A 62,826-nucleotide genomic window follows, 5' to 3' on the forward strand; every position below is an offset into this window, starting at 1 on the left:
TGACCAATCGAGAGCTTGGGTCTATCTGCATTTTTGACAAAATTGGGTTATTGACATAGCCTTGTTCTGTTCAATGTATTCACACTGCTTCACTTTTCCTAAAAAAGTTCAGGAGTAATAATGTGCTTAACAAGTCACATAATAAGTTGCATGGACTCACTCTGTGTGCAGTAATAGAGTTTAAAAAGATTGATGAATGACTACATCATCTCTGTACCCCTAACATACAATTATCTGTGTAAGGTCCCTCAGTCGAGCAGGGAATTCCAAACACAGATTCAACCACAAAGACCAGAGAGGTTTCCAATGCCTTGCAAAGAAGGGCACCTATTGCTAAAATAAAAAAAGCAGACATTGAAAATCCCTTTGAACATGGTGAAGTTATTAATTACACTTTGAAGGTACAGTATATCAATACACCCAGTCACTACAAAGATACAGGCGTCCTTCCTAACTCAGTTGCCGGAGCTGAAGGAAACCGCTCAGGAATTTCACCATGAGGCCAATGGTGACTTTAAGCAGTTATGGAGTTTAATGGCTGTGATAGGAGAAAACTGAGGATGGATCAACAAAATTGTAGTTACTCCACAATACTAACCTAAATGATAGAGTGAAAAGAAGGAAGCTTGTATAGAATAAAAAATATTCTAAAACATGCATCCTGTTGCAATAAGGCACTAAAGTAAAACTGCAACAAAATTAGGCAGAGAAATGTTACTTTATGTCCTGAATACAAAGTGTTATGTTTGGGGCAAATCCAACACATCACTGAGTATCATGCTTCATATTTTCAAGCATGGTGGTGGCTGCATCATGTTATGGGTATGCTTGTCATCGGCAAAGACTAGGGAGTTTTTTGGGATAAAAATAAATGTAATAGATCTAAGTGCGGGCAAAATCCTAGAGACAAACCTGGTTAGTCTGCTTTCCACCAGACACTGGAACACAAGTTCAACTTTCAGCAGGACACTAATCTAGAACACAAGGCCAAATATACACTGGAGTTGCTTACCAAGAAGACATTGAATGTTCTTGATTGCCCTAGAAAATCTATGGCAAGATCTGAAAATGGTTGTGTAGCAAGAATCAATAGCCAACTTGACAGAGCCTGAAGAATTAAAAACGAATAATGTGCAAATATTGTACAATTCAGGTGTGCAAAGCTCTTAGAGACTAACCCAGGAAGGTGATTCTAACATGTATTGACTCGTGTGTGAAAACTTATAATAACAAGATATTTCTGTATTTCAGTTTCAATAAATTTGCAAAAATGTATAAAAACATGTTTTCACTTTGTCATCGGGGCGGCAGGATAGCCTAGTGGTTAGAGCGTTGGACTAGTAACTGAAAGGTTGCAAGTTCAAATCCCTGAGCTGACAAGGTACAAATCTGTCGTTCTGCCCCTGAACAGGCAGTTGTTCCTAGGCTGTCATTGAAAATAAGAATTTGTTCTTAACTGACTTGCCTAGTTAAATAAAATAAATAAAAAAATCATGGGGTAATGTCTGTTGATGGGTGAGGGGAAAAAAAGATTTAATCCATTTTGAATTCAGGCTGTAACAGAACAGAATGTGGAATAAATCATGTGCTGATTCCTGTTGTGAGGTTCAAAAGAATACCATATAACAATCGCTGACACCATTCAAACCAATGAGGGTTCTGAACTTAAAGACAATTATCTCAGAACCGTCTTGTTGCAGATAGAACCTTATCGTCCCAAGCTCTCCAAATGTAGATTTAACTTATTGTTTTGTTGCACAGTATGTTGTAGCCTACCTAACACATGAGAATACCTCAGTTCAGATGCTGGTCTAATCTTCCATGTGTCGAATGAGTTCATCTCTGTTTCTAACTGGATGTGTCTCAACTAAACTAGCGATAGCACGGCGTTATGGAAAGCCTATCGATGGAGGATATTGTGGTGAACCATCTGCATTATTTACAGTTAGATTGGGGATACAGTGTCCCTCTGCGTAATTATCGGTAGCGCTTATAAGCCATTCCCACAGGTCAACAACATGGTCCTAGGAGGTGTTTTGTTTCCACTATGCATATTTCCGTAGGTCCACACGCAACACAGATCTGACACCACACAACGTGAATGGCGTTCTCAGGTGGAAATAGTCTGACACACACACACACAACCATAAACAATTCAATCTATTCAACTCAATCCATGGCATCTCACGCTCTAAGGTCAGGGGTCAGGGAGAAGAGAGAGGAAAGAGTGTAGGTAATCATCCTACTGACTGACATGCTACGCACGACTCAGGCTCTTACTAGATAGTAGTGTATCAGGGTGAGTGAATGGCTCCTGTAGCCTGTAGGCTAGGTTTGTGTCCCAAATGGCACCCTATTCCCTATGTAGTGCACTTTTTTGCCATAGGACTTTAGTCAAAAGTAGTGCACTACATAGGGGAAAAGGTTCCATTTGGGACACAGATAGTTGATGTCAGGTGGCATTGAGTGTACCGTGAGCACAGGACCAGACATCAGCCAATAGGAAATCAGACTTAGTTCAGTATCCTCTGCAAGTCTCTTTCATTGTCAATCATGCTGATCCCCTTAGGGCATAGAGGGGTGTGTGTGTGTGTGTGTGTGTGTGTGTGTGTGTGTGTGTGTGTGTGTGGGGGGATGGCAACTACGTAGACCTAGTCCTTTTCCACTCTCATGTAGTTACAACACTGCGAAATATAAATTATGTTGTGTATGGAATTGGAAACTAGTATTTTAAGGCTGTATATTAACATGTTGAATTAAAACATTACGGCTGTTTGTTGCTTCTTCAAAGGATCAAGGATTTAGTGTCCATTTTTGTCCAGCAGTCCTTCCTTATAAATGGTTTTCATTTCTTTGAAATGCTTTGAATCTATACATAGCCTTACATGTAGATTAGTACTTGATGTAAGAGGTCATTTCCATGTAAAAGGATCCATGAGTACCAGCATGTGAAGTGCATTAGAGCATATCAAATTGGATGTCAAATAAAAGATAAGACTATATATACATGTTTTAATTAAGGCATATATTTATCTTTCAACCATTTTGCATCCTAAAAATTGGGAATAAGCAAAGAATTTGATTTCTGATCTAACAGATGGAAAAGAGTTCTTAAAAATCATGTACCAGGAAAAAGTCTTAAAAGTTCAATAATATCAACACTTACAGTGCCTTGCGAAAGTATTCGGCCCCCTTGAACTTTGCGACCTTTTGCCACATTTCAGGCTTCAAACATAAAGATATAAAACTGTAATTTTTTGTGAAGAATCAACAACAAGTGGGACACAATCATGAAGTGGAACGACATTTATTGGATATTTCAAACTTTTTTAACAAATCCAAAACTGAAAAATTGGGCGTGCAAAATTATTCAGCCCCCTTAAGTTAATACTTTGTAGCGCCACCTTTTGCTGCGATTACAGCTGTAAGTCGCTTGGGGTATGTCTCTATCAGTTTTGCACATCGAGAGACTGAATTTTTTTCCCATTCCTCCTTGCAAAACAGCTCGAGCTCAGTGAGGTTGGATGGAGAGCATTTGTGAACAGCAGTTTTCAGTTCTTTCCACAGATTCTCGATTGGATTCAGGTCTGGACTTTGACTTGGCCAAATACAGGACCAATAATTTTGCACGCCCAATTTTTCAGTTTTTGATTTGTTAAAAAAGTTTGAAATATCCAATAAATGTCGTTCCACTTCATGATTGTGTCCCACTTGTTGTTGATTCTTCACAAAAAAATACAGTTTTATATCTTTATGTTTGAAGCCTGAAATGTGGCAAAAGGTCGCAAAGTTCAAAGGGGCCGAATACTTTCGCAAGGCACTGTATATTTCGTTTTGGAGAAATGTTTCTGCCTTCTGTCAGTTTAAGAAACACTGCCTTGTGCCTTGAAATTCCTGTCCCAAAAACTGACGTATCTGTAAGGCACTTTCTAAGGGAGGATGAGGAAAGTTCACAGAAGTAACAAGTAAAGGTAGACCTACCAATGAGTTATTTTATTTGTATTTATTTCACCTTTATTTAACCAGGTAGGCTAGTTGAGAACAAGTTCTCATTTGCAACTGCGACCTGGCCAAGATAAAGCGTAGCAATTCGACACATACAACAAAACAGAGTTACAAATGAGGTAAGATAAGGGAGTTAAGGCAATAAATAGGCCATGGTGGCGAAGTAATTACAATATAGCAATTAAACACTGGAATGGTAGATGTGCAGAAGATGAATGTGCAAGTAGAGATACTGGGGTGCAAAGGAGCAGGTGGCAATGTAATTACAATATAGCAATTAAACACTGGAATGGTAGATGTGCAGAAGATGAATGTGCAAGTAGAGATACTGGGGTGCAAAGGAGCAAGATAAATAAATAAATACTGTATGGGGATGAGGTAGGTAGATAGATGGGCTGTTTACAGATGGGCTATGTACAGGTGCAGTGATCTGTGAGCTTCTCTGACAGCTGGTGCTTAAAGCTAGTGAGGGAAATATGAGTCTCCAGCTTCAGAGATTTTTGCAGTTCGTTCCAGTCATTGGCAGCAGAGAACTGGAAGGAAAGACGACCAAAGGAGGAATTGGCTTTGGGGGTGACCAGTGAGATATACCTGCTGGAGCGCGTGCTACGAGTGGGTGCTGCTTTGGTGACCAGTGAGCTGAAATAAGGTGGGGCTTTACCTAGCAGAGACTTGTAGATGACCTGGAGCCAGTGGGTTTGGCGACGAGTATGAAGCGAGGGCCAACCAACGAGAGTGTACAGGTCGCAATGGTGGGTAGTGTATGAGGCTTTGGTGACAAAATGGATGGCACTGTGATAGACTACATCCAGTTTGTTGAGTAGAGTGTTGGAGGCTATTTTATAGATGATGTCACTGAAGTTGAGGATCGGTAGGATGGTCAGTTTTACGAGGGTATGTTTGGCAGCAAATACCTAGGTATTTGTAGTTGTCCACGTATTCTAAGTCAGAGCCGTCCATAGTAGTGATGCTGGACGGGCGAGCAGGTGCAGGCAGCAATCGGTTGAATAGCATGCATTTAGTTTTACTTGCGTTTAAGAGCAGTTGGAGGCCACGGAAGGAGAGTTGTATGGCATTGAAGCTCATCTGGAGGTTAGTTAACACAGTGTCCAAAGAAGGGCCAGCAGTATACAGAATGGTGTCGTCTGCGTAGAGGTGTACCAGAGAGTCAACAGTAGAAAGTTATAGTTTCATATGCATTATCAGGTGAATAAAACTGTACTGAACTCTGCTCTACTCTACTCTACTGTACTGAACTCCGCTCTACTCTACTGTACAGATCTCTGCTCTACTCTACTGTACTGAACTCTGAACTCTGCTCTACTGTACTCTACTGTACTGAACTCCGCTCTACTCTACTGTACAGATCTCTGCTCTACTCTACTGTACTGAACTCTGAACTCTGCTCTACTCTACTGTACTGAACTCTGCTCTACTGTACTGAACCGTACTGTACTGAACTCTGCTCTACTCTACTGTACTGAACTCTGCTCTACTCTACTGTACTGAACTCTGCTCTGCTCTACTCTACTGCACTGCATTCTGCTCTACTCTACTCTACTGTACTGAACTCTGCTGTACTCTACTGTACTGAACTCTGCTCTACTGTACTCTACTGTACTGAACTCCGCTCTACTCTACTGTACAGATCTCTGCTCTACTCTACTGTACTGAACTCTGAACTCTGCTCTACTCTACTGTACTGAACTCTGCTCTACTGTACTGAACCGTACTGTACTGAACTCTGCTCTACTCTACTGTACTGAACTCTGCTCTACTCTACTGTACTGAACTCTGCTCTGCTCTACTCTACTCTACTGAATTCTGCTCTACTCTACTGTACTGAACTCTGCTCTACTCTACTGTACTGAACTCTGCTCTACTCTACTCTACTGTACTGAATTCTGCTCTACTGTACTGTACTGAACTCTGCTCTACGGTACTGAACTCTGCTCTACTCTACTGTACTGAACTCTGCTCTACTCTACTCTACTGTACTGAATTCTGCTCTACTCTACTGTACTGAACTCTGCTCTACTCTACTGTACTGAACTCTGCTCTACTCTACTGTACTGAACTCTGCTCTACTCTACTGTACTGAACTCTGCTCTACTCTACTCTACTGTACTGAATTCTGCTCTACTGTACTGTACTGAACTCTGCTCTACGGTACTGTACTGAACTCTGCTCTACTCTACTGTACTGAACTCTGCTCTACTCTACTCTACTGTACTGAACTCTGCTCTACTCTACTCTACTGTACTGAATTCTGCTCTACTCTACTGAACTCTACTCTACTCTACTCTACTGTACTGAACTCTGCTCTACTCTACTGTACTGAACTCTGCTCTACTCTACTGTACTGAACACTACTCTACTGTACTATACTGTACTGAACTCTGCCCTACGCTACTCTACTGTACTGAAGTATGCTCTACTGTACTGTACTGAACTCTGCTGTACTCTGCTCTACTCTACTGTACTGAACTCTGCTCTACTCTACTCTACTGTACTGAATTCTGCTCTACTCTACTGTACTGAACTCTGCTCTACTCTACTGTACTGAACTCTGCTCTACTCTACTGTACTGAACTCTGCTCTACTCTACTCTACTGTACTGAACTCTGCTCTACTCTACTGTACTGAACTCTGCTCTACTCTACTCTACTCTACTGTACTGAACTCTGCTCTACTCTACTCTACTGTACTGAACTTTGCTCTACTATACTGTACTGAACTCTGCTCTGCTCTACTCTACTCTACTGTACTGAACTCTACTCTACTGTACTGAACTCTGCTCTACTCTATTGTACTGAACTCTGCTCTACTTTACTGTACTGTACTGAACTCTACTCTACTCTACTCTACTGTACTGAACTCTGCTCTACTCTACTCTACTGTACTGAATTCTGCTCTACTCTACTCTACTGAACTCTACTCTACTCTACTGTACTGAACTCTGCTCTACTCTACTCTACTGTACTGAACTCTGCTCTACTCTACTGTACTGAACTCTGCTCTACTCTACTCTACTGTACTGAACCCTGCTCTACTGTACTGTACTGAACTCTGCTCTACTCTACTGTACTGTACTGAACTTTGCTCTACTCTACTGTACTGAACTCTGCTCTCCTCTACTCTACTGTACTGTACTGAACTCTACTCTACTGTACTGAACTCTGCTTTACTCTATTGTACTGAACTCTGCTCTACTTTACTGTACTGTACTGAACTCTACTCTACTCTACTGTACTGAACTCTGCTCTACTCTACTGTACTGAATTCTGCTCTACTCTACTCTACTCTACTGAACTCTACTCTACTGTACTGAACTCTGCTCTACTCTACTCTACTGTACTGAACGCTGCTCTACTCTACTGTACTGAACTCTACTCTACTGTACGGTATGGTCTTGCTCTACTGTACTGTACTGAACTCTACTCTACTGTACTATACTGTACTGAACTCTGCCCTACGCTACTCTACTGTACTGAAGTAATCTCTACTGTACTGTACTCTGCTGTACTCTACTCTACTCTACTGTACTGAACTCACTGTACTGTACTGTACTGTACTGAACTCTGCTCTACTGTACTGTACTGACCTCTACTCTGCTTTACTATACTGTACCGAACTATGCTCTACTGTACTGTACTGAACTCTGCTGTACTCTACTCTACTTGACTGTACTGAACTCTACTCTTCTGTACTATACTGAACTCTATTCTAATGTACTGTACTGAACTCTACACTACTGTACTGTACTGTACTGAACTCTACACTACTGAGCTCTTCTGTGCTGTACTTTGATATTCAAACTTGTGAAACATAGTCGTCTATGATTGGTCCGGTCCAGATCAACCAAATATGGTCTTGTTTGGGGCCAGAGCTCATTAAAATAATAGTGTGTAGAATAATACCCAAACATGTGGAGGATATTGCATATTTCTACCTATATCCATAATTATGCACTTCTGTATAGTACAGATCATGGACCCATGAAGAAATTCCATTCCTACAATTCTGTTACCGATTGTAAATCCACTTCACTGACTGAAGTTCAAAACCAAAATAGAATTTTTCAAAGTTAAGGTGTCATGTCATAGCTGACACTCCATTATTTCTGCAGACGTCTTTGAATCATAATTCAGAGCAGATATTTAACATCGTTTTTGGAAAACGTGTTCACCTTCTGTTACCAAACTTTGCATCTCCACAGTTCTTCCAGTAACTGTGTTCAGTGTAACTTGTTAAAAGTCGTCCTTGTCCATAGAGTTGTATGGTTTGTTCGACCTTTAAATCAATGTTTTTTCTTTGGCATACATTTTAAAGTGAAAAATCTCATTCTCAGCGCAATTCCGTTACCGTGAAATTGCCCGAGAGCAAAACGTTTCACAGATTATTGTCTGTTTCATCGCACAACTTTGATTGCCTCTTGTTTTTTCATAGAAAGAGATTTCCATAAACACTATATTGGAAAACACTTCTGGTGTGTGTGTTGTCAGTGTGTACAACCTTCATTCTTTCCACCGTGAACAGAATAAATAGAGGTGAATAACATAGTCTGTTCTTCATGATCAACAGACGGCTAGAGTAGAAAGGAGAGAGAGAGAGACCATTGTAAATACAACCTATATTTATGTTGATTTATTTTCCCTTTTGTACTTGAACTATTTGCACATTGCTATAACACTGTACGTAGCTATAACATGACATTTTAAAAGTCTCTATTCCTTTGAAACTTTTGTTAACTGTTTATTATTTTTATTTATTTATTTAATTTCACTTTTGTTAATTATCTATTTTTCCCATGCCAATAAAACCCTTTGAATTGAATTGAATTGAATTGAGAGAGAGAGAGAGACTCATTTCACTAAAAACACCACATTAAACCCCCATAAAAACACATTGCGTGCCACCCAAACCTCCACACAATCACATTACACAGTACAAAACAATTCACAATCCAGCACCACATTACAAATATACACCCAACCCCTCCTCTCCTGCTGTACAGACAGCCCCCCTGACCCCCCATACCTCCTGAAACATCTCCACACTGTTAATCATTTTATAGAACTCAAAATCGACCCTAAGGCAAAGGCAGAGAGAGAGAGAGAGAGAGAGAGAGAGAGAGAGAGAGAGAGAGTTTTTATTCTTGTCATCATTTGTTTTGTTAATGTAAATTCCATTACATTTCATGCCAATTAGACCTAATCTTCCAGAAATCAATTAAATGAAATTCCCAGAGTTAGAAGGAAAGGGGGGGACTCGACGGCAAAGTGGAGAGAGAGGCAGCATATGACTGGCATTTGTAGATCGTGCTGCTGCAAGGTTACAAAAACCTCTGGTCCTTTGGTGGCTAATTAACCCGTACGGCTGTACTTCCCTTGGCGGTAAGGCAACGTGGCTGCAGTGATATAGAGCCTTTGAAAACATCCCCAGCTTTCATGTGCAGAGCTGATATAGGCCTAGGAGTCTGAATAATATTACCCATTGAACATGACCGCGGTCTTGCATTCTGTACTTCAGGCGTCTTCAAAAACATTTGAATTCCCTTGGTTGTCGTGAGGAATTGAATTGTCAGGCGTCATACTAGAGAATGGGAGGTGTTCAAGAAAGGGATAGAACGTTGTAAAACTCTTTATTCGGTTGTGGACTGGTTCGTCCTGCTGCTCCTCTCCTTGGATTGTCCTTGACCTCTGTGACCAGTAACAAACCCTCACCACAGCAGTGTGTAGGGCTTCCAGCCAAGTAGTCCTGCAGGACACTTCTCATCAAGAGATTGGTGTAGCAGTCTAATGACCGGCTGTAGCTGTAGTATGTATACTGTAGCTTAATGGAAAGTGCATTGTCAGGCAACTAAGCCCAAAAAAAGTTGCTTTGTGGAAAAGAAGAGGACTTGGTGTCATTAGTCTATACTTAAGCAATAAGGCCCGAGGAAGTGTGGTATATGGCCAATATACCACAGCTAAGGGCTGTTCTTATGCACAACGGAATGTAGAGTGCCTGGACACAGCCCATTCTTTGGCCACATACCACAACAACTTATTGCTATTATAACTGGTTACCAATGTAATTAGACCAGTAAATACAATTTTTTGTCATACCCATGGTATACTGTCTGATATACCACAGCTTTCAGCCAATCAGCATTCAGGGCTCAAATCACCCGTTTTATAGTTATGATTTTATCATTCGTACTCTGAATGGATTGTTTAACTCTTTCTGTAAGGATGAGCAACTTTCTCTTTCTCACTCACACTCTGTCTGTTCTCCCTCTCCCCCATCTCTCTTTTCTCTCCTTCAAGCAGTGCTCAGTGCTACTCCAGTTGAACAGCTTTCCTGAGTCTGCCTCCATCGCCTAGGTAACGCTGCACCAAGTTTCCTCTCTGTCTCTCACCCCCGTAGCCGAGGGTGCTGGGATGTGAGTCCGATCACGGACATAGTCCTGGCATCACTGAACAAACCCACCTACACATCCATTCACCTCTCCTCCACCCATGTCCACCACATGACACACAGAATAACACATATACCATTAAGTGACTTACAGTCATGCGTACATACATGTTTTTTAACATATGGGTGGTCCGGGTAATACTGTCATGGCGTTGCAAGCACTATGATCTACCAACTGAGCTACCACTTGACTCTCCATCTAATCCATTCATTCATTAGTTGAAGGTACATTTGTCATTCTCTTGCTAATTAGAGACTAGTGTGTCTCTAGTCATTACCGTATCTACTGTCCTGTCCTGTCCTGTCCACACACACACACACACACACACACACACACACACACACACACATACATGGATGCCACAGGAGGTTGGTGGCACCTTAATTGGGGAGGACGGGCTTGTGGTCATGGTTGGAATGGTATCAAATACATGGGTTCTATGTGTTTGATGCCATTCCATTTGCTCCGAACGCACACTCCCGCTCACACACAAACTCTCTCTCTCTCTCTCTCTCTCTCTCTCTCTCTCTCTCTCTCCCTCCTCTCTCTCCTCTCTCTCGCTGTAAAATATCATACAAGGACCCTCCAAGGCCCCTCAACCAATCTCAGATCCTCAGATGAGTTTAAAGACCAATCCCATACTCAAAGTCAGGAATATCTCTATCTCCAGCATCCTGTCTTTTTCCACCATCATTGTCATGCAGATTGAGGCTTTATAATAGAGATTGCTAGCCTCTCTAGACCCAGTGAGGGATCTCTCCACTGTGTCCTTATCAGCAGGGGCCATTACGCTGATTGCATTGTTACCATTATCTGACGGATGAGAGAGCCAGCTACACAGGAGACTGGATCCAGGGATGACAAGGGGGAACGGTGGGTTAGTTCGGTGGTTTGAGGTGTGGGGGAGATGGACACTGGGTTGTACACTGAGTCAGAGAGAGAATGGAGGAAAACAACTAACATGACTGGGTGTGGGTGAGGTGTGCAGTCAGGGGGTTAGGGCGAGGAAGTGTGTGTTGTTTACGTTACGCCCCTGAGTGTGTGTAGGTACGTGTATGTTTGTGTGTGCATGCATTGTGCATAGGTGTGTGGAGGTAGGGGATTTATCATCATCATGGTACATGGTAGGTTCACATATGTATGTGTATATCGGGGTGTGTGTGTGTGTGTGTGTGTGTGTGTGTGTGTGTGTGTGTGTGTGTGTGTGTGTGTGTGTGTGTGTGTGTGTGTAGGAGGGAGAGTTAAAAGGCACTAATTTTAATACAGGGAGCTGCAGTTGCCTGGCTACCATCGGGGGCTGCACTTGTCTCCCACACACACACACACACACACACACACACACACACACACACACACACACACAACTACACTGCACCAGTCAATGAGTGCATACACACACACATACACACACGCACACATACACACACTCCTCGGTATCTATCTCTGAGACGTACACACAAGGCTCCTCTCTCTTCACTCGCCGGCTCTGTCTTCGCTGTGACAACATCACCACACCTCAGCTCTGTAAGTTTAGCTAGATACCTTCCCTCTAACGGAGAGCCTTGTCAATCTGTTAGCTAGCTACCTTGCCTCTAACAGAGAGCCTTGTCAATCTGTTAGCTAGCTACCTTCCCTCTAACGGAGAGCCTTGTCAATCTGTAAGCTAGCTACCTTGCCTCTAACAGAGAGCCTTGTCAATCTGTTAGCTGGCTACCTTCCCTGTAACAGAGAGTTTTGTTAATCTGTTAGCTGGCTACCTTCCCTGTAACAGAGAGCTTTGTTAATCTGTTAGCTGGATACTTTCCCTGTAACAGAGAGCATTGTCAATCTGTTAGCTGGCTACCTTCCCTGTAACAGAGAGCTTTGTTAATCTGTTAGCTGGATGCCTTCCCTGTAACAGAGAGCCTTGTCAATCTGTTAGCTGGCTACCTTCCCTGTAACAGAGAGCTTTGTTAATCTGTTAGCTGGATACTTTCCCTGTAACAGAGAGCTTTGTTAATCTGTTAGCTTGCTACCTTCCCTGTAACAGAGAGCTTTGTTCATCTGTTAGCTGGATGCCTTCCTTGTAACAGAGAGCTTTGTTAATCTGTTAGCTTGCTACCTTCCCTGTAACAGAGAGCTTTGTTAATCTGTTAGCTGGCTACCTTCCCTCTAACCAAGAGTTTTGTTAATCTGTTAGCTGGCTACCTTCCCTGTAACAGAGAGCTTTGTTAATCTGTTAGCTGGCTACCTTCCCTCTAACCAAAAGTTTTGTTAATCTGCTAGCTGGATACCTTCCCTGTAGCAGAGAGTTTTGTTAATCTGCTAGCTTGATACCTTCCCTGTAACAGAGAGCTTTGTTAATCTGTTAGCTGGCTACCTTCCCTGTAACAGAGAGCTTTGTTAATCTGTTAGCTAGCTACCTTCCCTGTAACAGAGAGCTTTGTTAATCTGTTAGCTGGCTACCTTCCCTGTAACAGAGAGCTTTGTTAATCTGTTAGTTGGATACCTTCCCTGTAACAGAGAGTTTTGTTAATCTACTAGCTGGATACCTTCCCTGTAACAGAGAGCTTTGTTAATCTGTTAGCTGGCTACCTTCCCTCTAACCAAAAGTTTTGTTAATCTGTTAGCTGGATACCTTCCCTGTAGCAGAGAGTTTTGTTAATCTGCTAGCTGGCTACCTTCCCTGTAACAGAGAGCTTTGTTAATCTGCTAGCTGGATACCTTCCCTGTAGCAGAGAGTTTTGTTAATCTGTTAGCTGGATACCTTCCCTGTAGCAGAGAGTTTTGTGAATCTGTTAGCTGGCTACCTTCCCTGTAACAGAGAGCTTTGTTCATCTGTTAGCTAGCTACCCTCCCTGTAACAGCAATCCTAGTTCATCTTGCTTTGGAGAGACTAGAGGGTGAAGAGATCCTTCTGGAAAATGGACACAGACAATCTGGAGTGGTACACTAAGAACGATGCCGACGTGAAGGTAGGGAAAAGAGGGGAGGAGTAGATGGAATGAGGGGAGGAGAGAGAAGAGGAGGAGTCAAGCTGTGTTTTGTCTATGAGATTTGTCTATGCGTTTTGTCTATGCATTTTGTCTATGTGTTTTGTCTATGTACGAGCTTACAGGTTCTGTTATGTTCTGTTTCTGTCTGGTTTGTAGCATGAGTGTTATGAGAATTTTGTTATCAATGTTCATAAACTTCAATTAATCTACTCAGTCTGCAACCCAGAGTTTGTAAGATTCTGGTTTAAATGAAACAGACAGATTTCTCAGTTTACAATAGTCAAAATGTTTATTCACGAGGACGTCCTAGTCCGTTGTACAAAAACATCAATTTTATACTGGCTCCTTACGCACATACCTTCACACACAAACAGTAGGTATCCTACGCACATACATACACACACACAGTAGCTGAGTTTGATCCTTCTCCATAGTTCTCACCACTGTTTATCACTACCCAGCCGACAGTTCCGTTCCCCTGAGATGAGGGAAACCTTGAGAAGTACTCCCTATGCTATCATAGGTTCCTCAGAGGCCTAGCCAGGTATGTCCAAACACAGTTGAACTGTTCTCGTTTTTTTTCTTCGGCACACACATACAAGTTCAAATCCTAAACTACGCCTTGTTTTTCCACTATACAGATACATTGTTTGACCTAATTCTGACTAAAACTATACACATCATCAGATTATAATTTTTATGATTCTAATCAATTTCACACGGTTATAAGGTTTCAGAGTGGAATTATTCTATCATTATCTTTCAACGTATACATTATTTTATCAATGAGACAGATTAGGATCTACAGGACTTTGGGATTTTGGGACCTGTCCGCTTGACTATTTATATAAATAATATTGGTCTATCTGCAAAAACCTGTAACATTCATCTGTATGCAGATGTCACTGTACACTACTGTCGCTACGGCTGACCAGGCTATGTTGGAGCTGCAATCTGATTTAGTCTCCTTGCAGAAGGACCTTGTCGATTTTAAATTGGTACTTAATGCCGGAAAAACTAAATGTATGCTGTTTTTTAAATTCTCGTAGAAATATTTGTGATGGCTTACACATTTATGCATTGGATGGTTCTTTAATCGAGCAGGTTCCCGCCTATAATTATCTGGGCTTTTGATTTGACAGTAATTTGACGTTTAAGAAACGTACGGTGACACCATTTATCGCGATGCAGCAGCCACTACTCTTAAACCTTTGGATGCCGTCGACCACAGCGCCCTTCGCTTCATCACAAGTTACAGTTTTACTACGCGTCACTGCATCCTGTATCGAAAGGTTGGCTGGTCCTCATTAGAGTCGCCTAGATCACGCCATGACTCCCTTTTCGCTTACAAAGAGAGCATATTGAGCGACAACCTTCCTGGTTTAGGGACACCGGTCCCGTAGAGGTTCCGACCTACCAAACGTACTGTTCGAAATGTAAAATGCGGGACACCAAACCCGTTCACAGGGATGGTTAACTCTCAAGGTTCCACTAGTACTTATCGATCTAAGTAAATCCTCCTTCAGTTTTAGTCCACCCCATTTTTTTGGAATAGCCTACAAAACTCCCTACATGTACACCTTGACTCTCTGGCGCCTGTAGGGCAATTCAGGACTTTAATGTTGAATGAATCTAATCAGATTGAGCCAAGATGGCGTAGCAGTAGGACGTGTTGTCGTGTTCCTTGTATATATCGTTTGTTTTCGTTTCGTTTTCGTTTTTTTCTTCACATATCTTTAAAACTTTTTGCTGAACCTCAACTTCTTCTAAATACTCTCCTGCAACCCGCCTCACCCAACGTAGCTTTTTTCCTAAAGTATTTATATTTACTTCGGATCTGGAACCCCTCAACTGAAGCTAGCCAACTAGCCAACTAACTACCAGCTTCAGCAAAACATTGCTAGCGGTCTTCAGCTAACCGGTCAGCTAACCGGTCATCAGCTAACCTTTAGCTCGGAAAGCTCTCGCCAGTTCGAACAACGCGACTCTAACCAGAGCATAACGGACCTATCTTTTATTTTATTTTTCACCCCCGGATTCCCATCGCAAACGGAACATTTTGAGCTCCTGGGCTACAATATCCAGACCCACGACCGGTCCATTGATGTCACCGCATGAAGAGGAATAAACAGACTCCCCCCATCGCGACGTCCCCAAAGGCTAACTCTCTAGCCCTTGCTATCTCCTTGCTTGCAAATTCGGCCTGCTAACTGCTAGCTTGTTTAGCCCGGTCCGCTAACTGCTACCGTGTTTAGCACCGTCTACTAACTGTTAGCTTGTTAGCACAGGCCTGCTAACCATCTGAATCGCCGCGTCCCAAACACTCACTGAACCCATATTTACTTTCTATCCCTTTTCGATTTTTAATTTGTTTATACCTTCCGGTAACCTGCCTCACCCAATGTGATACGGAACCGCTATTATCTTTACATTTTTAGAACACACTCAAGAACCTTCAGAAGCTAACCAGCTAACTGGCTACAAGCTATTTAGTCATTGTTAGTTTTCTAACCTGGATAACACTCGCCAGTCCAGCTTCCCTGCCCCATCCACCGCTGCCCCTTGGACACTGATCACTTGGCTACATAGCTGATGCAGGCTGGACTGTCCATTAATTCACGGTAATCCATTCTGCTTGTTTATGTTTTATCTGTCGGCCCCAGCCGCACTTAGGCTCTGTGTGTAGTTAATCCGACCCTCTCTGCCTAATCTATCGCCATTCTACCTGCTGTTGTTGTGCTAGCTGATTAGCTGTTGTTGTCTCACCTACTGTTTTAGCTAGCTCTCCCAATTCAACACCTGTGATTACTGTATGCCTTGCTGTATGTCTCTCTCAAATGTCAATATGCCTTGTATACTGTTGTGCAGGTTAGTTATCATTGTTTTAGTTTACAATGGAGCCCCTAGTTCCACTCTTTATACCCCTGATACCTCCTTTGTCCCACCCCCCACACATGCGGTGACCTCACCCATTACAACCAGCATGTCCAGAGATACAACCTCTCTCATCATCACCCAGTGCCTGGGCTTACCTCCGCTGTACCCGCACCCCACCATACCCCTGTTTGCGCATTATGCTCTGAATATATTCTACCATGCCCAGAAACCTGCTCCTCTTATTCTCTGTCCCCAACGCCCTAGGCGACCAGTTTTGATAGCCTTCAGCCGCACCCTCATACTACTCCTTCTCTGTTCCGCGGGTGATGTGGAGGTAAACCCAGGCCCTGCATGTCCCCAGGCACCCTCATTTGTTGACTTCTGTGATCGAAAAAGCCTTGGTTTCATGCATGTCAACATCAGAAGCCTCCTCCCTAAGTGTGTCTTACTCACTGCTCTAGCACACTCTGCTAACCCTGATGTCCTTGCCGTGTCTGAATCCTGGCTCAGGAAGGCCACCAAAAATTCTGAGATTTCCATACCCAACTATAACATCTTCCGTCAAGATAGAACTGCCAAAGGGGGAGGAGTTGCAGTCTACTGCAGAGATAGCCTGCAAAGTAATGTCATACTCTCCAGGTCCATACCCAAACAGTTCGAACTACTAATTTTGAAAATTACTCTCTCCAGAAATAAGTCTCTCACTGTTGCCGCCTGCTACCGACCCCCCTCAGCTCCCAGCTGTGCCCTGGACACCATTTGTGAATTGATCGCCCCCCATCTAGCTTCAGAGTTTGTTCTGTTAGGTGACCTAAACTGGGATATGCTTAACACCCCGGCAGTCCTACAATCTAAGCTAGATGCCCTCAATCTCACTCAAATCATCAAGGAACCCACCAGGTACAACCCTAACTCTGTAAACAAGGGCACCCTCATTGACGTCATCCTGACCAACTGGCCCTCCAAATACACCTCCGCTGTCTACAACCAGGATCTCAGCGATCACTGCCTCATTGCCTGTATCCGCTACGGAGCCGCAGTCAAACGACCACCCCTCATCACTGTCAAACGCTCCCTAAAACACTTCTGTGAACAGGCCTTTCTAATCGACCTGGCCCGGGTATCCTGGAAGGACATTGACCTCATCCCGTCAGTTGAGGATGCCTGGTCTTTCTTTAAAAGTAACTTCCTCACCATTTTAGATAAGCATGCTCCGTTCAAAAAATGCAGAACTAAGAACAGATATAGCCCCTGGTTCACTCCAGACCTGACTGCCCTCGACCAGCACAAAAACATCCTGTGGCGGACTGCGCTAACATCGAATAGTCCCCGCGATATGCAACTGTTCAGGGAAGTCAGGAACCAATACACACAGTCAGTCAGGAAAGCTAAAGCCAACTTCTTCAGGCAGAAGTTTGCATCCTGTAGCTCCAACTCCAAAACGTTCTGGGACACTGTGAAGTCCATGGAGAACAAGAGCACCTCCTCCCAGCTGCCCACTGCACTGAGACTAGGTAACATGGTCACCACCGATAAATCCATGATTATCGAAAACTTCAACAAGCATTTCTCAACGGCTGGCCATGCCTTCCGCCTGGCTACTCCAACCTCGGACAACAGCTCCCCCCCCCCCGCAGCTACTCGCCCAAGCCTCTCCAGGTTCTCCTTTACCCAAATCCAGATAGCAGATGTCCTGAAAGAGCTGCAAAACCTGGACCCGTACAAATCAGCTGGGCTGGACAATCTGGACCCTCTATTCCTGAAACTATCCGCCGCCATTGTCGCAACCCCTATTACCAGCCTGTTCAACCTCTCTTTCATATCGTCTGAGATCCCCAAGGATTGGAAAGCTGCCGCAGTCATCCCCCTCTTCAAAGGGGGCGACACCCTGGACCCAAACTGTTACAGACCTATATCCATCCTGCCCTGCCTATCTAAGGTCTTCGAAAGCCAAGTCAACAAACAGGTCACTGACCATCTTGAATCCCACCGTACCTTCTCCGCTGTGCAATCTGGTTTCCGAGCCGGTCACGGGTGTACCTCAGCCACGCTCAAGGTACTAAACGATATCATAACCGCCATCGATAAAAGACAGTACTGTGCAGCCGTCTTCATAGACCTTGCCAAGGCTTTCGACTCTGTCAATCACCGTATTCTTATCGGCAGACTCAGTAGCCTCGGTTTTTCGGATGACTGCCTTGCCTGGTTTACCAATTACTTTGCAGACAGAGTTCAGTGTGTCAAATCGGAGGGCATGCTGTCCGGTCCTCTGGCAGTCTCTATGGGGGTGCCACAGGGTTCAATTCTCGGGCCGACTCTTTTCTCTGTATATATCAATGATGTTTCTCATGCTGCGGGCGATTCCCTGATCCACCTCTACGCAGACGACACCATTCTATATACTTCCGGCCCGTCCTTGGACACTGTGCTATCTAACCTTCAAACGAGCTTCAATGCCATACAGCACTCCTTCCGTGGCCTCCAACTGCTCTTAAACGCTAGTAAAACCAAATGCATGCTTTTCAACCGTTCGCTGCCTGCACCCGCACGCCTGACCAGCATCACCACCCTGGATGGTTCCGACCTTGAATATGTGGACATCTATAAGTACCTAGGTGTCTGGCTAGACTCTAAACTCTCCTTCCAGACCCATATCAAACATCTCCAATCGAAAATCAAATCAAGAGTCGGCTTTCTATTCCGCAACAAAGCCTCCTTCACTCACGCCGCCAAACTTACCCTAGTAAAACTGACTATCCTACCGATCCTCGACTTCGGCGACGTCATCTACAAAATTGCTTCCAACACTCTACTCAGCAAACTGGATGCAGTTTATCACAGTGCCATCCGTTTTGTCACTAAAGCACCTTATACCACCCACCACTGCGACTTGTATGCTCTAGTCGGCTGGCCCTCGCTACATATTCGTCGCCAGACCCACTGGCTCCAGGTCATCTACAAGTCCATGCTAGGTAAAGCTCCGCCTTATCTCAGTTCACTGGTTACGATGGCAACACCCATCCGTAGCACGCGCTCCAGCAGGTGTATCTCACTGATCATCCCTAAAGCCAACACCTCATTTGGCCGCCTTTCGTTCCAGTTCTCTGCTGCCTGTGACTGGAACGAATTGCAAAAATCGCTGAAGTTGGAGACTTTTATCTCCCTCACCAACTTCAAACATCTGCTATCCGAGCAGCTAACCGATCGCTGCAGCTGTACATAGTCTATTGGTAAATAGCCCACCCATTTTCACCTACCTCATCCCCATACTGTTTTTATTTATTTATTTTTATTTTTCTGCTCTTTTGCACACCAATCTCTACCTGTACATAACCATCTGATCATTTATCACTCCAGTGTTAATCTGCATAATTGTAATTATTTGCCTACCTTCTCATGCCTTTTGCACACAATGTATATATAGACTCCCCTTTTTTCTACTGTGTTATTGACTTGTTAATTGTTTACTCCATGTGTAACTCTGTGTTGTCTGTTCACACTGCTATGCCTTATCTTGGCCAGGTCGCAGTTGCAAATGAGAACTTGTTCTCAACTAGCCTACCTGGTTAAATAAAGGTGAAATAAAAAAAATAAAAAAAAATGATAATTGAAACTGTTTGGATTTCATGTAAATAATTGTATTTGTGTTGATTGCAGTGTTGATTCTGTAATTCTGTAAAGATTATTTTATTTGTATGGATCATTTTGAATTTGTTGCATTGTTGTCCTCAGGGCACCATGGCAAATGAGTCTCAGGTCTCTATGGGTTCCCTTGAATAAACAACAGTTCAATACAAAAAAATAGAAGAGCGATGGAGTTAGAGAGAGAGAGAGAGAGAGAGGCTAGAGGTCATGATCAGATGAGCTCCTGCATTTTTCAGCATTTTCTTTAAAAAAGATAGACTTAGAGTTCGATAAACTTGGATTTTTTTTTGTCAGGAACATATACAGGATGCTACCCTCTACAACATAACCTTCACTTCAAATCAAAACTCAAAACCTACAACCTGATTTTGGATGGAATTACGGAATCACCTGGAAGGTTTACAACTACCAAGGATTATTATTCTATACAGCAAACTCTCTGAAAAACAACAGAAACCTGAAAACACCATCCAACCTGGAACTGAGTGAGTAATGTTTAGTCTGAAACTATATTTGATTTTCCAAAAGCCAAGAAGAAAAATACGCAACATTACTATATAAAGTCTGAATGTTAACATGATTCTGCCAAGCTTGATACAGCTTCAGTTAGCACTGACGTGTCAAGTGAGAGGTGTCAAAGCCCTTTAGCCCAACAATGGCATGAGAGTCAAACAGTCTACCCCAACCAAATGGAGAGGCCTGAGAAGCTGCCTCCCGCTGTTCAGAGGTCATTAAAATACAGTACCCTGTGTATGTAAAGAATGATAAGGCAAGAAAAGATGACAAAGAGACAGTTTTTTCTGACTATTACAAAAATGGGAACATCAGCAACCTTATCTTCCACACAAACCAGCCCCTGGCATGGCACAGTGCTATATTAGCACACTACCCCTTTGTTAAGAGAGGGCGTGTTAACGAGGGGTGGAAACTCAGGATACTTGACAACGAGGACTCTGAGTCAGATAATATAAATCTCTATACGTCTGGAACAGTAATGGTACAGGGCAACCCCAAACAGTTTCAGCTGGACTTTCACCTAATCAAAAAATTAGCCCAGCAGGAGAAGCTCACCCTTGAGAAAGATACCCCCACCCCGAGCGGGTCAGACCAGACTTCTTCGTTATATAACCCCACAAACGAGCCACCCCCAGCGGAAAGTCAACCTCCCAGCACAGAGTACTACCCCTTCATTGAAATGAAGGATACATTTACCCAGCTGGAGGTAAGGCAGGTGGAGCTGGAACAGCAGGTGATTACACTCCAGTCAGCACAGACCCAGACAACAGTCCAGCACAACAACACTCTCTTAACCAGACCTGGAAAGCTGGAGGTAGCAAGAGACATATCTGCACTCTGGACAGTGGTGAGACAACTTCAACAGGAGAAAGACCAGGAGCAGGAGAAGAACAGAGCACGAGAGGAGAGGATCAGACTGCTGGAGGAGAAGTTGAGGGGGATGGCGTGTGACAGAGAACAACCCACTAGAGAGGTGACCACCCCCACAGAGAAGCCAGCAGAACAGCCCACTTCAGCACCCGACAAAAGTCTTGACACCACAGCAGAACAGTCCACACCAGAACCCCAAGCCCAGCGGCTCTCACCCTCTCTGAGCACCCCCCCTGTCAGCCACCCTGATAGCCCTTCTGACAACCCCCCCACATCCACTGATGACATACACAAGACACAGATTGTTCTCCTCATGGACTCAAATGGAAAATATATACAAGAAAAAAACCTTTTTCCCAAACACAGTGTGTCTAAACTCTGGTGTCCAAACACCCAACGCGCCCTAGACCTTCTGTAGGAGGACCAACTAGGTTCACCTAGCCACGTAATAATACACACAGGCACAAACAACCTGAGAGCACAGCAGGAAAGGGTGGCCACAGCACTGAAGGGAGTGATTGAAAAAGCTTATTCTACTTTCCCCAACGCACAAGTGGTTATCTCCATCCTGCTCCCACGAAAAGACTTCCACCCTGCCACAATACAACGGGTAACGCAAGTATTTCCCGTGACTGTGCCTCAAAACCAAATGTTTTCCTGGCCCACCACTCCACCCTGGACTTGAACAGCCTCTATACCTTTGCCCGGACTCTAAAGGACATCGCTCTCAAACGTATCCCAAACACTTCACACAGGAGCAACAGATCAATAGACACCCCGCCCAGACCAGCGAGACACTCTCCCAGACCTGCGGGACCCCCCCTGAACCTACACATAGAGGACCCACCCCAAGAGGACTTACATCCAGACCACAGCACCCCCAGCCACATCCACACCCCCATCCCAACCAATCAACACCCCCCCACGTCAACCATGCCCACACCCCATTTAGGCCCCCTCAGATCAGACCTATGCCCCTCTTTCCCACCCCATGCCCCCCACTCCCGCAAAGAGGGGCTTATCATGGAAGTCACACATATCCCAGGCAGTGAGCGGGCAAACAGGCCCAACCCCCACTCTTACACTAGCCCTAGCCAATGGCATGTACCAGATACTCAGCAGGCTCTGCTCACAAAAATGGGTCACAACTCCTGCAGCAGGCTCTGCTCACAAAAACGGGTCACAACTCCTGCAGCTCTGTCGCACGCTGGGTATGTGCATAGTCAATGGTAGGCTTCGAGGGGGCTCCTATGGTAGGTACACTTATAGCTCATCTCTTGACAGTAGTACTGTAGACTACTTTATCACTGACCTCAACCCAGAGTCTCTCAGAGCGTTCACAGTCAGCCCACTGACACCCCTATCAGATCACAGCAAAATCACAGTCTACTTGAACAGAGCAATACTCAATCATGAGGCATCAAAACCAAAGGAACTGAGTAACATTAAGAAATGCTATACAGTGCCTTGCGAAAGTATTCGGCCCCCTTGAACTTTGCGACCTTTTGCCACATTTCAGGCTTCAAACATAAAGATATAAAACTGTATTTTTTTGTGAAGAATCAACAACAAGTGGGACACAATCATGAAGTGGAACGACATTTATTGGATATTTCAAACTTTTTTAACAAATCAAAAACGGAAAAATTGGGCGTGCAAAATTATTCAGCCCCCTTAAGTTAATACTTTGTAGCGCCACCTTTTGCTGCGATTACAGCTGTAAGTCGCTTGGGGTATGTCTCTATCAGTTTTGCACATCGAGAGACTGAATTTTTTTCCCATTCCTCCTTGCAAAACAGCTCGAGCTCAGTGAGGTTGGATGGAGAGCATTTGTGAACAGCAGTTTTCAGTTCTTTCCACAGATTCTCGATTGGATTCAGGTCTGGACTTTGACTTGGCCATTCTAACACCTGGATATGTTTATTTTTGAACCATTCCATTGTAGATTTTGCTTTATGTTTTGGATCATTGTCTTGTTGGAAGACAAATCTCCGTCCCAGTCTCAGGTCTTTTGCAGACTCCATCAGGTTTTCTTCCAGAATGGTCCTGTATTTGGCTCCATCCATCTTCCCATCAATTTTAACCATCTTCCCTGTCCCTGCTGAAGAAAAGCAGGCCCAAACCATGATGCTGCCACCACCATGTTTGACAGTGGGGATGGTGTGTTCAGCTGTGTTGCTTTTACGCCAAACATAACGTCTTGCATTGTTGCCAAAAAGTTCAATTTTGGTTTCATCTGACCTCTGAGACTATCACAGTGCAGGTGCATTTATACGGAGACTTGATTACACACAGGTGGATTGTATTTATCATCATTAGTCATTTAGGTCAACATTGGATCATTCAGAGATCCTCACTGAACTTCTGGAGAGAGTTTGCTGCACTGAAAGTAAAGGGGCTGAATAATTTTGCACGCCCAATTTTTCAGTTTTTGATTTGTTAAAAAAGTTTGAAATATCCAATAAATGTCGTTCCACTTCATGATTGTGTCCCACTTGTTGTTGATTCTTCACAAAAAAAATACAGTTTTATATATTTATGTTTGAAGCCTGAAATGTGGCAAAAGGTCGCAAAGTTCAAGGGGGCCGAATACTTTCGCAAGGCACTGTATATGGAAGGAATGCAGTTTGGAAACCTACCAAAAAACAAGTAGGCAACAACAAATTCAATCCCTTTTAGACAATTTCCTGGTCAATTTCCACTGTAATAGTGAAGGTGTAAACTTGGCAGTAGAAAATCTTAACAGTATATTTGACCTCTCAGCTTCCCTATCAAATATAAAAATCTCAAATAGAAAACCGAAGAAAATTAACAACAATGACAAATGGTTTGATGAAGAATGCAAAAATCTAAGAAAGAAATTGAGAAACCTGTCCAACCAAAAACATAGAGACCCGGAAAACCTGAGTCTACGCCTTCACTATGGTGAATCACTAAAACAATACAGAAATACACTACGGAAAAAGAAGGAACAGCATGTCAGAAATCAGCTCAATGTAATTGAAGAATCCTTGAAGAATTCCATGAATCCATGGAAAACACTAAACAAACAACAACATGAAGAATTATCTATCCAAAATGGAGATGTATAGGTAAACCACTTCTCCAATCCTTTTGGCTCTATAACAAAGAACAAAGAGCAAAAACATATACATGATCAAATACAAATCTTAGAATCAACTATTAAAGACTACCAGAACCCACTGGATTATCCAATTATCTTGAATGAGCTACAGGACAAAATAAAACCCTCCAATCCAAAAAGGTATCCTGATGGTATCCTTAATGAAATGATCAAATATACAGACAACAAATTACAATTGGCTATACTAAAACTCTTTAACATCATCAACAGCTCTGGCATCTTCCCCAATATTTGGAAATCCACAAAAGTGGAGACAAATTTGACCCGAATAACTACCGTGGGATATGCGTCAACAGTAACCTTGGGGAAATCCTCTGCATTATCATTAACAGCAGACTCATACATTTCTTCAATGAAAACAATGTACTAAGCAAATGTCAAATTAGCTTTTTACCGAATTACCATACAACAGACCATGTATTCACCCTGCACACCCTAATTGACAACCAAACAAACCAAAACAAAGGCAAAGTCTTCAAAAAAGCCTTTGACTCAATTTGGCAAGAGGGTCTGCTATACAAATTGATGGAAAGTGGTGTTGGGGGTAAAACATACGACATTATAAAATCCATGTACACAAACAACAAGTGTGCGGTTAAAATTGGCCGTGGGGTGAGACAGGGATGCAGCTTAAGCCCCACCCTCTTCAACATATATATCAACGAATTGGCGCGGGCACTAGAAAACTCTGCAGCACCCGGCCTCGCCTACTAGAATCTGAAGTCAAATGTCTACTGTTTGCTGATGATCTGGTGCTTCTGTCACCAACCAAGGAGGGCCTACAGCAGCACCTAGATATTCTGCACAGATTCTGCCAGACCTGGGCCCTGACAGTAAATCTCAGTAAGACCAAATAATGGTGTTCCAAAAAAGGTCCAGTCGCTAGGACCACAAATACAAATTCCATCTAGACACCATTGCCCTAGAGCACACAAAAAACTATACATACCTTGGCGTAAACAAGCTGGTCCTGGGGCTCTGTTCACAAACACAAACAGACCCCACAGAGCCCCAGGACAGCAGCACAATTAGACACAACCAAATAATGGGAAAACAAAAAGATAATTACTTGACACATTGGAGAGAATTAACAAAAAAACAAAGCAAACTAGAATGCTATTTGGCCCTAAACAGAGAGTACACAGTGGCAGAATAGCTGACCACTGTGACTGACCCAAACTTAAGGAAAGCTTTGACTATGTACAGACTCAGTGAGCATAGCCTTGCTATTGAGAAAGGCCGCCGTAGGCAGACATGGCTCTCAAGAGAAGACAGGCTATGAGCACACTGCCCACAAAATGAGGTGGAAACTGAGCTGCACTTCCTAACCTCCTGCCCAATGTATGACCATATTAGAGAGACATATTTCCCTCAGATTACACAGATCCACAAAGAATTCGAAAACAAATCCAATTTTGATAAACTCCCATATCTACTGGGTGAAATTCCACAGTGTGCCATCACAGCAGCAAGATTTGTGACCTGTTGCCACGAGAAAAGGGCAACCAGTGAAGAACAAACACCATTGTAAATACAACCCATATTTATGCATATTTATTTTATCTTGTGTCCTTTAACCATTTGCACATTGTTAAAACACTGTATATATATAATATGACATTTGTAATGTCTTTATTGTTTTGAAACTTCTGTATGTGTAATGTTTACTGTTAATTTTTATTGTTTATTTCACTTTATATATTCACTTTATATATATAAGAGAGAGAGAGAGAGAGAGAGAGAGAGAGAGAGAGAGGGGGAGAGAGACAGAGAGACAGAGAGACAGAGAGAGAGAGACAGACATCGAGAGAGAGAGAGAGAGAGAGAGAGAGAGAGAGAGAGAGAGACAGCAAGAGAGAGAGGCAGACAGTGAGAGATATACAGACAGCGAGAGAGAGACAGACAGCGAGAGAGAGAGAGAGAGCGTGACAGAGAGAGAGAGACAGAGAGAGAGAGATTTCAACATTTCAAGGTTTCAAAGACCTCTCTGATGAGAGTAGCTACCCTTCCTGTTGGGGGAGGACGCAGAGAGCTGTGGGTTGGCAGCGCACTACATTGCTGTCTGCCATAAGATGAGGGACAGTGTCTGACAGACCTGCACATGTCCTCTACTGTATGCTTATTGTTATTGTTGAATGTATGGTTATTTTGACCCTTGGTTATTGTTGTTACTGTTGTCCCGTTGACAATTTTGATTCTTATTATTTTCGAATTGTAAGTATAAAAAGTAACATTGTTATGTCATGCGGAGAGAGAGAGAGAGAGCGAGAGAGAGAGAGAGAGAGAGAGAGAGAGAGAGAGAGAGAGAGAGAGAGAGAGAGAGAGAGAGAGAGAGAGAGAGAGAGAGAGACAGAGAGAGAGAGAGAGCGAGAGCGAGAGAGAGAGAGAGAGAGAGAGAGAGAGACAGAGAGAGAGAGAGACAGAGAGAGAGAGAGAGAGAGAGAGAGAGAGAGACAGGAACAGAGACAGAGAGAGAGAGAGAGACAGAGAGACAGAGAGACAGAGACAGAGAGACAGAGACAGAGACAGAGAGATGTAATTAGGGGGAACCCGACTGTCTCAAGGCTGTTGCTGTGTGCCTCCTCTGAGTGATACCAACATACATGCTGGAGTTTTCACTGATTCATGTACAACATCTCTCGAATCTGTTTGGTTACAAAGTGACTGGCGCTCCATGTGAAACGTCAAACTACGTTTCATATCAGTACTCATTGAAGGCTACTGCGCTGTTATTGTGAGAACGGTCTATTACAGCTGAGTAATAAGCCATGTCAATCTATTATCAGTTCTGAAATGCAAGACTGATGTACATGAGAATAGAACATGCTTTAGACCTGAATGTATCCCTCAATCCATGAATAAGAATCACAGATCATTGCCTGTGTTCTGGTGTAGTCCATCTCCTCCTCTTCTCTGTGTGTCGCAGATAAAGATGTCCCAGGTGAAACAGGTGGGCCTGCTGGCTGCCGGGTGCCAGCCCTGGAACAAAGACGTGTGTGCTGCCAGTGAAGACCGGTTCGCTTACTGTGCAACACTTGCTATATATGTCTACCAGGTAATTAGCTTGGCAAAAATCGGTGTGTGTGCGTGTGCGTCTGTGTGCCTGTGGACGTGTGTGCGCGCATGCGCGTGTGTGCGCCCGTGTTGGCATGCGTGCGCCTCTCGTTGCGTGTGCTCTCTCCCTTCCCTGTCGAAAGGACACTCAAAAGAGATGTCTAATCTGCAAGTGATTTCTGCCATTGACGTTTTCCTTATCTATCGTTATCTCTGCCACCCCATCTGTTTACATATGCAACACCAATACCAATGTATTCCTCGTCGTTCCCATCTGCACCCATGCAGTTGGACCACAGATACAATGAGTTCAAGCTTCGAGCCATCATGTCAGAGCACAAGAAGACCATCACGGCCATATCGTGGTGCCCACACAACCCCGAGGTGTTTGCCAGCGCCAGCGCTGACAACCTGCTCATCATATGGAATGTGGCAGAGCAGAAGATTGTGGCCAGGCTGGATAACACCAAAGGTACTGATAATGAACTATGCCCAGTGGAGGCAGATGTACAGGGGAGTGGGTGGGCCAGAGGTGGGTGTTCAGTAGGGAGAAAACGTTTTGAAACAGAGTGAAACAAGGTGGAGCGGAAAGCTGTGGCCAGACTAGATAACACCAAATGTACTGAACTATAGAGACACGTGGTCTGTATAACGCAAAAGATACTGGTTCTTCATCAGAATGGAAATGAGGGATGACTGTGGACCAGTGGTAAGGGAGTTTACCTGGGAGTAGGCTCCTCTTTAGACGCTACTGATGGGAGACGTGTCAGAGAGGCTAGAGAGTAGGTTGGGTTGCCTTGGGAGGGTGACTCAGTGTAGTGAAGTGTTTGTGTGCTTAGTAATGTCATTAGGACTGGCTATTGTTACTGCTACACTGACTCCTATCACGAGGGAGATGGCTGACGGCTGTTTTTCTAGGAGAGAGAGAGTGTGTGTGTGGGTGGGTGGATGAATGTGTGTGTTTTCTGTGTGTGTGTGTGTGTGTGTGTGTGTGTGTGTGTGTGTATCTAATGTGTCTCTAACCCTTATGTACCATCACCCAGGCATCCCAGCGTCTCTGAGCTGGTGCTGGAACGCAGGTGACGGCGTGGCGTTTGTGTCCCACCGGGGCCCTCTCTACCTGTGGGCCATCAGCGGGCTGGACGCCGGCGTCACCATCCACAAGGAGGCACACAGCTTCCTGTCTGACATCTGTCTGTTCCGCTGGCACCCCGTCAAGAAGGGCAAGGTGGTGTTTGGACACACGGACGGGAGCCTCTCCATCTTCCAGCCAGGTAAGACTGAGGCTGCATCTCAATAGTCTATAGATAGTCTAGACTGAGGCTGCATCTCAATAGTCTAAAGATAGTCTAGACTGAGGCTGCATCTCAATAGTCTAAAGATAGTCTAGACTGAGGCTGCATCTCAATTGTCTATAGATAGTCTAGACTGAGCCTGCATCTCAATAGTCTATAGATAGTCTAGACTGTGGCTGCGTCTCAATAGTCTATAGATAGTCTAGGCTGAGCCTGCATCTCAATAGTCTATAGATAGTCTAGACTGTGGCTGCGTCTCAATTGTCTAAAATGGCTTCCTCTCTTTGTCTTATCTCCTTCATTTGCACTGATGTGAAAGAACTGGGCATGCGTTTCCCTATTACAAACAATTTTACATTTGAGTCATTTAGCTAGCAGACACTCTTATCCAGAGCGACTTACAATCATTTTAGTCTGTAAACAACCACATATCACAATTATTGCAAGTACAGATGTAGGATCCACATTTGAGACAGTTTGCTACAGCAGGAAAATAATCCTGCAGCAACAGGAAATGTAAATTATTATGTGGATCATAATTAATGGATATATTTTGTAGAGGTTGATACATTTTTTGTTAAGGCAAATTTTAAAGTGAAAATTACTTTTAAAACCTTGAATACACTACAAGTTCGCATTTCCTGCGGTGCAGGAAAATTCTCAGCAACAAGAGTGATCAAATGAAGATCTTACATCTGTAGACCCTTCTTCGAACGAGCTGCTATCAGCAGAATCAGTGCCAGGAAGAAAAAACACAACCTTTAAATATGTATTTGTTGACTGTTTCTTCCACATGAGAACCTTTATTTGGTACCTCCCGGTATTTCATTAGGGGCGGTGGTGACTTTATTTAGTCAGTTGATGCAGCAGGTCTCCTCTCCTGTCCTAGGATCTAAAAACCAGAAGCACGTGTTGCGCCCGGAGTCTTTAGAGGGGACGGACGAGGAGGACCCGGTCACAGCGTTGGAGTGGGATCCCCTGTCTACAGACTACCTCCTAGTGGCCAACCTGCATAATGGTATCCGAATGGTGGACTCAGAGGGGCTCACCTGTGTCACTACCTTCAGCTTCCCCAGTTCAGCTGCCTCTGTACAGTGTCTGGCCTGGGTCCCCAGTGCACCCGGCATGTTCATCACTGGAGGTAAGGACATATTGGGGTAGGGTTTACGGGTAGGGTACAATGGGTTAGGGTGCAGGGTGTAGGGGGGAGGGGGGAGGGGAAGGCTGTGTCCTCAGCGGCCCCGGCATGTTCTTCACTAGAGGTAAAGAAATGGGGGTAGCGTTTAGGGGGTAGGGTATAAGGGGTAGGGTACTGGGGGGTTAAATCAAATCAAATCAAATCAAATTTTATTTGTCACATACACATGGTTAGCAGATGTTAATGCGAGTGTAGCGAAATGCTTGTGCTTCTAGTTCCGACAATGCAGTAATAACCAACAAGTAATCTAACTAACAATTCCAAAACTACTGTCTTGTACACAGTGTAAGGGGATAAAGAATATGTACATAAGGATATATGAATGAGTGATGGTACAGAGCAGCATAGGCAAGATACAGTAGATGGTATCGAGTACAGTATATACATATGAGATGAGTATGTAAACAAGGTAAGGTCACGAGGTATCAGTGTAGGTAGCTAGAGGTCAGGTGCGTAAGGCTCAGGCCTTTAGAACTGTCAATACCACTGTTCCAACGTGTTCCTTCTGTTCCCAGATTCTCAAGTCGGTGTGCTGAGGATATGGAACGTGTCCAGATCTACACCGCTGGACAACTTTAAACTGAAGAAGACCGGCTTCCATGCTTTACATGTGTTAAACTCTCCCCCGGCCAAGAAATGTAAGCATCTGACACACTACTGATAATCCACAAATTAGGGTAGAATCCACAGTCTGCAGCACACTCTTAGAAAAAAAGGTGCTATCTACAGCTGTCCCAACAGGAGAAACCTTTTGGATCCCTTTTTTCTAAAAGGGAACAATAACTTCAGAGTTTTGGATATGAATGACTGATCTTGTGGAGTAAGATTGCTATATCTTTTGGAAAAACTGTAACTTTTCTATGGCATAGTGTGTTCTTTCCCTATTCTTGCTATCACCTGACCCCTCCTGACCCCTCCTGGCCCCGCCATTATTTGCCTCCCACCCTCTTTTCAGCCTTGAGCTCCATTTCCCCGACAAAGAACCACTACACATCATCCACCAGTGAGGCTGTTCCTCCTCCTACTCTATCCCAGAACCAGGCCTTCTCCCTCCCCCCGGGCCACGCGGTCTGCTGCTTCGTGGATGGAGGGGTGGGGCTCTATGACATGGGAGCCAAGAAGTGGGACTTCCTACGAGACCTGGTGAGGGAGGGGAGGGGAAGAGGGGGGGGGGTGAAAAGAAGGGAGGAAAAGTGGTAGCAAGGGAGGTAGGGGAATTGGGATGATGCTAAGGGCGTTCTTCTATTTCTTGTTTGTGTCTGCATTTCTGTTGTACATAACTCCCAATCCAGTTCATGTTGAAGAAGACCTGACCATGAAACAATATGTTGTTCTCAGGGTCACGTTGAGACCATATTTGACTGTAAATTCAAGCCAGACGACCCCAACCTGTTGGCGACAGCCTCGTTTGACGGGACCATTAAGGTGTGGGACATCAACACCCTCACGGCGGTTAATACGTCTCCCGGCAACGAGGGTGTGGTCTACTCCCTGTCCTGGGCTCCTGGTAAGACACGGGGAGAGAACACACGCAGACCATAAAACTTAGGGTGTTTCTCAATATGTTTTCTACCTTGTTCCACGTTGTCGTGCTCCGAGTGCATTCTCCGAGGACGTTCTTGTGAGGACGAGAGTGTGGAGAACTCATAAAACATGACATTTGAGAAGCGCTCCCTTTACTGTATTACCTCACGCTGCACCTCCCCCACTGTATTACCTCACGCTGCACCTCCCCCACTGTATTACCTCACGCTGCACCTCCCCATTCACTGAACCTTCTTTCATCCAAGAAGTGCCCCCATGTCCCATCTCGCATACTTTGATATACTCCGAACCTTCCCATGCTCTAATTCGAAACACCCTTTATATACCATAATTCGTCATATTGACTTTTATTTTGAAAACGTCTCTGCTGGTGATGAATAGATGTTTTATGAACGCCTTAAGTATATATTTTCATGTAAAGTGTTACCTTGAGTTCTTTCCCGTTGGTAATGATTTACTGAATATAAATTAAGAAGTCAACGTAATGCACTTTTTTTTTACGATTCAAACCAAGCTATGAAATATGTTGCGCTTTCTTGCGTTCATTCATTTGGAAGCCGTAAATATGTCTCTTGTTATCTTCGTGTGTGTTCTTCGAAAGGAGACCTGAACTGCATAGCCGGAGCCACGTCCCGGAACGGTGCATTCATCTGGGATGTGAAGAAAGGCAAGATGATCACACGATTCAATGAGGTGCGTCAACAACCCCGACCAAAAACAAGACAGTCATAAGGGCTTTTCACACTACTGAGCCGAACCGAGTTAAACCAAACCAAGCTGTACTGAGCTAGCCTGGTTACGCATCCAGTATCCAGCAGTTTGTTCGGGTCGGCCTGATAGTGTGAAAAGGAGAATAGAGTGATTTATCAATAATTTCTTTAGTTTATCAATATATTTTTTATGTCACAAACGTTTTTGTTCCCTTGTGTACTCAACAGCATGGGAATCATGGTATCTTCTGTATCGCATGGAGCCATAAGGACTCGAAAAGAATAGCCACATGTAGTGGCGACGGCTTCTGCATCATTAGGACCATCGACGGCAGGGTCTTACACAAGTACAAGCACCCTGCTGCTGTGTTTGGTTGTGACTGGAGCCAGAATAACAAGTAAGAGTCCACTTGTGTAGTTCACCTTCATTACTGTATAACAGGTATACTGGAAGATGTAGTTAGTTACCTATACTCTACTAGATCTATCCTTTCTCTCTCTCTCTCTCTCTCTCTCTCTTTCTCTCTTTCTTTCTTTCTTTCTTTCTTTCTTTCTTTCTGTCTGTCTGTCTCTCTGTCTCTCTGTCTCTCTGTATCTATCCCTCTCTCTCTTTCGTTCTCTCACTCTTTTCTTTCTCTCTCTCTCCCCCTCTCTCTCTCTCTCCCTCTCTTTCTTTCTTTCTTTCTTTCTTTCTTTCTTTCTTTCTTTCTTTCTTTCTTTCTTTCTTTCTTTCTTTCTTTCTTTCTGTCTGTCTGTCTGTCTGTCTGTCTGTCTGTCTGTCTGTCTGTCTGTCTGTCTGTCTGTCTCTGTCTCTCTGTCTCTCTCTGTATCTATCCCTCTCTCTCTTTCTTTCTCTCACTCTTTTTTCTTTCTTTCTCTCTGTCTCTGTCTCTGTCTCTCTCTCTCTCTCTCTCGCTCTTTCTCTCTCTCTCTCTCTCTCTCTCTCTCTCTCTCTCTCTCCATTCCCAGAGACATGATAGCCACGGGCTGTGAGGATAAAAACGTGCGCGTGTACTACCTGGCCACCAGTTCTGACCAGCCACTCAAGGTGTTCACGGGTCACCTGGCCAAGGTGTTCCACGTGCGCTGGTCTCCTCTCAGAGAGGGTATTCTCTGCAGTGGCTCAGATGACGGGTACACGCAGCACATTAATACATTATTCATATGTTCTTTCACTGAGTCTCACAGCACATTGCATTAGGGTAATTTATCACATCCACCAATGTGTAACAGTACCTGAATAATGCATGGTAAACACTTTGTACTGATACACAGATACACATGGTAGTTATTTGATATGCCACCATTATCAATACAGATGCCATTGGTTTGAGTAGTCACTCTATTATGTATATGGGAGTCTGCATATAACCTCTCTCTCTCTCTCTCTCTCTCTCTCTATTTCTGTCTCTCGCTCCCTTTCTCTCTCTCTCTCTCTTTCTGTCTCTCGCTCCCTTTCTCTCTCTCTCTCCCTCCCTCCCTCCCCTCCCCACTCTCCAGGACTGTGCGTATCTGGGATTATACCCAGGATGCCTGTATCAACGTGCTGAGTGGTCACAAGGCTCCGGTCCGAGGCCTGATGTGGAACACGGAGGTGCCCTACCTGCTGACCAGCGGCAGCTGGGACTACACCATTAAAGTCTGGGACACCAGGGACGGAACTTGCCTGGACACCTGCTACGACCACGGCGCTGATGTTTATGGTACCGGTCCTCAGTAATGAATCAGGAACACCACACTGCAGCCTTCATCAAATAGATTCAGCCATGGGCCCAGGATCATTTCTAGACTGCAAACTGACCACCAGAAGCCCAAACATATCATATTTGACTAAAACATTATCATCTCAAACCTTGCTTGCGTTTGCATACAATCACATATCTCTCTCTATTATGCGTGGGAGTCAAAATTCAAATCACTTGGAGCTGATTTGCTGGTGTTTTCACAGCCTTTTATGTCCAACAAGGGGGGGGGGGGGGGGGGGGGGGGTTGTTCAGAAATTTTGGGGGCCAAATAAAATAATCTGTGGACCACCAGTTGGGGAAACCTGCTATGCTTTATAGAGGCCAATGAGTGTGAAATGAAATATATGGTACTGTTTCTACACTGACACTGTGTCTGTAATGCTGCAACCTGATCTGATTCCTCCAGGCCTGACTTGCCACCCCAGCCGTCCGTTCACCATGGCCTCATGTTCCCGGGACTCTACGGTCAGGTTGTGGTCCCTCACTCCGCTCATCGCTCCGCTCCTGGTCAACGTCCTGGCTGACCACAGCTGGGACGACATCATCGGCAACACGGGTCAGTTAAATGTTCCGATACTGAAGAAATGTGTTGTGTAGAACATGTACAGTGGAGGGTAAGGCACGTAAACACCCTTATTTTGTGCCAGCGTTTACCCACCTTTCGCTGAAAAAATGCATTGAAAATATAGGGAGCGTAACTTTACTCACCAGGAACTGCGCTTAGCGTTTGCTCGTCAATTTTTTTTTACCTCTACATCACTGGCCATGTAGAATAAGGAATCGTGTTAGTTCTATGTGCTACATTTCTATCTGTATACACTCCAGGATTAGAGATTCATCAGTAAACGCTCTTTATCCCTCTCCCATCAGTCACTATGACTATATTGTTATAGACGTGTTGATTACTCATGACATCAATATGTTGATTGCTCAAAACTCTGTCTCCACTGTGAGAGAGTGATACCGCAAATATTTATCAGTCCAAACCCGACATATCCTCACAAGAACAATTCATCTGATCTGACATCATTCTGAACCTGTGTGTGTCTGCATGGTAGAGTACTATATCCCCTCCTCTCCTCCAGATAGGGCCATGGTACCTGGTGCTACCCCTCTGCTCTGTGGGAAGGTGTCCAGAGACATCAAGCAGGAGCTGGATAAACTCTCCAGTGAAGTACGGGTGAAGAAACTCAGGTGGTTCTCTGAATGTTTCTCTGTGAGTACATTTACTCGCAATTTTCCTTAAATGAATAGCACTTTATTTACAGTCATTTAGTTATTCCATTCCTGAAGTCCAGACACATGGTTTTAATCTGATGGTTTGATGGAAGTATAGTCGTTTCTTTCTTGGTATAATTTTATATCATCAGGTATCAAATAACCTATAGATAACCCTTCAAGTTAGTACTCCTATTTGGTAGTATATATATACTGGAATCCCCATGTATTATGTACTGTACATACTACCTACTCTTATGAAGTGCTTATGAATACTTGTTCTGTGTTCTTTCCTCCAGCCACCAGGGGGTAGTCATAACCTGTGGGACCTGGTGTCAGTGATCAATGGGCAGGACGACAGTCTGCTTCCCCAGAGCTACGGCAAGGGCATCATGCACATGAAACACTTGGTCCGCTTCAAAACCGTAAGTCGACCACTGACTGACTGACTGTCTCATCTCACACATGGTCCAGTCCCTTCAGATCTGCAAACATCCAAGGGTTAGGGCAGAAGGAAAGGGGGATGGAGTGATTTTGGACCAAGCGTATGAGTCGTATTTCTAAGGGGTTCGTTTTTCAAAAGAACATCAAACGTTTCACGACTATTCACTTACAGTACCTATTTCAATGTGTCTGTTCTGTAGTCTGAGGCCCAGGAATTGACCATAGTGAAGATGTCTAAGTTCGGCGGGGGGATCGGGGCTCCCAGTAAAGAGGAGAGACTGAGAGACGCAGCAGAGATCCATCTAAGACTGGGGCAGATCCAGAGATACTGTGAACTCATGGTGGAACTGGGAGAGGTAATGGACCTATTCGTTATAGGCCCTAGGCTACACTCTTAGGGGGAAAAGGGTTCCAAAAGGGTTCTGCGGCTGTCCCCATAGGTAGAACCTTTTTTGCTTCCAGGTAGAACCCTTTTTGGTTCCTGGTAGAACTCTTTTGGGTTCCGTGTAGAAGGGTTTTACCTGGAACCAAAAGGGGTTACTCAAAGGGTTCTCCTATGGGACAGCCGCAGAACCATTTTTGGTACTAAATAGCATATTTTTTCTGTGTGTAGAACAACTATGGGTGTATCAGGAACAATACATGGACTCATACGGCATTACAGTATGTCCCTCAATAAAGGGTGTCAAATTAACAATCACAGCATTAATTGCTGTACATAATGATGATATTTGTCATGTTTTCTGTATTTGTCAGTGGGACAAGGCATTGTCAGTTGCCCCTGGTGTATCCATAAAGTATTGGAAGAAACTCATGCAACGGTATGTTTTGAGTTAGTTTGTCAATTCAAGAGGCATGTAATGGTTACATGTACATCTGAACCATTTAGCAGATGCTCTCATCCAGAGCGGCTTACAATTAGAACCACAACAGTGGTTGTTGACTTCCTTGCTCAATGCATGTGCCCTCGTAGAAGAGCCGACCAGCTGATGCAGGAAGAAAACCACGATATCATCCCGTACTGCATCGCCACGGGAGACGTGAGGAAGCTGGTCAGCTTCTTTACTGCCAGGGGTCAACTGAACGAGGCGCTGCTAGTGGCTCAGGTATGTCGACATTGACATCCTTTGATTAATTGTATAGTTAGAAAACAAAGTGACATAATATAAAACATGTATTGGTTCCAATCGGGAACCCCTGTTCTCTAAAAGAGAGAACAACATACCACCATGTTAATTGCCTTATCTGGATTGAAGGTTCATTCAGCCCAATTGCTGCCGTACGTCATACCTTTGTTCTTGTACAGGGAGCTTGTGAAGGCAACATCCACGTGCCTCAGACCGCCGTAATCAACCATACAACCACTACAGACAGCGACGACATACAGGCATATAACGGGTGTGTCCTTTTCACATGAAAATACACCATTTTGCCTAATGATGGTGTGTTCCACAGCATACGTAATCACCTTCCTGTCCATGGTGCATTGCATCCATGCTGGGCAACTGAATATCCCCTCGTGACCCCAGGCTTGTGAGGGTGAAGTGTAATCTCTGTTGTTCCAGGCTACTGCACTGTGCATGTAAGGAGCTAGCGGAGTGGTATTTCCAAGATGGCCGTGCTGTGCTGGCGGCCTGCTGTCACCTGGCTGTGGACAACACTGAGGTAAACACACAGACAGGGCATGATGTCGTCAAAGGTTACGTATGTATGATCTCTTGTAATACACACATAACATTCACTGTTGCGCATGCTAGTTGTGCACCTGAAACCTAAAGCTGGGCATGAGCTACCCTCCTGCAGGGTTTTGTTCCAACCATACTCCCAATACACCCGGTTCTACTAATCAGCGGCCTACAGAGCACTAATGCCTATGAATGTGAACATAAATGTGCATATTTAGGAGATGCATAACCTATCATGTTGTTGTGTGTTCCCCACAGCTAGCCATGGCCAGTCTGATCCGGGGTAATGAGCTGGAGCTGGCTGTGTGTGTAGGGCTGGTGTTGGGAGAATCAGCCAATCAGGCCACTCACTACGTCCTGGAGCTACTAGCCAGGAAGTACATGACCGCACCCACCTGGTAAGAGCCAATTACAACTCTCCATGAGAGGGCTAATGAACACGACAGGCTAGGTTATATATATATTCTCCATATGATTGTGAATATGTAAAGTGCATTTGTTTATCATCTCCATTCTCTCATTTCTCTCATAGCTTTCCATCAGTTGGAAGCAGGTATTACACATGTTTCATGTATCATAACCCTATGTTTACTGCGAGAATGGATTTGACTTTATTCTGGATTCATAAAGACTGCTTAGGTTTTCAAAGGGATGTGTGGATGTGTCCTCTGCAATCCAACAACTAGACTGATGTCACCACCCTTCTCCTTCCCAGGGACCTGGCAGCTGACCTTCTCCAGATGATCCCAGACAATGAGGTCCTGCTGGCCAAGCTGTGTGCCTTCTACCCTGGGAGCTCCTCGGAGATAGACCAAATCCATGAAAAAGTTGGTGCTGAAATTCAGCGGGAATATTCCCCATTGAGCATCCTTTTTAGTCCAAACTGGGTCCAGGAAACCGGCCCTAATTGTTTAAACAGAAGAACATAGAAATAGACCTATCGACAATATGACATGAAAATGTCAACAACAACATTGAAGTAAAAAAATGCATGTTAATAATTGGTGGTGTTGTTTCAGTGTGGTCTTCCCAGTCTGGAAGAGTGTCAGGCGTTAGCTGAGTCTGCTGTCAGCGAGGGAGACATCTTCAACGCTGTCAAGTACTATCTAATGAGTCCAGAACCCGAGGCAGCCCTGCTTGTTGGCATCGCCCACGTCAAAGAACAGCTGAGTGATTCCGACTGGACCGTAGACTCTGTCCATCCTATCCTGGACCTTCTGGGTTACATTAGAACGGACCGGCTCATACTTGCCAAGTTCACTGAGTAAGTGACCGGGAATCAGAATGTGTGACACAACGTCACCTGGGTCTAGGCAGGTAGCCTAGTGTTTAAGAGTGTTGGGCCAGCAACCGAAAGGTTTATGGTTCGAATCCCTGAACCGACTAGGTAAAAAATCTGTCAATGTGCCCTTGAGCAAGGCACTTAACCCTCATTGCTCCTGTAAGTCGCTCTGGATAAGAATGTCTGCTGCTGTAGATTGGTCCTCAGCCCTCTCACCTTGGATGTTCTTTCTGTGTTATAGAGCTCGAAGTGAGCTGCTCATCCTATCTGGCTACATCGGTGCACTGTTGGCCATCAGAAGACAGTACTCCAGCATTGTTCCTGCACTTTACGAGTACACCAGGTAAGACGCAAAAATGTCTGTGTTGAACCTACATCACCAATTCAATGTTGAATTTAAAAGCCCTATCTCTGACCTCTCACCTTCCTCCCCAGTCAGTTGATGAAGAGGAGAGAGGTGTCTGTTCCCTTACAGATAGAGCAACTCTCTGTAGAGCTGGAGGCATGGATGGCCTGCACGCAGTCTCTCATCAAGTGAGTGGAAGAATTGTCTTATCAATCCATGACTCTGATATACTCTACTCTGGCCTTGCAAATACGTTAGTCATCACGTCCAAGTATTGGACTAGCAAACTCAAGACAGTTTGAGGTTCAAAGTCTGACATCAAAACACACCAGTGTTTATCTGTCTGAATCATTTGATTCTGTCTCCATGCCACCCAGCTCCAGGGGTCCTGATGAGGCTCCCTACACCCCTCCGTCAGAGGCCCAGAAGGCAGAGCACGCCCGTCTGCTAGACAGGCTCCAGGAGGAGCCACTCAGGGGCCTGGAGGGGCCCGACTATGTCACAGGCTCCAACCTGCCCAGCCACTCTGACGTCCAGGTCTCCTGCTTTACCGGACTCAGGATCCAGGTCAGCCTCAAGCAATCAACCAATTAATAATAATAAATCAACCAAAGTGTATTCAGAAAAATACGTTGGTCACAAAGGGACAGTTTGGAGGACATAGAATTTGGTTAGAGACTAGGCTTAATCTGGGTCAGGGAAACAAAGGGCTCAGCAGCACCCCAGACCCGAAACCGCCATGCTTTCTAACCCCTTATAAAGAGGACCATGCTATATATAACCCATAAGTGGTTACTATTTGTAGTCCCCTAGTGGTGGGTAATCACTATGTGGGTGGTAATCAGTAAATTGCTGCTCAAGCTGTATCCACAGCGACGATTTGAAGTGCCTTTCTGCTTTCTGTGTGTCTCAGTCACTTCCTCTGGTGAGTCAAGGGGAGAAAGATGACTTTGTTACAACCTTTAAACTGTTTTGCAGGCCATGGTGATAAGGTCAATGGTAGAGGAATAAAAGTAGTGCTGTGTTTTTCCTTTCTTCACTCAGGGCCCTGTGTTTTTCCTTGAGGACGGTAAATCGGCCATATCATTGAACGACGCCCTTATGTGGGCCAAAGTGAACCCTTTCTCACCTCTGGGTACGGGTGTCCGTCTCAACCCCTTCTAAGAGCCAGCCTAGCCAACGAGGATGGGCTACAGGACTAATAGCATTTGATTGGTCAGCCTCCGAGGCCAAGGTCACACGACGGTAAAAGGGCGACGTCAGGACCGACACCTGCTCTTCCTGAGAGAAAGAAGGAAGAAGGGATGGACGTTCCAGGACGAAAGAAGAGAGATGGGAGGAAGGATGCTTAAAATGAGTTCTCTCCACTGTGTGCTTTTTCTATGTGGTTTTACAATGTGTGCAGCACAAGTCATCCAGTCAACAGTGTTACAGCTTCTCACAGAAAACGTGTTGCCGTACTTAGACACTGACAAAGAGGGTTCGCATGGTTGAAACGGGTGATAGTGTTTCTATGTAGGAGTGAGACCATTCTAGTACGGCTGTCTGGTTTTAGAAACACCGTCACATGCACATCACTACACAGACAGACAAGTCGACGAGCCATGTGATTCTTATTGTGCTCATGGTCATAGCACCAGCCTCATTTGATTGGTGAACACCATATGTGTGTTGTATTGCTGTTGGTTTAACGTTGTGCAATGTTGCATCATCCTTTCTGTCTGCTACAGAAACCAGCCCGCACACATACATGCACAAGAGCAGAGCGGATGGTGATGTCGGCTTACAGGGGTAGTTGAACGAAAGCAAAACAAATACAGAGAAACGTACCCGTTAGCCTTTTATTTAGCTTAGCATCAATCAGTCAAATAATTGATGTAGGACGTGATTGCGTTCGCATTAAAACAGCTTAGCAGCATGGTGTCTGTGCAGTACTGTGTTTGACTGTGAAGGTATAAGACTTCTGCTGGACCTACAAACAAAAAAAAAGGACGCGGACATGTAATGTTGTCAATTAACTTGTGAATGGGTTCTTGTATTGTACATAAGACTGTCGTTCCTGCTGAGTTGCGCAGCACTGCTTCAGGGATCACAGTGGCTAGCTAGAAGGGGAGGTAGTTGGTACTGTACACGGCTAGGGACTTGCAAGTGTAATAGCTGTTACGACACTTGATTCATAGGATTAAAACTCCTATTCTATGGTGGGGTTCGACGCTTTGGAATGCCTCTGAGTCTCGTCAGCGTTGCCTCCTTCATAATCATTTGTAGCCATCACCTGACTGCAGAACTTGTAGTGATTTCATAATGATGACAAGCTTCTGTACGCAAGTCATTATTACCATCACAATTTGGCGGACAGGGTGACAACCTGCTAAGACTAGCTAGCTTATATGTTAAACCGAAAGCTGTGATAAAAAGGCAATGTTTGAGAATCATTTTGCTTTTGAAACACAGACCGGAATAAATAGGCTAATTAATCATTTAAAAAAAATGTAATACCTGAAGGTTGTGCCTTAAAGTAGAAAACTATTTATCACTGCAACATACAGTATATTGGTAAGTAGGTACATTCATGTAAAGACAAGAGGTTTTCTTGAAACAAACATTTATTCAGATAATTTATACAAGTGTTGTCATTTAAAAAAAATAATGTATTAATATTAGTTTTCCACCTATACTTAAATGATCTTCAAATGCATTTATTTACATATGTATTTATTGATTGTGTTTTACTTATTGACACATGTACAGTTTGTTTGTACTGCCGTTGCAGTTTATAAAATGTGTTCATGAAAATATCAAAATGTCAGTTTTTGTACCATAAAGACGACACCAATGTATCGTGAGCAGGATACATTTGAGTTTTGATTGATGGAAAAGGTGAAAGGATCTTCTAAATAGATTGAGAAAATGGGTCCTGCTACAGAGCGCCATCTAGTATTGTAGACAAGAAGAAAAAAACGACTGAACTAAACCACAGCCGAAACATGCCAGAAGTATAATCTCCAAGACAACCACATCATGGAATAACATTCTTATTTATTAGAGTGAAACAGGTGAGAGGTATGTGAAATGAGTTTTGGCAAAATACTGTACATTTTTCAGTGAGTTATGCATATACGGGTCACGTTAATATATTAGTTGGCTAATATTATATTAGAAAATAATTGAAATGCAATATTATTCACAGTACCTCTGATTAGCATAAGAGTTGTTGTTTTGGTCAATGTAACAGAATATACATATTTACATGACCTTGTACGTAGGTGCTTCAGAGAAAGAGTGGAAACAGATGTCAGTGAATGGGAGGGATTCGGTGCATTTGAGGTTCTGGGTTAAAAAGAAACAAGGTTCAGTGAGTAATAAAAAATTCCCTTGGTGATAAAGATGGACGGAGAGAGAAACAGAGAGAAAAAAAAGAGAGGGTGGGAGAAAGAATATCCTCTATTATGACGATGCTCTCTCATTTAGAAAGAGAGAGAAAGAGGAAGACAGAGAGAAACAGAGAGGGGAAGGGACAGAAAGAGAGAGAGAGAGCGTTGTGTTCTATCTGTACTGGAGGAAGCGTTTGAGAGGGTTGGGGAGGTGTAACTGAGGGATGAGGTGTAGTCGAGATCGGCCCATATAATCTCTGACACTGAGACGACACAGTTGACATAGTGACTGAGGTGTTGCTGCAGAGAGAGAGAGAGAAACAAGAGGGAGAGAGCAAGAGATATAGAGATTATCTGATTAATCCAAGACAGCCTCAATATCATGCACTTTTATAATCCAAATAGCAATGTTTTACAAGGGATTCTGACTTCTTCCCAACAGCTGAATGGGGATATTTCCTAACCTGGTCCCAGATCAGAATTAGCATCAAGAAACTTCAGTATCGGTTTCTGATCAGACCACAAGTTTGGCATGAAAACAAACATATGAGTTTGTTATACAGTACAAACTGATCTGGAATCAGGCTGATATTCCCATGTGAACTGAGCATAATCTTACCTTCATACAGCAGTAACGTCTCCTCTGCTGAGCTGTTAGGTGGGGCTGACTCCACCGGTCTCTTCAGCTCTAGGTTTTTAGCGTTAATGTTCGCTCCAAACTCTAACAACACATTGATGATCTCAGTACAGTCCTTCTGAGCTGCTGCATGGAGTGGGCTCTCCAGGAACCTGCCCTTCTGCACATTGGCCCCTGTGGAGCAAACCAGACAACATTGGTTTTGTTCAATAGGTCACACTGTACCAAAATGGTTTGCAACAGAAAACATGAATCTATGATCGGAAGGGACTCGTTTGTGTAGTTCCTTCCCGTTTCCCTCAGTTTCAAAAGATTCTCCCTACTGAACACGCTCCATGTTTGTGAGTACTGCGTCAGGTAAAACAATGTCCCGTGACATACCTTTCCTTACTAAATGCTGAATACAGAAGGGGGAAAAGTACAAACGGATGAACCGTAAAAAATAAATAAATAAAAATGCATTGATGTCAATGGGAGAGATCATGTGAAGTTAGGACCAAAGTGTCTGGTTAGTTACTGACCTCCATCGAGGAGTTTCTGTGTGCACTGGAGTCCCGAGGAGATGCAGGCGATGTACAGGGGGGTTCCCAGGTGAGGAATATCATAGTCCACGTCTGCTCCCCATGTGATCAGTGCCTCCAGACAAGCAATTCTGCCTACACACAATACGCCCTGTGTTACCAGGATTCTCTCATTCAGAAACGCATTCAGTACTCTCATCTTAGAATAGAGGGGGGAAACATACCAAAATTACAGCCAGAGTACTTCAAAACCTCACAGCTATGACAGCTATGACAGCTATGTGTATGACACACATATCCTGCGATGGCAGTACCTTTGCTGGAGGCTTCGTGTATGGGCGAGGGCTGGCACATCTCTGACTGGGGCTTGGCACCATTTTCCAGCAGTACCTCTGTACAGGTGGCACTGCCCGCTGAGCAGGCATTGAACAGTGGTGTCACCCCATCAATGGTGGTGGCATTTACCTGATCAGATAGATGGAGCATTGTCAGTCAATTGGAATGTAAAAAGAGGAGTTGCTGCCACAGCATAATGACGTCTCGTTCTGACGTGGAGCGTTATGTGTTTGTGTGTGCGTCCGTTTGGTCATGACTTACGTTGGCACCAGCTGCAATAAGCGCCTTGGCGCATGACGCGTGGTCTGACAGACAAGCCTCATGCAACGGCGTCACATGGTCTATGGTAGGGATGTTTGCGTTGTAACCCTGGGATGACAACAAGAAATGTTTGCATTCGTTATATAGGTCTCACTTTCCCTACACTTTATTTTGTGTAAATGCTCTACAGATGGTCATACTATCAACACACTGTCTGTTGAGAAGCAGCTGCTTGCTAAGGTTACGGTTAGGTTTCCAATACGGGTTACACTTGTCGTGGGATAATCAGAATTTGTTGGTAACATATGTAAGATGTTTTATATTTATCAAATGTGTGTAAGTTAATTCTCATCAGAATGGTATTTTTGTATAATACTGTGGGCAGGGTTGCAGTATCTGTTCTATGTCAAGACTAAGTTGCATGGCCGCTGAGAGGGGAGAGGTCAAAGTGTCATCATGTGTAAGCATGTCTTTTGCTCCACTGTGTGTGTGCCAGTTCACTCCCTAGTTTTCCCATCGGAGATGGCAGTGTCTGGAATCATTCTCCTCTCCGTGAGCTTGTCCAGGATTGGTTGTATTTAGAGTTGGTTGTATCTAAATGACAATTTGATATATGCCTGGTGATATGGAGGGTTGGTTTATGGTTCTGGGGTTTGAGTAAGGAGACAAAGCTGAACGATTTATTATGTCTATGCTGTCTTATCCTGTGTGTGTGTCTTTACTATAAAGGACCTCATTTGAAATGTGGAAGGGGCTCGGTTAGATGGTTAGACACTGAATCGATCTGAGAGTCACAGGGTTGTGATAGAGCTCATATAATTAAAGATTGACTTTTATAACTAACTCTGACTTGTGTGTGTGGTTTGCTCCCATGATTTGGTAAATAGAGGAAATTTCCACGACACACTCTTTAGAAAAAAGGCTTCCAAAATGGTTCTAAGGCTGTCTCCATACTATAAATCATTTTGGTTCCAGGTAGAACTCTTTAGGGTTCCATGTAGAATCCTTTGTGTAAAAAAAAAGTTCTACCTGGAACCAAAAGGGTTTTTACCTGGAAGCAAAAATGGGTTTTTCAAAGGGTTCTCCTATGGGAACCGGCGAAGAAGCCTTTTTAGTTTCTAGATAGTGTAGAGTGAGGGTTAAGGTTAGGTCAGGGTTAGGGTTGAGTTTAGGTTTAGGATAAGGGTTAAGATTAGGGTTGGCGCTAAAGTTAGTAGATAGATAATTGAAATATTACTGACAGTCTGTAGAGCATCTACAGATGAACTACCCAAATAAACTTTTGGAGATCTGACTACAAGGGAAAATGGCAAACATATATGTATCTTATCTGGGACGTACAGACAGAGCATCAGCATTTTATTTTATATAAAGGTGTCAAAAAAGTCCCTCTGTCTTAACACTGTATAAACAATTGACCAGAAATCTTTGCGATGTGGTGCCCCGCCCCTCTGTGTGTGACTCACCTGTGAGAGAAGGGTCCTGAGGGCCAGGAGACGGCCATGACACGCTGCCTCGTGGAGAGGGGACCGGTCCGCCCATGACCCTGGGAGAGGGACAGACAAAACACTGAGCCTCTCCAAAACAACACACATTACAGTCATTCGTTTACAGTGACAGCCCTTCACTATCACACAAGCTCTTAATGTTCACATCCACAAATATATATATATATAACCAGCACATTCCCATTCAAGTCTGATACAATGACAGCATTCATCATAGCCTTCACTCTCTGTCGGTATCCTTATTATTCAATCATTACCGTAATCCTAATCTAGAATTACTTCCCAAAAGCCAGTAGTACCAGTCCACTATCCATATGTTCATATGTTCAGAAAATTGAAACCCAGTTGTCACAGCTGTCACTAATATCACGGAGCGCTAGATAGATTTTCACTCTCTTACAGTGTGGATGGAGCTATATATAACTTTAGCTCAACCAAGCAGGCCATCTGGCAGGCATGGCCTTGTACAACCGGCAGGCATAGCCTTGTACATCTGGCAGGCATAGCCTTGTACATCTGGCAGGCATAGCCTTGTACAACCGGCAGGCATAGCCTTGTACAACCGGCAGGCATAGCCTAGTACAACCGGCAGGCATAGCCTTGTACAATCGGCAGGCATAGCCTTGTACAACCGGCAGGCATAGCCTTGTACAACCGGCAGGCATAGCCTTGTACATCCGGTACAACCGGCAGGCATAGCCTTGTACATCTGGCAGGCATAACCTTGTACAACTGGCAGGCATAGCCTTGTACATCTGGCAGGCATAGCCTTGTACATCTGGCAGGCATAGCCTTGTACAACCGGCAGGCATAGCCTAGTACATCTGGCAGGCATAGCCTAGTACAACCGGCAGGCATAGCCTAGTACAACCGGCAGGCATAGCCTTGTACAACCGGCAGGCATAGCCTAGTACAACCGGCAGGCATAGCCTTGTACAACCGGCAGGCATAGCCTAGTACAACCGGCAGGCATAGCCTTGTACAACTGGCAGGCATAACCTTGTACAACTGGCAGGCATAGCCTTGTACATCTGGCAGGCATAACCTTGTACAACTGGCAGGCATAGCCTTGTACATCTGGCAGACATAGCCTTGTACATCTGGCAGGCATAGCCTTGTACAACCGGCAGGCATAGCCTTGTACATCTGGCAGGCATAGCCTTGTACATCTGGCAGGCATAGCCTTGTACAACCGGCAGGCATAGCCTTGTACATCTGGAAGGCATAGCCTTGTACATCTGGCAGGCATAGCCTTGTACATCTGGCAGGCATAGCCTTGTACAACCGGCAGGCATAGCCTTGTACATCTGGCAGGCATAGCCTTGTACAACCGGCAGGCATAGCCTTGTACATCTGGCAGGCATAGCCTTGTACAACTGGCAGGCATAGCCTTGTACAACCGCAGGCATAGCCTTGTACATCTGGCAGGCATAGCCTTGTACATCTGGCAGGCATAGCCTTGTACATCTGGCAGGCATAGCCTTGTACATCTGGCAGGCATAGCCTTGTACATCTGGCAGGCATAGCCTAGTACAACCGGCAGGCATAGCCTTGTACATCTGGCAGGCATAGCCTTGTACAACTGGCAGGCATAGCCTTGTACAACCGCAGGCATAGCCTTGTACATCTGGCAGGCATAGCCTTGTACATCTGGCAGGCATAGCCTTGTACATCTGGCAGGCATAGCCTTGTACATCTGGCAGGCATAGCCTTGTACATCTGGCAGGCATAGCTCAATCTCTCCCTACACACCCAACAACACTACCATTCACGTCAGAGAACAATATTTAGGTGTTTTTTAAATTATTTTATTAATCCTTTATTCAGGTGAAACCCTATTGAGACATGAGTCTCTTTTATGAGGGAGCCTGTTGTCCGGACCTCTGGCAGTCTCTATGGGGGTGCCACAGGGTTCAATTCTCGGGCCGACTCTCTTCTCTGTATACATCAATGACGTCGCTCTTTCTGCTGGTGATTCTTTGATCCACCTCTACACAGACGACATCATTCTGTATACCTCTGGCCCTTCTTTGGACACTGCGTTAACAAACCTCCAAACGTGCTTCAATGCCATACAACTCTCCTTCTGTGGCCTCCAACTGCTCTTAAATGCAAGTAAAACTAAATGCATGCTCTTCAACCGATCGCTGCCCGCACCTGCCCGCCCGTCCAGCATCACTACTCTGGACGGCTCTGACTTAGAATATGTGGACAACTACATATACCTACAGTGCCTTGCGAAAGTATTCGGCCCCCTTGAACTTTGCGACCTTTTGCCACATTTCAGGCTTCAAACATAAAGATATAAAACTCTATTTTTTTGTGAAGAATCAACAACAAGTGGGACACAATCATGAAGTGGAACGACATTTATTGGATATTTCAAACTTTTTTAACAAATCAAAAACTGAAAAATTGGGCGTGCAAAATTATTCAGCCCCCTTAAGTTAATACTTTGCAGCGCCACCTTTTGCTGCGATTACAGCTGTAAGTCGCTTGGGGTATGTCTCTATCAGTTTTGCACATCGAGAGACTGACATTTTTTCCCATTCCTCCTTGCAAAACAGCTCGAGCTCAGTGAGGTTGGATGGAGAGCATTTGTGAACAGCAGTTTTCAGTTCTTTCCACATATTCTCGATTGGATTCAGGTCTGGACTTTGACTTGGCCATTCTAACACCTGGATATGTTTATTTTTGAACCATTCCATTGTAGATTTTGCTTTATGTTTTGGATCATTGTCTTGTTGGAAGACAAATCTCCGTCCCAGTCTCAGGTCTTTTGCAGACTCCATCAGGTTTTCTTCCAGAATGGTCCTGTATTTGGCTCCATCCATCTTCCCATCAATTTTAACCATCTAACCCTGTCCCTGCTGAAGAAAAGCAGGCCCAAACCATGATGCTGCCACCACCATGTTTGACAGTGGGGATGGTGTGTTCAGCTGTGTTGCTTTTACGCCAAACATAACGTTTTGCATTGTTGCCAAAAAGTTCAATTTTGGTTTCATCTGACTAGAGCACCTTCTTCCACATGTTTGGTGTGTCTCCCAGGTGGCTTGTGGCAAACTTTAAACGACACTTTTTATGGATATCTTTAAGAAATGGATTGCACATTCATCTTCTGCACATTCTACCATTCCAGTGTTTAATTGCTATATTGTAATTACTTCGCCACCACAGCCTATTTATTGCCTTACCTCTCTTATCCTACCTCATTTGAACATGCTGTATATATATTTTTCTACTGTATTATTGATTGTATGTTTGTTAATTCCGTGTGTAACTCTGTGTTGTTGTATGTGTCGAACTGCTTTGCTTTATCTTGGCCAGGTCGCAGTTGCAAGTGATACCTTGCTCTCAACTAGCCTACCTGGTTAAATAAACAGCAATGCAGTGCAATATTCAATACTACATACCCATGTCTCCGTCTCCCCACGGAACATCTAGCCATTGATAGGTATATGACATTGCTGCCTGTAGGAGAAGAGGGCGCCTGTCACCTACTGTACTGTTACTGTACTGAAGGGACTTTTTGTCACCGCATGGATTCACACAGGCAGAGCTGTGACTGTGTCGGCCATCTTTGGAAGGGCATCTGCATCACCTGACAAGCTCATGTAGTACACTGAAATGGCCTGTCGTTGCTACTATCTTTTATGATGAATAGGACAACTAAAATACTGTATCTTTGTTTTTTGTTGTTGCAAATTGACATTCATTTTGATAGATATTTTTTTGGGGGAAAGGATAATAACTCTTTCAAGGTATACATAGCATAACAACAGGTGCCACTGAGGACCACCACTGTTGCAGAGATAATTAGAGTTTGGAAGCTATTCTTAGGAAGCACATGTTAGAGCCACAGTAAGTAGTTAATTCCAGTCACAACAGCAACCTGGAATCCCCCTCTCTCTATTTTCTCTCCTTTCTCCAGGAACCCAGCCAACCTTTCCCACAGTCCAGATCCTCTATAGCTGGTTGCCTGGTGCGGCTGAAGCCCATTATGCTCATTCGAACAGCACATGGTGTCTCTATTCTAGCAGAGTAAAATGGTAGCTCTCATGAATATTGCAACAGTGCACTGAACATGTGACTTTTGCTTTCATTTAAGGCTCCCCTTTGCCACACTAAGCAATAACAGGAGGAAGCAGAAATGGCTATAATATCTGCAATCTGTATTTTTGTTTATTTACTCTGCTTAAATAACAAACTATTGCATTTACAACATTTGGATGTCAAAGTCAATTAGTAATCAAGCAGTTACAACCCTAATGTGACCCAGCTACAGTTTAGATTGGATACAGCTGATAAAGAGATACAATCAGGTTTAATTGTCTGAAGCTGCTGCTTAGTCCAGTTCAAAGGTCATACTCTTATTGTCTTGTGTGAGAGTCATGAGAGTACATGGTAGCTTCAGCTGTTGTAGGCCAGTCATTATTAAACTTTAATAGACACATACCCTAAGGCCTACTACTACACATAGGCCTAGTAATAATACTAATAAAGTATGTGTTAAATACAATTTAAAAAGCATTTGTGTTATGATGTAAGATGTATGGATCTGTATCCACATCAGTAGGATAAGCACTCGGCTGCTCTAAGGACCCATTTGACCAGATGTGTCCAAGGCGTTTGTTTGATTCATTTGCTTCATTTCACATGTTATAACACAGTCCCAAATAGGCTGGATCCTATGAGAATGTTCCAGAACAGGTGCCTTTTTCACGAAACATTTCTATGTCAACCCCTCTCTCTACCTCAAATAAACTCGACACGAACAGCACAGGAGTCCTATAATAACATTGCACTGTGACAGTCCGAGACGCACTCACCCAGTGCGCCAATACGCAATTGTGTGTGCGTAAAACGCTACTGACCTTGGCTAGTTAAAATACCCCAACAGCGTGGTTTCTTTTTTGCGGTGTAATCATCTGTGTTCTCTAACGTTCTTTTCCTCGACGTGTTTTCTGGCTGTTGCTCGCTCGAGCTCTCTGCAGAAGGAACTTCAGGCATGTTTACATCAGCTATCTGTCCCCGCACCACAGTGCACCATGATCCAGTCTAAAACCTGCTCTCTGATTGGTTGCTCAGCTTGTTGTCATTTCACTGCCAAGGACAAGCACCACAATAACATGAACAGGCAGAGAAGGACCAGAACAGCCTTTACCCCCGCTGGTCTCAGGGTTAGGAACCGTTCTGTTCATTAAGGATTCATTCTGCATGGTTTGAAATACTAAAGTTTGACCTTTGAGTTGAATATAGTATTTGCTATTTTGAGTATGCCTAGTTGCTTGTGTAACAATCATTTGCTTGCAATATTCAAGTGAAAAACCCACATGCTGTTTATAACGTCATTGGTCACATTATAAGGTCATAATTGTCAGGTAATAATTCAGGGATGGACATAATGCAGGTCTTCTTTGGTAGTTAATTCATTGATCGGAGAGTTTACATACCTGATGTCCCTGGTCTGAAATAGTCTTTGATTAATAAGGGAATTTTAATAACTAGTTAATAAGTATTTTGCCTCTCCAGAGCCATAATTGAATATCCCTACTACAGGTTATCAAATCAAATAGACTAGTTAAACTAGTTGTACTTGGGGATGGAACGCTAGAGCCTCTCTAACCTCTCTCTAACATGCTTCTGTTCAGCTCAAAACATTCCTGGCTGACAGTCGCTGTGCGTAACCTAGGTGGAGTATGACAACAGGCTGTAACTGCCAAGTCTCAGCTTCGATATAATCTGTCTATGAATTGTGTGGCATTTTAATAAGGGCACAGCTCCTAGGTATGACCCCCATCCAAGGGGCATGCGCAATTATACAAACACGTACAGCTGCAAACCTCTGGATTGAATATATTCATTTGACATAGTCTCAAAAATGTGCATTCCCTGTGTCATCCCATCAGATCACTTGACGATTGCAGTGCGTGGAATACGCTAAGGGCGGAAGAAATATTGAATCAGAGACTTCTGTCATGCCAACCCAACGTGTCGTCATGATGCCAAAGGTTCTGGGTCTTTCCCCTCATCCCAGGTGCGGTTGTTACAATGCAGTGCTTTCCCCCAGTACCTCAGCAAGAAAAGAGCATGGAAAGACATCAAGAAGAAAGTATATCTAATACACAATGTATCTAAGTGTTTCTAATGCCCCCGGGCCACAACGATAGGCTGAGTAGTTCCTGGGCAGACTGGATACAGTTGGCCTGGCATGTTACAGACACAGAGATTTTGGAAAGCTGGAATAACCTAATACACACACGTTACTGTAGAAAGTGTGTGTATGACCCTCTACTATAGAATAATAGTCTGTTGCCTTTCACGGAAACAGCTACTTACTGTGCCCTTGTTCAAAATCATAAAACTCTTCTGCAATGCGGGCAGCCTCCTTCCGATTCCCCTTCACCACATAGAAGTGGGTGAGAATATTCAGGCTGATCTTGACAAAGAGCTTGACGCAAAACAGAGCGAATATGGAGAGGTAGACATTGGAGTAGTGCACTGTGCCAAAGGACTGGCTATCCACATTTGGAGTCATTGCTTCCTTTCTTGTCTATCCTTGCTTATGTCTTGCCTGGCTGTCAGTGGCTGGCTGCTAATGTTTTGGAAATTTAAATGGGGGGCCTGGCTATCTGTGTTGTGTTGACTCTGGTACTGGGTCATATGCCAGCCCAGAATGACACAGAAATTCCCCTCAGCAGCTGGGTCGAGACCAGATAGGATAAGCTGGAGTGAGCAGCTGTATTGTAGCGCTGCCTGCCTGCCTGTGGGACAACTGGGGCCCATAGTCATACAGTGTCTCAGAGTAGGAGTGCAGATCTAGGCTTAGACCCCTTCTATCCATGTATTCTTATTCATTATGATCTAAAATGCAACACTGAATCTAGATCAGCACTATCAGCACTCCTACTCTAAGACACTTTGTGGATACAGGCCTAGGGCCATTTAGACTCTTCCAGCAGTCCTAGGGCAGGGAATACAGTACAGCTATAGCCAGGGGCTTTCTGACTGTGACCTATGATTACAAAAAACTAACCCGGGCCTTAATCTTAGTTGAACTGTGGTTTGTTCCATTTTGTTGTGATGCTTCAGAAAGGTTCAAAAATATGTGTTGAGCATTTCTTCTCTTGAGGTTTAACATTATCTTGACTCATGTACTTTTACTTCAAAATTATATTATCCAGTCAATTGTCTACTGTCACGAAATTCCTTAGCCATTACTGGTCGTGTGAGCTGTAGTTCGCCTCCATAACACATGGTGGCAATGTTTTTCTTTAATGTTCCATCGTTTACGGATGAACCACCCTGTTTCGAATTTCGTTGTGTCAAACTACACTTCCTGCTGTTGCGGGTAAAAGTGTTCCGCATCGCTGTGTAGGAAACTGTAATATCATTGTATTTCAAAATGAATACAGTGTTGTCGAGGGCAAATTCCCTCTTCGCCTTCTCGCTCAGCGTGATGGCAGCTTTGACGTTTGGCTGTTTTATCACGACGGCGTTCAAAGACCGCAGGGTACCGGTGGATATCCACGTCTCGAGAGTAATGCTGTGAGTGATGACTAGTTATTATTATTAAACTACAGTGAACATGCTTTGTTTTGGTTTAGATATATTTCACTCCGTGATCTATCACATTTGTATTCGTATAAACAGCTATTGGTCTCAATTGGCTACATAGCTAGCTCGGTGTATGCGTGTTTGCAATGGTGCTAACTAATGCTAGCTCGAGGTGATCATTGAATCCATATGGCAATTTTGACGCCAATCAATCTAACAGACAACAGTGTATTAAACTGCCTGAGCAATGAACAACCGTTGTTTTTGTCTTTGGCAACAATGTAGCCTGCCAGCCAGACCGGATGCCAGCTGCTGCTGCTTGCAACATTGTACCCAATAGTTGAACAGCACGTCAGCGCGGTATATATTTTGTCAAACTGTAACCTAGCTGCCAGCAGATCAAATGTTTCCGACCTTACTGTAAATAAGAACTTGTTATTAACTGACTTGCCTAGTTACAACCCCCCCCCCCCCCCCCCCCCATTCCTCCATTAGCATATGAACAGATCATGAGCCATGGCACAATTGTTTTTTTTGAATTTCAGGAAATTAGCTGCAAAACTGCAACATGTTCTCCCAGTATCATGGCAAAATGTATAGAATACCATGAGATCAGCTATAAAACTGCAATTTTTTTCTCTGCCCTGTGGCTACGTGTAGATTTGCAGGAAATTACTTTTAAACAGCAACATTGTCTCTCAGGCTCATGGCATATGTAAATATGCACATTTCCTTTTACCACATGGCAAAATGTGTAGAATTGTAGGTAGTTGGCTGTTGTCCCCCCTTGCGGGGGGCCCACTGAACTGTGGTATGCCATTCAAGTTGCTGTACCAAGCCATACAGTGCAAAGTGTAGCTAGAGAACATTGCCTAAATGTACAGCCAGAAACCATAAAGTAAATGTAGCCTACTAATATCTATGGTGTAGCCAAGACAAAAAACTGTTGTTTTTTTTACAGCTTATTGTTCCACGTGGTGAAAGAAATGTCTTGCCATAATTCTAGGATGCAATGCACTGCACACAACTAAGTCGGCCTTTACCATTTGACAGGAAAAACGTGGATGACTTCACAGGACCCAGGGAGAGAAGTGACCTGGGGTTCATCACCTTTGACCTCTCTGCTGACATAAAGCCCATATTTGACTGGAACGTCAAGCAGCTCTTCCTCTACTTGTCTGCCGAGTACGCCACCAAGAGCAACGTAAGTGTCTTACAACGGGTGTATACATTACGTCTTGCAACGGGAACGGTTGACCATTTAAGAACCAAGCGGGGAGGTACCTACCTGAACTGATCTCATAGAAAGAAGGACCAAGGCACTCTTCGAACTCTAATTTTCGTTGCGATATGTTTTCCGTTTCGACTAAACGGTTTCTGTTGCAAAATCGGCGTGATGAATAGAACCCAGACCTGTTCTCTTTCCTGTTGATCTATCAATTATCATTATCTTACGTTCTTCTTGGCTTGCTTTGGTACTTGCCACAACAACAGATCACACAAATTATACTTAATGAAAGCCAATCTGAAGGGATGACCTTCTATAGGTTCATGACCCTATATATAGAATTGAAGCAGAATAGTCATACTTCTACACCACCAGGAGCAATGTAAGAACTGGCCTCTTTCCTTTATGGTGTAGGGTCATTATCACACGTTCCTCCTCTTGGCATGGGTAGGCTGGTTGCCACACGCTGTTGACACATTGGTTCTTCTACAGATCACACACATTTAATTGGTGGGAGCCAAGAAGGCAATATGGTTTGATGGGTGACTTTTTATAAATGGTGTATCCTAAGAAGTAACCTGGGTTGGTCTCAGGTCTGTCTGTGCTGTATAATCCTATTTAAACTATGACTATAGGAATTTGATACACAGTCGTGAAGAGAGCACAACAACGCCTCTCCCCCCTCAGGAGGCTGAAAAGATTTGGCATGGTTCCTCAGATCCTCCAAAAGTTCTACAGCTGCACCATTGAGAGTATCTCGACTGGCTGCATCACCGCCTGGTATGGCAATTGCTTGACAACCCCACCGTAAGGCGCTACAGAGGGTAGCGCGTCTGGCCCAGTACATCACTGGGGCCATGCTCCCTGCCATCAAGGACCTTTATACCAGGAGGTGTCAGTGGAGGAAAAAAAGACTCCAGCCACCCTAGTCATGGACTGTTCTCTCTGCTACCGCACGGCAAGCTGGACGGCAGCAGCTAAGACTGCTGGACTATTTGTATTGACTCTTGCACCAGCTCTATGCACACTTACTGGACTTTTTACTGGAGTTTTGATACAGATCTGGGATTGGGCCACCTAGGAAGGTGACATGCATGGCTGCCAACTAGTGATATTTAACTGCGACGTGTTGTGCTTTCTTCCAGGCCCTGAACCAGGTGGTTCTGTGGGATAAGATCGTGCTCAGAGGAGAGAGCACCAAGCTCAACCTCAGAGACATGAAGTCCAAGTACTTCTTCTTCGATGATGGAAACGGTCTTCGGTAAGCGCCCTCTTTTCACCCTCTCACTTTTATTCTGCTGCCAGTAACCTAACGATAACAAATCGTGTTTTTGATATAGCATTGGTGTGAAATCGGTCTTGATGCCATTTTATTTAATCAAATCAAATAGTTTGTCACATAGAGTTTACAGCAGGTATAAAAGGCACATTGACATAATCATTTTGCTACACCTTTTAAACCTGCTGTAAGCTATCTGATTTCCCTTTAGTCCTACATTATGTTGAATAGTTACACCCTTCGTATGCAGCAGAGGGCAGTATAGGACCGCTTTTGGCACCTCTCCTGCTCCTCTCCAGTCTTTTGAATGGAAATACTGTAGGAATGTTCTACAATGTTTAAGGCCTTTGTGTGATGATCTCTCCACCAGGGCGAACAAAAACATCACCCTGACTCTGTCCTGGAACGTGGTGCCCAACGCTGGGATCCTGCCCCTGGTCATGGGCTCTGGCCACATGTCGGTCCCCTTCCCTGAATCATACGAGACCACCAAGAGCTACTAAACTGTTCCATCGTTTGTGTTTGTTGTGTCATCTTTTATGACTTTTAATAAAAGTGGACATTTGGGAACCATTCAATTGTATGCCTTTGCATTGATGCTGCCACAGGAAAAAAGGCTGTTTAAATGTTGCTAACAGTGAAATCCTTGCATATTTTTTCCTAAATTCCTCTCAAAGTTCATTAGAGGAGAGACCTTGGATCATCTACTTCCATGCACTTTGAGAGAGGTAAGGAATCGAGGAGGAAGCAAGGCTTTGACTGCTAGCAATCCTTGGTTTAAATGGTCATTGCTGAGATGGACTTAGTAACCAGAAAGTCAGGAATCCTCATGCTTCATGTAACTCTACAGTAGTACTCAGTACCTGTATAATGAATGGCAATGTGAAATCTTTCGAATAATTCAGTTTTGTTTGTTCACTGTAGCTGTTGCTTTCTTTTTTATAAAAAAAACATCTGAAAGATAATTCTGTATACCTGGTTATTAGTAGAGAATAGGATAGGCCCTGCATCTTAGTGTAAGGGGTGTCACTGCAGTCCCTGGTTCGAATCCAGGCTGTGTCACATCCGGCCGTGATTGGGAGTCCCATAGGGTGGCGCACAATTGTCCCAGCGTCGTCTGGGTAGTCCGTCATTGTAAATAAGAATTTGTTCTTTAACTGACTTGCCTAGTTTAAATAAAGGTTAAATAAAAAAACGTGTAATGTTAACATTTTACTGACAGATGGCGCCATATGACCACAAACACAACCCACCACTTACCCGAAGCGTTCAGAGTAGTTGCCACATTGAGAATGATGGACATAGGCCCATAGAATAATTTATGTATTATAATTGAGTTACCCAAACCAATATCTGCTCTATTCATAATGTTTTGAAATGATGGTATATGAATATAATGGCTACAACGACATTGTTTGAAATGTTCCTATGTGCTCCAAATAACTGAACATAGTCACTGTACCTCTAAAGAATGTCCATAGGTAGTAGACTAGACAGATTGGTGATTTCAACATTTAATTGAAGGCCTCACGTTTGAATGGGTTTGCAGAGGTAGTGAGTGGAAAAACATCCATTGTATGACAATAGGAACAGAAAAGCCCAAGGTTGTTGACACAGCAGCCACAGTTGAAGGGGAAATGTAATTATAGCTAGCCAGATATTTTTATTCAAGAGACTGATTTTAATCTTGGAAAATAACAAATTCATATAAGTTGTTCTTAGACCATATGTGATATGCAGGGGAACCAAACAAGAGTTGGGGAAATTCAGCTGCGAATAGCAGAGGGCCCTGCTATTTCAGACGACGGGTGTTTAGTGAAGAGTTGTACAGGTTATTAAACCCAAAGTGACTTACACTTTAAGACAAGGGGGAAGCTCACCAGGTCTTACTCTCTATCCACCATTCATAGTGATAGGTGGTCCGGTTGTACAGATCTGCAATAGGTAGCAATCATACCACACATAAAACCATTCAAAGCTGCATCAATTTTCAATATGAATCCACAAGAACAAATAGGAATAGCTGATAGGCAGCGGAGAGACCAGGTGCATCAATGCTCATGAGAGAACAGTGAGACATTAGACACGCAGCTCAAAAAGCTCCCCTATGGATCTTGTTTAGGGACAATACAAAATTATCCTACATAGACTAACCTACAACACCACAATGAATAATTGCATTGTTTTCAAGTAACCACAACATTCAACTTTTACTTTTGATAATGAGATGCGCTGTCTGTCGTCATTGATGGAAACACAAATCCGATAGGAAAATGTACATATTGTTTTTATACAGATTTTAGAATATTCACATGGAAATCTGTCGCCAATTGGATGGAAACTTATTTATAGATACCCTAAAGACTCTGGCTAGTGCGCTAGTTCAGTGTCACTTTTATTATGCCTCCACATCATGGTTCATCATCAGTCCCAAACAGAATCCACATAACTCAGCCACTAGGTACCTATCCAACTATACTTCATTTGCTAGAGATGTACACCAGCATAATACCAGAGACTCTAATGAAAAAATGCTAGCTAATGAGCGAACAGTACCCCTAATTCCTCCATTCTGCTGGCAAACGTGCAATTTATAGACAATAAAATAGATGACCTATGCGGAAGATTAAACTACCAACGAGACATTCAAAACTGTAATATCTTATGTAGTGGCTGAACGACGACACTATCAACATATAGCTGACTGGTTATACGCCTCACCGGCATGATAGAACAGCGCCGTCTGGTAAGACAAGGGGCGGCGGACTATGTATTTTTGTAAATAACAGCTGGGGCACGATATCTAAGGAAGTCTCGAGCTATTGCTCGCCTGAAGTAGAGTATCTAATGATAAGCTGTAGACCACACTATCTGCCTAGAAAGTTTTCATCTGTATTTTTCGTAGCTGTTTACATACCACCACTGTCAGAGGCTGGCACACAGACAGCATTGAATGAGCTCTATTCCAGCATAAGCAAACAAGAAAACGCTCAACCAGATGCGGCATTCCTAGTGGCCGGGGACTTTAATGCAGGGAAATTTAAATCAGTTTTCCCAAATTTCTATCAGCATGTTAAATGTGCAACCAGAGGAAAACAACTCTGGACCACCTTTACTCCACACACAGAGACGCATACAAAGGTCTCCCTGGCCCCCCATTTGGCAAATCTGACCATAATTCTATCCTCCTGATTCATGCTTACAAGCTAAAATTAAAGGAGGAAGCAGCAGTGACTAGATCAATACAAAAGTGGTCAGATGAAGCAGATGCTAAGCTACAGGACTGTTTTGCTAGCACAGACTGGAATATGTTCCGGGATTCTTCCAATAGCATTGAGGAGTGCACCACATCAGTCATTGACTTCATCATTAAGTGCATCGATGACATTATCCCCACAGTGACCATACGTACATACCCCAACCAGAAGCCATGGACAACAGGCAACATTCGCACTGAGCTAAAGGGTAGAGCTGCCGCTTTCAAGGAGCGGGACTCTAACCCGGAAGCTTATAAGAAATCCCACTATGCCCTCCTACGAACCATCAAACAGGCAAAGCATCAATACAGGACAAAGATCAAATCGTATCGACGCTCGTCAGAGGTGGCAGGGCTTGCAAACCACTACAGACAACTAAGGGAAGCACAGCCGAGAGTTGCCCAATGACACGAGCCTACCAGACGGGCTAAACTACTTCCATGCTCGCTTCGAGGCAAATAACACTGAAACACGCATGAGAGCACCAGCTGTTCCAGAAGAGTGTGTGATCACGCTCTCCACAGACAATGTGAGTAAGACCTTTAAACAGGTCAACTTTGACAAGGCCGCAAAGCCAGACGGATTACCAGGATGTGTACTGCGAGCATGCGCTGACCAACTGAAAAGTACCTTCATTGACATTTTCAACCTCCCCTGTCCGAGTCTGCAATACCAACATGTTTAAAGGAGACCACCATAGTGCCTGTGCCCAGTAACACTAAGGTAACCTGCCGAAATGACTACCGACCCGTAGCACTCATGTCTGTAGCCATTAAGTGCTTTTAAAGGCTGGTTATGGCTCAAATCAACACCATTATCCCAGAAACCCTATACCCACTCCAATTTGGGTACCGACTGGGATAGAGGTCCTGGATGGCAGGAAGCTTGGAACCAGTGATGTAGTGGGCCGTACGCACTACCCTCTATAGTGCCTTGCAGTCGGGGGCCGAGCAGTTGCCATACCAGGCAGTTATGCAACCATGCTCTCGATGGTGCAGCTGTAGAACCTTTTGAGGATCTGAGGACCCATGCCAAATCTTTTCATTCTCCTGAGGGGGAATAGGTTTTGTTCTGCCCTCTTCCTGACTGTTTTGGTGTGCTTGGACCATGTTAATTTGTTGGTGATGTGGACGCCAAGGAACTTGAAGCTCTCAACCTGCTCCACTACATCCCCGTCAATGAGAATGGGGCTGTGTTTGTTGTCCTTGCACCACACGGCCAGGTCTCTGACCTCCTCCCTATAGGCTGTCTCATCATTGTCTGGGATCAGGCTTTCCACTGTTGTGTCATCAGCAAACTTAATGATGGTGTTGGAGTCGTGCCTGGCCATGCAGTCATGAGTGAACAGGGAGTACAAGGGGGGACTAAGAAAACACCCCTGATGGACCCCCGTGTTGAGGATCAGCGTGGTGGATGTGTTGTTACCACCTGGGGGGGCGGCCCATCAGGAAGTCCAGGATCCAGTTGCAGAGGGAGGTGTTTAGTCCCAGGGTCCTTAGCTTAGTGATGAGCTTTGAGGGCACTATGTTGTTGAACACTGAGCTGTAGTCATTGAATAGCATTCTCACGTAGGTGTTCCTTTTGTCCAGGTGGGAAAGGGCAGTGTGGAGTGCAATAGAGATTGCATCATCTGTGGATCTGTTGGTGTGGTATGCAAATTGGAGTGGGTATAGGGTTTCTGGGATAATGGTGTTGATGTGAGCCATGACCAGCCTTTCAAAGCATATCATGGCTACAGACGTTATGGGTCGGTAGTCATTTTGGCAGGTTACGTTAGTGTTCTTGGGCACAGGGACTATGGTGGTCTGCTTGAAACATGTTGGTATTACAGACTCAGACATGGAGAGGTTGAAAATGTCAGTGAAGACACTTTCCAGTTGGTCAGCGTATGCTCGGATGACACGTCGTCCGGAACAGCTGATGCTCTCATGCATGTTTCAGTGTTACTTGCGTCGAAGCGAGCATAGAAGTTATTTAGCTTGTTTGGTAGGCTCGTGTCATTGGGCAACTCTCGGCTGTGCTTCCCTTTGTAGTCGGTAATAGTTTGCAAGCCCTGCCGACGAGCGTTGGAGCCTGTGTAGTACAATTCGATCTTAGTCCTGTATTGATGCTTTGCCTGTGTGATGATTCATCGGAGGGCATAGCAGGATTTCTTATAAGCTTCCGGGTTACAGTCCCGCTCCTTGAAAGCGGCAGCTTTACCCTTTAACTCAGTGCGAATGTTGCCTGTACTCCATGGCTTCTGGTTGGGGTATGTACGTACGTTCACTGTGGGGATGACGTCCTTGATACACCTATTGATAAAGCCAGTGACTGATGTGGTTAACTTCTCAATGCCATTGGAAGAATCCCGGAACATATACTAGTCTGTGCTAGCAAAACAGTCGTAGTAGTTTAGCATCTGCTTCATCTGACCACTTTTTTATAGACTGAGTCACTGGTGCTTCCTGCTTTAATTTTAGCTTGTAAACATGAATCAGGAAGATAGAATTATGCTCACATTTTCCAAATGGAGGGCGAGGGAGAGCTTTGTATGCGTGCGTCTCTGTGTGGAGTAAAGATGGTCTACAATTTTTTTCCCCCTGTGGTCGCACATTAAACATGATGATAGAAACTTGTTAAAACTGATTTAAGTTTCCCTGCATTGAAGTCCCTGGCCACTAGGACCGCCGCCTCTGGATGAACGTTTTCCTTTTTGCTTATGGCGGCATACAGCTCATTGAGTGCGGTTTTAGTGCCAGCATCGGTCTGTGGTGGTATGTAGACAGATGAAAACTCTCTTGGCAGATAGTGTGGTCTACAGCTTATCATGAGATACTCTACCTCAGGCGATCAAAACCTCGAGACTTCCTTAGATATCGTGCACCAGCTGTCTTACCGAAGGCTGCTGTTCTATCCTGCCGATAGAGTGTATAACCCGCCAGCTGTATGTTCTTAACATCGTCGTTCAGTACGTACGAGAATGGGGCTGTGTTTGTTGTTGTCCTTACCGTTTTTAACATTGGTAGGATATACGTGCTTTCAGTTAGTCCCATTTATTTTCCAACAATTGAACGTTAACTAGCAGGACGGAAGGCAAAGGCAGATTAGCCACTCGTCACCTGATCCTCACAAGGCACCCTGATCTCTTTCAGCGAAATCTCAGTTTCCTTCTCCAGCGAATGACAGGGATCTGGGCCTGGTCGGGTGTCTGTAGTATATCCCTCCCATCCGACTCATTTAAGAAAAACTTTTCCTTTTTATTTAAAATGTCGCCAACAAAACAACAAACGAAAGAAACAACCGGGAAGCTTACAGGGCATTAGTGCCACAAACAAAGTTAACTACCCACACTGAAAGGAGTGAAAAAGGGCTACCTAAGTATGGTTCCCAATCAGAGACAACGATAGACAGCTGTCCGTGATTGAGAACCATACCAGGCCAAAACATAGAAATAAAGAAACATAGAAAAACAAAACATAGAAGGCCCACCCCAAATCACACCCTGACCAAACCAAATAGAGACATAAAAAGGCTCTTTAAGGTCAGGGCGTAACAGTACCCCACCCCCCACCTCAAAGGGGAGGGTCTGAGTGGATATGTATCTGCGGTGGCGGCTCAGGTGCGGGACGCAGACCCCGCTCCACCTCTGGCTCACCCCACTTTGGTGGCACCACCGGTGCGGGGACCCTCGTTGCGGGCTCCGGACTGGGCACCCTCATTGCGGGCCCTGGACTGGGCACCCTCGTTGCGGGCCCTGGACTGGGGACCGTCGCTTGGGGCTCCGGACTGGAGACCGTTGCTGGAGACTCCGGACTGGGGACCCTCGTTGCGGGCTTCGTGCCTTGAATCCTCACTGGAGGCTTCTTGC

General features: G+C 44.2%; 3 protein-coding genes across 7 annotated transcripts; 2 read left to right on the forward strand and 1 right to left on the reverse strand.

Moving 5' to 3' along the window:
• The first annotated feature begins 10,316 nt into the window (after positions 1–10,316).
• LOC110498652 (WD repeat-containing protein 17-like) lies at positions 10,317–41,324 on the forward strand. Of its 3 annotated transcripts, none has more exons than XM_036954322.1 (28): positions 10,317–10,373; positions 27,423–27,551; positions 27,839–28,022; positions 28,594–28,824; positions 29,735–29,986; positions 30,559–30,681; positions 30,999–31,186; positions 31,382–31,550; positions 32,190–32,281; positions 32,527–32,696; positions 33,268–33,432; positions 33,799–34,001; positions 34,450–34,599; positions 35,129–35,259; positions 35,561–35,686; positions 35,906–36,061; positions 36,462–36,526; positions 36,679–36,811; positions 37,012–37,103; positions 37,271–37,370; positions 37,649–37,788; positions 37,923–37,943; positions 38,106–38,217; positions 38,410–38,654; positions 38,914–39,015; positions 39,108–39,206; positions 39,396–39,585; positions 40,063–41,324. In XM_036954322.1, the coding sequence occupies exons 2-28, from the start codon at positions 27,429–27,431 to the stop codon at positions 40,180–40,182; spliced, it is 3,882 nt and encodes a 1,293-aa protein (XP_036810217.1). In that variant the 5' UTR covers positions 10,317–10,373; positions 27,423–27,428; the 3' UTR covers positions 40,183–41,324. The 3 variants fall into 3 exon arrangements, with proteins under 3 accessions (XP_036810217.1, XP_036810218.1, XP_036810219.1); XM_036954323.1 differs by having other exon boundaries at positions 32,193–32,281; XM_036954324.1 differs by lacking the exon at positions 37,923–37,943.
• A 337-nt stretch (positions 41,325–41,661) lies between these two features.
• LOC110497394 (ankyrin repeat and SOCS box protein 5) lies at positions 41,662–52,265 on the reverse strand. Of its 3 annotated transcripts, none has more exons than XM_021573480.2 (7): positions 51,995–52,265; positions 45,614–45,693; positions 44,148–44,255; positions 43,865–44,015; positions 43,551–43,685; positions 43,012–43,203; positions 41,662–42,692 (listed from the first exon to the last, which is right to left on the reverse strand). In XM_021573480.2, the coding sequence occupies exons 1-7, from the start codon at positions 52,191–52,193 to the stop codon at positions 42,565–42,567; spliced, it is 993 nt and encodes a 330-aa protein (XP_021429155.2). In that variant the 5' UTR covers positions 52,194–52,265; the 3' UTR covers positions 41,662–42,564. The 3 variants fall into 3 exon arrangements, with proteins under 3 accessions (XP_021429155.2, XP_021429156.2, XP_036810220.1); XM_021573481.2 differs by lacking the exon at positions 51,995–52,265 and adding an exon at positions 50,530–50,750; XM_036954325.1 differs by lacking the exon at positions 51,995–52,265 and adding an exon at positions 49,069–49,224.
• Positions 52,266–53,047: 782 nt separating this feature from the next.
• On the forward strand, positions 53,048–56,676 carry spcs3 (signal peptidase complex subunit 3 homolog (S. cerevisiae)). Its single transcript, NM_001160538.2, is given in 4 exon segments — positions 53,048–53,203; positions 54,266–54,416; positions 55,586–55,701; positions 56,090–56,676. Coding segments are annotated over 4 exon segments (543 nt in total). The 5' UTR covers positions 53,048–53,060; the 3' UTR covers positions 56,223–56,676.
• Positions 56,677–62,826: the final 6,150 nt, after the last annotated feature.

Source organism: Oncorhynchus mykiss, chromosome 19 (genome assembly GCF_013265735.2).
Source record: "Oncorhynchus mykiss isolate Arlee chromosome 19, USDA_OmykA_1.1, whole genome shotgun sequence".
NCBI classification, from domain to species: domain Eukaryota; kingdom Metazoa; phylum Chordata; class Actinopteri; order Salmoniformes; family Salmonidae; genus Oncorhynchus; species Oncorhynchus mykiss.

Excerpts from the sequence above, each read along its gene's own strand:
- LOC110498652 (XM_036954322.1), top strand. The coding sequence starts at position 27,429 with ATGTCCCAGGTGAAACAGGTGGGCCTGCTGGCTGCCGGGTGCCAGCCC. Across the intron at positions 29,987-30,558 it reads CGGCATGTTCATCACTGGAG|ATTCTCAAGTCGGTGTGCTG; the intron begins GTAAGGACATAT and ends TTCTGTTCCCAG. Across the intron at positions 39,207-39,395 it reads TGCACGCAGTCTCTCATCAA|CTCCAGGGGTCCTGATGAGG; the intron begins GTGAGTGGAAGA and ends CATGCCACCCAG.
- LOC110497394 (XM_021573480.2), bottom strand. The coding sequence starts at position 52,193 with ATGACTCCAAATGTGGATAGCCAGTCCTTTGGCACAGTGCACTACTCC. Across the intron at positions 43,686-43,864 it reads ACACGAAGCCTCCAGCAAAG|GCAGAATTGCTTGTCTGGAG; the intron begins GTACTGCCATCG and ends TATTGTGTGTAG. Across the intron at positions 42,693-43,011 it reads GACGTTACTGCTGTATGAAG|CAACACCTCAGTCACTATGT; the intron begins GTAAGATTATGC and ends CTCTCTCTGCAG.